Consider the following 72089-nt stretch of genomic DNA (forward strand, 5'->3'; position numbering starts at 1 on the left):
GAAATCATCTTCCAAACCTTCACGTACCCTTCGGTGGTCACCGTGCCATCAAGGAACAAGGCACCAATTATTCCGTGACTGGACATTGCACACCACGCAGTCACCTGTTGAGGGTGAAGAGACTTCTCGATCACGAAATGTGGATTCTCAGTCCTCAAGGTGCGGCAATTTTGCTTATTGACGGACCCGCCCAAATGAAAGTGCGCTTCGTCGCTAAAGCAAACCATACACGGCATACTAATTTTCATCATGACCCGTGCCCAACCGCGCAGTTTAACGGTCTAACACAAACCGTTCACATTTGTGAGTGTTTTTCAGTGATTTCCTCTTTCCTTCTAAAGAATTTCTTACTGTGGCATCGCTTATCCCAGTCTCCAAACCATAAGAGAGCTTCATACGCTTCTAATCGTTCCTCGTTTCTTCAGTGTCCCAATCTCTGGCACACTGATTCTTCCGCAAGATTCTTTTCAACATCGGTCTGCTCTAAATCGTGGTACGAACCGGCACGCCTTACAATCCAATATTTGATTTCGGAATCTGTCTGAACATGAAGAAATCCATCTGGAATCTTCCCGTATCTCTAGCTCTTTCCCAAATTTGCCTCTTCCTCTTGTGATTCTTCAACTGTGTTCGCTATTACTGGCTGAAATTTATTGCAAAACTCATCTACTCTTTCTTCTCTTCCTCTACAACTTAGTTACCATCCACCGTTGTTATTAGATTATTATCTCTATTTACATACGGAATTACCCGCTCAGTATCCTCATATTCATCCCTCTTGATCTTCTGCTTATGACATTGGCATGAACACCTGCGCTATTCTTGTCGGCGTTGGTTTGATGTCGATTCCGAGAAGGACAACCCCATTGCTGAAATATTCACAGTAACTCGTTTTCTGTCTTATCTTTCTATTCACAACGAATCATACTCTCGTTATACGATTTTCTGCTACTATTTGATCCTACCCTGTATTCTTCTAAGCGGATATCCTTAGCTTCTTTCCATTTCACTTCTCTGTGATCATTATATCCAGACTGAACCTTTGCATTTCCCTTTTCCCATTTCTAGCTTCCCTTCTACGCCCAAACTTCAGACATTCTGCGCTTCCGCTCGCATAAAGTTACCATTTCGTTGATTTTTCCAATGTTTATCTCGTGATCACCTCCCGCTTGTCTTCTCCTCTCCCAGAGATCCGAATGGGGGACTCATTTGGAATCTTTTTTTCCAATGAAGAGACCATCACGACACATTTTCAGCGGCAGGGCAGATGCATTATTCGTCTTTAATGCAACGGTTTCCATTTTCTGCATTTTCATGCCGCTAGGAACTACTGATTCTTCTGCCTGTTTGGAGGAAGTTTACCTGCCTTATAGAAAAGATAGTGCCCTGAACCTCTGCCTGCTCTCCGCCTCTTTGTGCGAGGCTGTCGGCAGAACGAGGGTGAGTACTGATGCCTGAAGTCTTAGGCTGCTATTGCTATGATATTTATTTAGAATTAAGCAGTGACTGTGTTCGAACCCGGGACGCAGTCACAGACACTACGCCTTAATTACAGATCCCCACAAAAACATAGAAGGATAAAACGTTGCTAAATTCTACAACAGCCTACTGTGATGGCCTATAACTGCTTGCTTCTATTCGGCGACGCTATTTAAATACTGGAATCACTTACGCAGTTTTCCAGTTGCTTTGGAAGCGTCCTTTCCTCAGCTACTGCTAGGAGAGGAGCAAATTCTTTCGCTTAGTCACATATTAGCTATTCCTGTTCCTGCATTCATTTAGTGTTTCTTTAAGGTATCTTCGAAATTAATCGTGTTTAATAATTTTAATTAATATTGCTAAATTTCATTATTACTGTCGTTTCAACCTAATACTTAATGGCAAATTAATACTTGTTGTTTGGGTTTTGCTCCCTAATCTGCCTATGTTTCTTTTCAAGTACACTGTAGGGAATTTTTGTTTATCTACAATGTCACACAGTACTCGAGCGTAGTTCGAAAAAACCATCAGAAAACTATGAAACTGTGATCGCTGCTCTCATTCGGTGACGAACGACAGGAAGTAAGGCTCCTTAACACTGTGAAATTTTTAGAATGTACTTGTAGGAAAATGGGTAAAATGCCATTCATCGAACTATGCACATTCTCCATTGATAGTTGACATACTGAAACACAGTGCATGATTTGTGGTGGAGCTCCAAGGATCGGAGATTTCCATTCAGCTGGAATGTTCAGTATGTGCGGAGCTTAAATTTGCCTAAGGTGGTGGAACTGATTTCTGAATACTGTGAATCCTCTTCAATTTTCTGAGTCATACTGACTTTCAACTGTTATTACTCTTCATAAATACATTTATCTACAATAAATTTCTTGTCCAGCTCATGGAATATGGTGGGGCACGTTCTGCAACTGTAGTATTGATTAGAAATCAAATTAACGCATCATTTGTACTTTAATTTTCTTTCAAATGCGTTTGTTTCACTGCAAATGTAATTACATATCAGGGCACTATCTGATCAGAAGTATGCGTACATCCCTATGTGATGCAGTATTAGCCACTTGATGTCACGAGAGGCCGATCCTTCAGTACAAAAGGATGCGGGAGCATTGCGTGATCAGTAGAGGAACAGTAACAGCAGAGTGAGTAGGTCAGGTAAGCTCAGTGACTTCGAACGTGGACTAAACATCAGATGTCGACTGAGTAACAAAACCACCAGGAACATTCCAGCTCTTCCTAAAGCTGCCCAAGTGGCCAGTTTGAGATGTGATTGTGAAGTGAAAACGTGAAAGAAAATACAAAATAATTCGAGACCAGGCACACCTCTTGTATCAATGGACAGGGACCGTTGAACACTTCTGAGCTTAGTCGTAAAAAATTGCATGAGATAAACCTTAGGAATCGCTTCTGTGTTCCAAAATGCTATCAACGGTCCAGCTAGCACTGTCACTGTGCGTAAGGTGTTAAAAAATTGGAAATAACGGTCAAGAAGCTCCTCATACGCCACATATGCTTGTAGTTAATGCTAAGCGATGTTTGCAGTAGTGTAAAGTGCAACACCACTGAACAGTGGATGACTGCAAACGAATGACTTCGAGTGTTGAATTACGCTGTATCCTGTGCCATTGAGATGGAAGGGTTTCAGTTTAGCCAATGCCTGGAGAACGTTGTCTGCTATGATGTGTAGTGCCAACACTAAAGTACGGAGGTGTTTTTTGTGGTTGGGCTGTGGTCTCCTTATTGCACTTAAGGAAACATTAAATGCTTAAGGATATGAACATACAATCATGTTCAGAAAAAACAGAACACCTTGAAAATCTAGACATGCGACGTTCATATTCAAAGGACTTTTTCCTTAGCATGTTCTGCAGAAATGGCGTCGGCCCGTGGGTTCAAGGTCAACATCGATATCGCGCCACAACACCACCTATCGGCATGATGGTGCCATTATTAACCGAAGGTAAGGGATGAATGTGACTCGAGCAGACGTGCAGGATACTTCACAGACTCGATGCGCGAACCGTATCGTCAAATGAGTGAATTTGGAAGAGGGCGCATTATTGGCATGAGAGCCTGTGATGCCTCCATCTGGAAAATTAGTGTTTGTGTGAGACGAAGTTTTTCGGGAATGCAATGGATTTGTGCAGAATGGTTCACGGAAGGCCGTAGAACACGACGATATGGATAGGGTCACACCACACCACTCAGACATCCCCTCCCCCCCTCCCCCCGCCGAGGGAATCGACATTTGCAGGACAGATCAGAATCCACTTCGGCTCTGGCGCAACAGCGGAACAGTGCAACGCATCGTACACTATCAAGAGTTACAGTCCGTCGTCGGCATGGGTTACGTGCGCGTCCTCTACTTCTTAACCTACCTTTGACGAATGTGCAGAAATAAGCTAAACGGCAATGGTGTATGAAACGACGTCACTGGGGACAGATAGTGTTTTCGGACTAAACTAGGTTCTACTTGTAAATTGATGACCGACGTTTCGGTTCGCAACAGACAGGGAGAGCAGAATCATAGTGACTGCATTCATACAAGACATACAGCGTCCAGGACACTGACCAGTGTGGTATCGCATAACTTTTTTTTTTAATGAAAGAAAATATTCTGATAATTAAATGAAATGTTTTGTTGAAAATTCTCTTTTATGTTTGTTAAAAGCCACGGCTAAATTTTCTCAGGGCGCTTTCGCCAGAAATATGACACTTATTCCAATGTGAAGACATCCGTCTTACTCACGATGGACTAAAAAAATCTTCATTTAATATTACGCGATAAGCCAATAAGACACAGTGCTTAATTATTTTTTCTTTGAGGCTTAAAGCTCCATGTGTAATGGCAGCGTACACATTTACAGAAATTACTCTTAATAAAACTGTACCTCTGGTCAAAAACGAATTGGAAAATATTACAAGACGCCGTTTTGTATTATTTGAGATTATTTTTTAAATACCTACTATTAAAATAGCATATATCATTTTCATTATTAATGGCGTCGCTACAGAAATGATCCGACACAAAATGGCCAGGGCAACATTTAATTATTACGAAACTAAATCTCGGATAGGAAAGGTACTTGCTACTGACAAAAACACAATTTTGAATGATTATTTTTATATATATTCAAAATATTTCTAGGATTACTGCAGATAATTGTATTAGTTACAGACCGACAACAATAAGCGTCCGTCAGCTACAACATCAGAATCAAGAAGACAATGAAACAAAAAAGTTCCTCCCATTTGTACCAAATGACAAAAGATACTACACATTTGTATTCTGAGAGCGCATATAGCGCTTCCATTGTTGTGTATCGATAATTTCATATGTGTGGGATATGCTGAAACGACAGGTGCAGCGCTGTGACCCAGTGTCGGTCACCTCAGATGAACTTTGGAACCTGGTAATACAACAGGCATGGCTGTACCACAGGACGCCATTCGCGCCTTATACGCGTTGATGCCGTCACGACGGACCGACCCTATGACTAATAGACAACGTGACACATGCTGTACCGAGGTGACCCATACTAATATACATGTCCCGTGAATATGAGCGTTCTACCTCTAGTCGCTCAAGGTGTTCTGTTTTTTTTTTTCTTTTTTTTTTTTAACAGGAGTATATTTTTCAGCATTATGTACTGCATACAGTAGTGGAATAGCTCAGGGACAACGATAATTTATATCAGCTTCACATTGAACTCTGTCATAAAACAGAATCCATGATTGTGTGTGTGTGTGTGTGTGTGTGTGTGTGTGTGTGTGTGTGTGTGTGTGTGTACGTGTGGATAGTACTATTCCTGAAATGGGCTGACCTGCCCAGAGACCCGACATGAACCCTGTGGAATACCTATGGGATGAGTTATAACGTCGACTTTGCTACAGACTACATAGTTTCAGCTCCTGAGGAAGAATGAGGGGCCATTTCTCCTCACAAATTGAGACACTTCATTGGAAGTGTCGCAAGCAAAGTTCAAGTCGTCCTAAATGCAATGGGTGGACAAACCCAATACTAATGTCCTCTAATAACTGTCCGGATACTGTTGATCAGATAGTATACCTGGTCTCATCATCTGATATAATGTTACGCACAATTTGTATTCATGGTGAGAGACAGTTCCGGCATTATGATTCACTCAGCTCCAACCGACTCAGTATACCAACACGGGGTAAACAGCTCTTCGTATCCACTGATTGTATCTTTTTGAGTGCATGTAGCGCTCTTTGAAGGAGACATCGATGTATAAGGAGTAGGTCACAGCTATAAATAGAAGTAAGTCACATTTGGACTAGTACTAATGAATAGGATTTTAATTTCGGGTATTTATACATCTAACAGGTGGTGGAATGTATTGTGTTTGCATTTTGGACATAATTGTCTGTTTCACTGTGTTCTTGCTAAAGGTAATATCCATATCACGGGTAACAAACTCATAATATCAGAGTACAGGACTAGTGATAAGTTTCTGGAGCCTCTCACAAACTTTAAGTATCAGATGGTCAGTAAAACGAAGTGATATGAAGTGGGGTGGGCACTTGAAATAAGGGAGAGGAAAACTTGTACTTGGAACGATACACGGAAAGTATGACGCAAATATGAAAGAACCTCGTATGGGACGACCTGTTCTATGGTTCTGATATTATGTTTTGAATTCTTTGAAGTTAGGCATGGCGACAGATATCAGATGAATTCTTTGCAATTAGGCATGGTGACATATGTCAGACGAATTCCAAGATCCAATAGTTGAATAGTGACACGTCGATAAGGCACGTATGAATTTATGTCATAGATGTTAACGGGATTTAACTGCAAAGCCCTTCACAAGAAACCATGTTGATTATTCGAGGAGTACAAAAATTCTACTGCCTCGAGGGAGTGTGCCGTGTAAAGTCAGTGAGAAGACGACATGACAGATTTGGGTGTGTGCCTGGTTCCACAGCTGAATGAAAATAGATACTATTGGTACGATGTATTTTCCGCGATGTGCTATACATTGCGCAGTGTAAATGTAGAAGTTTGAAATTCCGGGGCGAGAGGGCACCGGTTGTCAACAGATTTTGTATTAGCTATTCATTCATATTATAACAAAAATTGAAATAATTTGAGAAATAATAGACTGATAAACATTTTTTAAATTATAGTAATGAAATTTTATAAATGGTATTCATACAGATTAAAAAAATATATGATAGAGAAATGACATTCTCTTTTTGGTGTTGGCTGCTTAATTCAAGACTATAATTACAGTAGTTATTTTTGATACAGCTGCTCACTTATATATAGCAGCTCTTTTAGCTGTTTTTTTCTTTGTCTTTGTTTCGGACCATCGACCTTCTTTTCCGTGTCATTCGCCCACTGAAACGCCAGATTATATTTAAAGTTTTATATTTTAACTAAAGTTCAGTCTTGATCACAACACTTACGTCTCAATAACTGATTAGTTGACTTCGTAGCAGCTGAGGGGAGCTCCGGCTACCATCCTCCAAGGAAGCCATGGGTCTGAAGATAGTTATATAAATATAACCGAAACCGGTCTCCTGTTATTGAGACATAAGTGTTGTGATCAAGACTAAACTTTCGTTAAAATATAATACTTCATTGATCACTATTTCAAAAACTTAAAGTTCCTATGAAAACTTGTTCTTCATAGTTTTTCTCGGCTTTATTAATTGCTGTCGCAGCCGACATCTAATATCTCGACCGATGAATCTCACACTCCTGTTACGGCTCGGTGGTTGCAGTATTATGTCGCACACGAAATAGATTTACTTCATTCTGCTGGATAAAGTATCAGAAAAATTGCTTAATGAAATTCAGCTCATATTTTACTTGAGTCTTAAACTCTCTTTATCTCCTTCAGAAGCTCTACGACATAATTTCCAGCTGAAGAGAAACATTTGAAATATATAGAAAACGAACAAACATCAACGTGTGTGAAACTTCCTGGCAGATTAAAACTGTGTGCCCGACCGAGACTCGAACTCGGGACCTTTGCCTTTCGCGGGCAAGTGATCTACCAACTGAGCTACCGAAGCGCGACTCACACCCGATACTTACAGATTTACTTCTGCCAGTACATGGCTAAGCCATGTCTCCGCAATATCCTTTCTTTCAGGAGTACTAGTTCTGCAAGGTCCGCAGGAGAGCTTCTGTAAAGTTTGGAAGGTAGGAGACGAGGTACTGGCAGAAGTAAAGCTGTGAGTACCGGGTGTGAGTCGTGCTTCGGTAGCTCAGTTGGTAGAGCACTTGCCCGCGAAAGGCAAATGTCCCGAGTTCGAGTCTCGGTCGGGCACACAGTTTTAATCTGCCAGGAAGTTTCGTATCAGCGCACACTCCGCTGCAGAGTGAAAATCTCATTCTGGAAACATCCTCCAGGCTGTGGCTAAGCCATGTCTCCGCAATATCCTTTCTTTCAGGAATGCTAGTTCTGCAAGGTTCAAGGTTCGCAGGAGAGCTTCTGTAAAGTTTGGAAGGTAGGAGACGAGGTACTGGCAGAAGTAAAGCTGTGAGTACCGAATGTGAGTCGTGCTTCGGTAGCTCAGTGGGTGAGCACTTTCCCGCGAAAGGCAAAGGTCCCGAGTTCGAGTCTCGGTCGGGCACACAGTTTCAATCTGTTAGAAAGTTTCATATCAGCGCACACTCCGCTGCAGAGTGAAAATCTCATTCTGGAATCAACGTGTGTGTCGGAAACAGCATCCGGAAAACTCCACTGAAATTAATATAGCTGACATACTGTCGTTTGAAAAGTTATTGCTCTCGGTTAATTTCCATTACGACCAATTGAATTATAGAGGAGACAACTTTGTGAGTGTTGGTTCAAGTGGCTCTGAGCACTATGCGACTTAACTTCTGAGGTCATCAGTCGCCTAGAACTTAGAAATAATTAAACCTAACTAACCTAAGGACATCACACACCTCCATGCCCGAGGCAGGATTCGAACCTGTGACCGTAGCGGTTGCCCGGTTTCAGACTGTAGCGCCTAGAACCGCACGGCCAATCCGGGCGGCCTTTGTGAAGGAGGCAGCTTCATGGAAATGAGAGATGCAGCAGAGGCTACATTACATTAGAGTTCATAATACGGAAACTTCACACAAACGTCTATAAATTCACCAAATTCATTCCTGCAGTGGATAATGGGTTAGACGTGAGGGTTACGTGAAACAATTGCCATAGACTTCTCCTTCGGTTATAGAAATGTAAAACTTTTGTTGTCTGAAATGTTGCTACCACGACGTGCTATTCAAACTTTGTGCACATCGAGGATTGCTGACTGTCATAACTTTTACGCAGTTCAAATTCTTGTGCGAGCTTATATATCTATTTGTAACTTGTTCCTTGAGTTTGGCATAATCTTAACGGGTGCTTTAAATCAGAGATGACATATTTGTTCTGAGCCTGAAGAGAAACTAAGATGAGTTGTGATTATTACTCAGGTCGAACTTTCCTACTTCACCGACTGCACGTCGAGCGCAGAAGTATCGCCCTCCCCTAACGCGGGACAAGACAAGAAGCAAATGGCCGGCGGAAAATATGCACGCCGCTATGCTGTGCGAAACTTTGCCAGCCGCTCGCTGACAGGTGCAATATTTCAGCTAGTACCGCCCGCTGCCGTTTACCGCAGCAAAAACCCGCCGCGATCACCGCGTAAATGTACGGCCGTATCCCGCATCCTATGCGGAACAAATTATGCCTGCTTCAGTGAATGCAGAAAAATTCTCCATCGTTAGTCATACGACGTTTTGATGGAACGTGATATAACTTGCTGTCTGCTGTGAGCTCTCTTTCCACTATTTCATTTAAGAAGATGGAAGGACCTGGAGGTCAATAGAGACGAAATATGTTTGAACTGGGGAATTAAATGGCCCTGTCATTTTCATGGGTACCATCCTGGGGCTCCCCTTCATAGACGGAAAACATAATTCTGAGTGTAATAATACTACACCAACAGACGTTATTAGGTTATTGTTTTATTATGCATTCGGTTTAGACGTTCCAGTCACGTCATTTTCAGGGCTGCCGCATGAATGACACCAAGTACCAATCGTGCATGTATAAGACAAGACACCACTACTCGTATCTGGTTCCGTAGATATGCAAACTTCAAGATTATGTGTGCTCTTCACATCGTCACGTGGGCGAAGAGCATACATCCTCATGAAGTATGGAGCCCTGTGACACGGCTTTAAACGAAAACCCTGACGCAAAGATACATTCAGATGTTGGTAGCGAAAATCCTTCCACCATTAAGATTGTAAGCAGTTGCCCGTTAGACGAACGCCATTGCAGATGCATCCGTTAGCGGTCTCGGCTACGGAATGGATAGAACTTTCCTCTAATATTCTCTGTAATTGTAGTTGTTAAGGGTCAGATTATATAAGCCCCCGCGCGAAAGTAAGAAAGTAAGGGGTAAACTGTTTCATTATAGTAGAAGATCACTACAAGGTAGTTTCCATCTTTCAGCGTTTTTAAAAGGCGTTTGACACTGTTTGTTCACAACAATGCTTCTATATGAGGCTCATTCTCTGAAATATATCATCAGATCAAAGATATTATGTTTACAGCAAAAGAGTAGAATATATCACGCTCGATGGGAACGAATTATGGTGCCTGAAATACTGATCGCATACACACGAGCTACTACGTAAGGCCAGCTAGTACTTGTGGCACAGGAAACGGAGGGAGCGAACTGTGGCTGGTGGTTGTGTCGGTGTAAACTCTTAACCAAATGTGATTCAATGCATTAATAAATATAAGCAACACAGAGCGCATAAGGAACAGAAAACAACCAAAGAACTCATCACTTAGATTAACGAAGTAACAGTTAAGACCTAAGACAAGATAATATAGCGGTAAATAACTTGCCCTATTGGAATCAAACAAGTTTGCAATAAAGGAAGCATATGTTAATATAGCAAACTATCAACACACTAATACCTTATACAACAGAACAGAGTTCCAATAAGTCCCCTCCAAATACATTTAGCCTTGCAATAAACAGGGCATGCTTTATTAGATAATAAAAACAACACTCAGTATAAGGCGAATACGAGAATTCAAAATAAAATACGTTACCCTAGAACCAAATTCTAAAACGCACCGACACGATATTTTGACAAAAGGCAGGCAATGCAAGAAAAAAATTAGAATAGTAAAACAATGAAATCCAACAGCAATGACAAAAAAACTCATTAGACACACCATCATTTACAGCTGAACAGAATAGAACAAACAGCGACATTGTTGTGTTTCACAAACATAAACGAATAGGTGACTTAAGTAGGACAGTCGTGAGTGAGTTGTATGGCTTAGTTTTACGTCCTAAAAACTGCCACTGGTCACACCAAACACGCTCCTCTCCAAGTGTCACATCCTAAAACACGCCACAGCAAACAATTCTTCACTCCCAGCTGCGATGTCGTCCCAGGATCCCGAAAGCCAAAAACCATCAGCTGCTTCAGCTGGAAACATGTGATCATGTTGACAGCAAGGCACCAGCAGCCACGGCTATCCATCCACCAGCTCGCTGCTCTGCTCATGCTTCTTATTTCGTCTCTCCAGCCGGCTGTTTTCATTATGTTGCTGGGGTTACGCTGTCAGTGGCAACTCTGCGGCAGAGCCGTGATGATGCGCAATGAAGCTCAGCTGGGATGCTGTGCATGTCCCTGTCACTTGTCTGCGGCACTCCATTGCTCTCTGGAGCTAGCTCCAAGACCTTGTAGCCACTACAGTTCCAGCCAGCAATTTGCCCTCCAGATCCCTTATGGAAAAGTCTCACCACGGTGTGGCGCTTTGTCCAGAAACTAGCAGATACCTGCATTCAGCAGTGGCAGGCGCACAGGAGTATTGCTGACACCACTTGGTAGATCAAGTGGGAGTCGACTGTACTGTGAACGGCTAATTGACCACTCCCTCCAAAACTAGAAAAGGCACCCTTTCCTGCCATCACCGCACAAACAAAACAAACATCTATTAATGTCAGCTTGCTCGCGTTGAGATCATGGTTTGGTACCCTTTTGTTGTCACCGTGTTAAAAATTGGTTCAAATGGCTCTGAGCACTATGGGAGTTAACTTCTGAGGTCGTCAGTCCTCTAGAACTTACAACTACTTAAACCTAATTAACCTAAGGACCTCACACACATCCATGCCCGAGGCCAGATTCGAACCTGCGACCGTAGCAGCAGAGCGGTTCCGGACTGTAGCGCCTAGAACCGTTCGGCCACTTCGGCCGGCACCATGTTCCTGAGCACCGCAATTTAGTCTTCAAAGAGAAATAATGAATTGTAATATGGTCTCCATCCAACCTATCATGCGGAATGTTAGCAGTAAGATAAGAAACCATCTCCTGAGTCAATTCCACCACTTCCTCACATAAAACGCATGTCGAGCTACCCACATAAAGGAGGGTACATAACAGTACATGACTGATCTAGCTGCACGCAAACGGGGACAAGGTTTTCTGTTGCACAAAGATGGCCTTGGTGCTACCTAGGGGCAGCGACCGAGCTAACAACCCACGCTGCACCCTTGCAAAATCAACATCAAGTCAAAGCAGTGTCTCCTTTTTCTCTGTGGACAGACTTTCCTAAACAGCCGTGGTGCACCACAAGAGAAACAACAACTTGACCTCACCTCCTAAGCCTGCCATTTGTTTCCTCGATGCTCACCAGCCTCCTCACTTCCTGCGTTTCAGCCCTAATCAACATACCTATACTCAGTACCCTCGGTTTTGTAGACTAATTCTTCTAGATGTTGGGGCGGTTCAGCAAACATTACATGCAACTGCTCTACTGGTTTAACTCTTTCTAATACGATAATCACGTCTTCTCCCTTTTAGTACAAGACGCAACAATAAGGCAGCTTTAAATATTCTCTGAACGGCTACAAATGGCTCTGAGCACTATGGGACTTAACATCTTAGGTCATTAGTCCCCTAGAACTTAGAACTACTTCAACCTAACTAACCTAAGGACATCACACACATCCATGCCCGAGGCAGGATTCGAACCTGCGACCATAGCAGTCGCGCGGTTCCGGACTGAAGCGCCTAGAACTGCTCGGCCACCGCGGCCGGCTTCTCTGAACGGTATGTACAAAGAGTAGTCATGTCCATAATGCGTACACGTTAGGTGCTTCATAGCCGTAGCTGGAACCAACTGCTTACATAGCTGTTCATGAAATCTCGGAACTAACTTTTTATGAAATTAATACCCTGGCCACCCTGTCAATCAAACCTTCCTCAGTGTGTGGGCATAATTTGCAGAACCCCTAAGTCTCCGAATCCAAACACCACCTTTGTTCGCTTCATGATATCAAGCAGCACAGTAATTGAACAGTTTTCGGAATCACATTCACGGTAAACTCTCTTTCTTTTTACTTCACGTACTCCGCAGTTCGCTGAGTTATTGAGAAAAGAAGAAACTTAATGCAGAAAAACTATAAATCAGTGTTCCTTCGTCTATTAATCAAATTTTTACGCGTTTCCACTTTAGTCGTCATCAGGTTTCTTGTTCAGACAAAAACCAGAGGATTACGTATTTACAAGAGCAGAGGGCAAGTGTTTTCTATCTAAGAATAATATAAACTGCCTACCAAAAGAAGCGAAGCAGTCAAAAGACATGGACGAAGGACAATGTATCTTCGTTTACATATACAGGATCGGCGTGTATTTAAATGATTATTCAGTTCTCTTTGATATGTGGAAAGGCCACCAGAGTACAACAGTGTTGTTAGCGTGCCTGGTGGGACATATCAGGGGCGTGAATAGTATTAGGTGCTAAGCGATCACTGTGAAGGACATAGAGATGCCGCGTACTCGATTAAGACCGCGTTATCAGCACCTGGTAGTTTCATATGAACTCACTGTGGGTCATCTTTTAGCTGGCTGGTCGAGCCATGCAATATCCTATCATTGTGGAACATTTGGACCTGACAGTGGCTCGACGAAGGACTACGTGGGATCGTGAGGAGAGCCATTCTCGTTATCCAGGTTCAGTAGATCTCTTCTGGACACCACTAGGGGGACTAGAGTGCAACACATCGTTACCAATTCCCATATTTATCTGTCATCCAAGACAATGTAATGCACACACTGCAACGTTCTGAGTCACCCTGCAACATCGGTCGGACACTTTTTTCACATATTGATTGTGAGCTACTTAATTTCTTACTACCAGCAATTCAGGACTCTTAGTCGCTTCGCTTAACGCTGTGAATTCAGATTCCAAAGAGTTTATCCCCATTTCAAAATATCACGCTCACCATTGTCCATCTCCGTCCACGTGGAGATGGTTCTTTTCTCTAATTTTTTATGCGGGATTTATACTTTGAGTAACAAAAAATATACATAGACTGCAAAATAGGGAAATAGAATAAATTTTTTTTTTAAAAAAGAGGAAAAACAGAGATAGCATAGAGTATAGAAAAGAGGTTTGTCCTACCGGCGTTGCGTTCGGAGGAATTGCATACTAGCAGCAGCTGGGTAAGGGAATACCGTCCGTTGTGTAGGCTACCGTTGACATCAGTCCCAGCACATACACTCCTGGAAATGGAAAAAAGAACACATTGACACCGGTGTGTCAGACCCACCATACTTGCTCCGGACACTGCGAGAGGGCTGTACAAGCAATGATCACACGCACGGCACAGCGGACACACCAGGAACCGCGGTGTTGGCCGTCGAATGGCGCTAGCTGCGCAGCATTTGTGCACCGCCGCCGTCAGTGTCAGCCAGTTTGCCGTGGCATACGGAGCTCCATCGCAGTCTCTAACACTGGTAGCATGCCGCGACAGCGTGGACGTGAACCGTATGTGCAGTTGACGGACTTTGAGCGAGGGCGTATAGTGGGCATGCGGGAGGCCGGGTGGACGTACCGCCGAATTGCTCAACACGTGGGGCGTGAGGTCTCCACAGTACATCGATGTTGTCGCCAGTGGTCGGCGGAAGGTGCACGTGAACGTCGACCTGGGGCCGGACCACAGTGACGCACGGATGCACGCCAAGACCGTAGGATCCTACGCAGTGCCGTAGGGGACCGCACCGCCACTTCCCAGCAAATTAGGGACACTGTTGCTCCTGGGGTATCGGCGAGGATCATTCGCAACCGTCTCCATGAAGCTGGGCTACGGTCCCGCACGCCGTTAGGCCGTCTTCCGCTCACGCCCCAACATCGTGCAGCCCGCCTCCAGTGGTGTCGCGACAGGCGTGAATGGAGGGACGAATGGAGACGTGTCGTCTTCAGCGATGAGAGTCGCTTCTGCCTTGGTGCCAATGATGGTCGTATGCGTGTTTGGCGCCGTGCAGGTGAGCACCACAATCAGGACTGCATACGACCGAGGCACACAGGGCCAACACCCGGCATCATGGTGTGGGGAGCGATCTCCTACACTGGCCGTACACCACTGGTGATCGTCGAGGGGACACTGAATAGTGCACGGTACATCCAAACCGTCATCGAACCCATCGTTCTACCATTCCTAGACCGGCAAGGGAACTTGCTGTTCCAACAGGACAATGCACGTCCGCGTGTATCCCGTGCCACCCAACGTGCTCTAGAAGGTCTAAGTCAACTACCCTGGCCAGCAAGATCTCCGGATCTGTCCCCCATTGAGCATGTTTGGGACTGGATGAAGCGTCGTCTCACGCGGTCTGCACGTCCAGCACGAACGCTGATCCAACTGAGGCGCCAGGTGGAAATGGCATGGCAAGCCATTCCACAGGACTACATCCAGCATCTCTACGATCGTCTCCATGGGAGAATAGCAGCCTGCATTGCTGCGAAAGGTGGATATACACTGTACTAGTGCCGACATTGTGCATGCTCTGTTGCCTGTGTCTATGTGCCTGTGGTTCTGTCAGTGTGATCATGTGATGTATCTGACAACAGGAATGTGTCAATAAAGTTTCCCCTTCCTGGGACAATGAATTCACGGTGTTCTTATTTCAATTTCCAGGAGTGTATGACTGCGTTTGGAGGGGCGCCGTGACCGGAACCATGGAATGGTAATAAATGACGTCGCTCTGCGTTCAGTGATGAACTGCGGTTCTGCGCCCGCCCGGGTTCCCGGGTTCAATTCCCGGCGGGGTCAGGGATTTTCTCTGCCTCGTGATGGCTGGGTGTTGTGTGCTGTCCTTAGGTTAGTTAGGTTCAAGTAGGTCTAAGTTCTAGGAGACTGATGACCATAGATGTTAAGTGCCATAGTGCTCAGAGCCATTTGAACCATTTTTTTGCGGTTCTGCATTACCCCATATAACCATCGAAGACGAGTACAGAGGCGACCTGGAGAGAGTTCCCCTTCTCCCAACATTTTGCACAGTGGTGTTCCTCCGACCGTTATGGTGGGACAGCACCAGGTCAGGGCTGATAGGGAAATGTGATGCCACACTTTACAGCATAATTCTATGTCACTTTAGAAATTATATTTTCGACCCACACTGAATTTTGCGAGGATATTTTACGTGTATAAGATGGGTAAATTTGAATCCCTGTAAATCGGGAACGGATAAAGGTATCTAGAAAATTGTCGAGGCTGTTCGCGATCGGCATCTTAGGAATATAACGTAAAAATTTCGGCCATTTGGCTGTGCATAGCCTTTTTGGAATCCGCGGATGGGCTTTCGTACGAAAAACGGTAAAATTTTTTTTTGAGGGGTTTTTCTAAGGAACCGTAGATAAACCGGTGAAGGTTCCCTTAGTCCCTTAAGGCTCACCGTAGCCAACGTCAAATACAAGAATAACCAACCGATTTGCCCCATTTGCCTAAGCAGGACGAAGTGTTTAATATTCCTATACTGACCCTATATTTAGGATAGCGACACTAAGGCGATCCTTCTGTCTGCTACGCAAATGGTTACTAGCACAAGGACTATCCAAAACACGTCCCTTCCTTTCTGTAAGGAACAGGACCCGAGATATGGGACCCGGAAGAACCCCTTTTTTATGTGCAGACTTTTGGAATATAGCAGATTGAGTATGCTGTCGCATGCGTACCGGTAACGCTTACCGCACGAGCATGCGGCGATTCTGTTTCCTTCATAGTGATGATTCAACATCTCACGCTTTTCACGCCCCGTATACATGGGCAATTTTTTTTTGAGGGGTTTTTCTAAGGAACCGTAGATAAACCGGTGAAGGTTCCCTTAGTCCCTTAAGGCTCACCGTAGCCAACGTCAAATACAAGAATAACCAACCGATTTGCCCCATTTGCCTAAGCAGGACGAAGTGTTTAATATTCCTATACTGACCCTATATTTAGGATAGCGACACTAAGGCGATCCTTCTGTCTGCTACGCAAATGGTTACTAGCACAAGGACTATCCAAAACACGTCTCGGTCTACCTCTTACACAGAATTGCAACTCTAATCATTTTCATGCATGCCGACGGTGTGTTCGTGTACAAAGCTAGAATGATAACCGATCGTGTCTTACGTGGGTTTTACTCTCTTTGCCAGGCAGTAATACATGTTAACGGTATACGCTGCAGTAAACGATTCAAATACAAAGAGCGTTTAAAAAGTTTAGCACAGACGTCTCTAATTTCTTTATTTGTTGCAGGAGGAGACTGAAATTTTTTGTGAACGTACTTCGAACATTTAGCTATAAGTTGGTATATAAAAGTATTTTCTTTCATTTACAGGTGAGCCATAATGGACCTTGAAGCAGGTGTCAGGTTGCGACAACGGTCGGTGATGGAGTTCCTCTTCAAGACCGGCGATGACTTTGTCACACCGATTCGTAGGAAGTTGCTCGCTGTTTAGGGGGATGACGCAGTGGATCGCAGCAGTATCCAGCGGTGGCTGAAGAGGTTTAAAGAAGGCGATTTCTCTCTACTGAACAATCCACGATGCGGTAGACCATAGACGGCCATGAGTGATGTGAATAAGGAGACCATTGATCAAATCATCCAAAATGACAGACTTGTGGCGACATGACAGCTTGCTAAAATTACGTTTGTCTTTGGGTAGTGTGGTATTTCTGGTAGTCACTAGGGTATAGAAAAGTCTGTGTATGTTAGGTACCTAGATTACCACGAGAGAAATGAAAACGATGAGGAAGAATGTGTGCGAGTGTCTTACGAAGGCCTTTACTGATGAGTGGAAACAGTGTTTTGACGGCGTCATTACCCAGGATGAAACATGGTTGTTTTTGTCTGAACCTGAGAGCAAAACCCAGTCCATGGAGTGGCGTCATCCGGTTCCATTCGGAAGAAGAAACCAAGACTTTGACGAGCAGCAGGCCGAGAGGTGATGGCCTCCTTCTTCTGGGATCAGTGTGGCGTCAGTTTCATTGACTTTTTGGAACCTGTCTCCACAATTAACCGGGACCGTTACTGTTTGTCATTGGACAAGCTGCGACGTGCCATGAAGACCCATAGATCACAGCATCAGAGTCAGCTCATCAGACTATACCTTGACAATGCCAAACCCCCATACAGCCCTTATGACGTAGGAGAAAATCAGGAAAATGTGTTCGAAAATTATTCCTCATCCTCTCTACAGTCCGAACTTGGCTCCGTCTGATTCTTATCTCTTTGGTCATCTGAAGGCCCATCTGCGCGGTAAAACATTTGATACTGAGAAAGACCTCATTTCCAGTGTCAAGAGAAGGTGTAAAAGTCAATCCCCAGAATTTTACCGAAGTGCATTTACATCATGGAAAGAAAGTTTGGGCCAGATGCGTCACAGCTGATGGACGCTACATTTAGTATGATCAATGTACAGCTAAATGTTCCAAGTATGTTCACAAAAAATTTATTCTCCTCCTGAAAAATTAAAAAAATTAGAGACGACTCTGTAAAACTTTTTGAACGCCCTTTGTACTTATGCGATTTATAGTTGCTGAAGTGCTAAACGCTACCCGAAAGTAAATCATACTGCAGATGACTGCAGATTTTGACATGTCTACTCTAGTTAATGCACAGTATGTTCAAAAATTGGGGATGTCCAATAGGTAGTACAATACGGCGCTCATGGAGTTGGCGGGGAGTCACAAGTTCAATTTAATCTCTTCCTTTCTATTTCAATTATCTGTATCAAATGACTTCGTTAATCTGCATTTCCCCTACAAATTATTTAGTTGTGCAGCAATTTAAAAGATATTTTTCAGAATTTTATCCATTTCTTTCCGAGCCATGTACGTTATTAATTATTTGACTGTAATATTTCACGTCTCACATATGACAAGACTTCTAACAAATGTTGCTTACTGAGAGGTAATTTTGTATGGTCTGACATGGAAGTCATCAATCTGTTTATTACTGCAAGACAGGTTTAGAAAGATTTTGCAGGGAGTACTCTTGTCGCCCGTAAAGTTTAAGAATATTACTAAATGTAAATCTATAGTAGCACCTAACAGTAGTTGTGGAAGTGTATTCGGTCGTAGAAGTGAATAAATAAGCTTGCTACGTAGTCATAATTATGTGACTCACAGCTGAGTTTTTCGAGCTTTGCAAGTTCGAAAATTAAATCCAACCGAGATGATGACAGTGATTTAACTGCTTGGCGTACCTGGGGTTTGAGTGCTTCTACGTGTCCCTCGTTTCTTGCATACTGAAATCGAGGCTGTTGCTCTTCGTTAATAAATGTGGTGGTAAGATTTGTGTGTGTGTGCCGTAACATTAAGTCCTGGTACACTTTCAATTATTTATTGCACAAGAACTAAAGATTGTACAGATGTCATACATATTGCAGTTTGAAGAGAAACTCTTAAAGCTTTTTTCTTTTTTTTTTTTACAAACATTCGATATGCGAACCATGAGTGACCCGGCACCCGTCAATACGGTAATCGAATTCTTACCATACCCGTCCCACCACGGCATCTTCGACTGTGGCAGTCACTTCTCGTATTCTCTCACAGAGCTCTGTCACATTACGTGGTGGAAGCAGTACACACACCAGATCTTTAATGCGTCCCCACAAAAAAAAGTCACACAAAGTGAGATCTGGTGACTGGGGAGGCCATTTCATGAACTCCAACACACAGAAAGCTCACTCCGCGCCTGAACTCACCGTGTTTGCGACTAGCGCTGTCTAACGGCAAATTACCAAACAACGCTGTGGCGATATACGTGAAAAGAAATTCCAGGGTTTCTCTTCAAAATGACGTATGTATGGTATCTGTACAATGTTTGGTTCTTGCGCAATAAATAATTGAAAGTTTTTCCTGACTTTATGTACACCCTGTATGTTGAATATCTTAATAGTGACCCAACATCGATGACTGAAAATTGTAAACCGTCTCACTGGTACATGTTAAACGTACTCATAATGTGAAATAGAATAACAGATAACGTAACGATAACAACACTCAATTTGCTGCTTGATACACTTATAGATTATGACCATCTGCTTCATAGCTTGTTTGTACGTCTTTGGAACGGAAATACATCACTGATTCTGTGTGTCACGGATCCGACAGTTTGGTGATAGGTTTGTGGAGGTATGTGGCATTACATGTCTACGCACAGTTAATTTAATTCGCGTAAATAACGGGCCGCTGATTTGTGTAGCCTATGCGGTAATGGCGCCCGATAGCGATTCAGATGGGTTCCATAAAATTTACATCAAGCCAATTAGGTCGCCAAGACGTCGACATGCATTCACTATAATGCGCTCCAAATCATTGTAGCACGGGTCTGGCTCCGAGACACGGATAATCACGCTGCTGACATCACCGTCGGGGGAGACTTAAGCGTGAAGGGATGCAGGTGGTTCGCCTTTAGCAGCGTGTCATCGATTATTACCGTAGGTCCCATGCAAGAGCAGGAGAATGTCTCCCATGTTGTAATGCTGCCCCATCAGATTGCGTCCGTGGCGCGCTCCACGTTTTGAGCCGCCGTTCACCTCGATGAAAGTGTTTGTGGAGACGACAATCGGCCTGGTGTAGAAAAATGTCGTTCAGCTGAAAAGCCGACACGTTTCCATTGATCGACGGTCATTTCAATGGTCCCGTGCTCACTGCAGTCGAAACTGACGATGAGGTTGGGACAACATGTGAACAAGTAGGTGTGGTCTGCTGCGGAGCTCCGCGTTCAACAAAGTACGATGAACGGCGAGGTTCAATACACTTGTTCGTGCACCAGCGTTGTGCTCTTTCGGCAGATATGCTACAGATCACCTGTACCCTACAAGCATTTGAACCCCACATTCTGTGAAGAGTCGTGGACGTCCAACCATTTAGCGTCTAGTGGTAGTTTCACTAATCCTACTTATCACTGTATGATGTATAGTTTCGTCGTCCAAGAGAAGTTATTCACGTGAAGCATATGGACGATCATGTCAAGATACTCAAGAGTTTCAAATGGTAACAACTAAATACAGGAAGGTATGTCTAATCATATACAGTAGTTACATTATTTGCAGTAGCTTTCATTCAGTTTTCACTGGACTTTCGTGTCGCATAAAGGGAAAATTACATTTAAGATAATTCTCATTTATTGTTCCGTCTCAGTTACTCGGAACAATAGATGTCAATTATCTTAAATATCTACACAATTACTGAATTTGTCAAGACGATTATGTCGACTACAGGTAAAACTGCATGCAAGGAAACTTCATAAACTCACTGACAATTAGTTACACACAACATAAAAATGCTGTGTATGTACATTATCCAGAACTGAAACAAAAGTGTGCATTGTTAGAGAGAAGAGAAATGAAAGCTTCTTTTGTAGTTCTGCGTGTATATGCTGAACGACTGACCACATGAAAATGACGTTCATATTCCACGCAAGACAACACGTAAGGAATTCCAGCAACCGTTCGTATATAGTGTTCTCCTGAGTTCCATTTCATTAGCGCTTTGGTAACTACTGAATTCGTACACGTGACAATACGTTCCATTTAGATGAAACTTGTTATGTCTAGTCTTGTAATTGAGATAGCGGAAAGAGCAGCATTGTCTGAGCGGCAACAATGTTACGAGGAACATTAAATATTTTTATTGTTAAAGTTCTTTCGGCCTTACAGGTCAGATAGAAGCGTAAGGTGAAATGATCCAGAAGTTGTATTAAGCACTAGTACTCTTACACATCAGGCCAGATAAAGTTTCTTTCTCAAGACAGTAACAGTTAACATTACGGAAACTTTTACAGAGTCTTATCTCAGATGTGGCCTCTTGGTTTAAGTAACTGTCATCAGTAAATGAAAAGAGCTGCACTGAAGTTTGCTTTACTTCTTTTTCCAGAAAAGGAGACTACTGAACACTGTGCAAGAGACAGATGCTTTAATAGTGGTGTTCCTTTTTATTTTCGGCGTTTATTAATCAAATTATCTTTCTGGTGCGCTTGTGAACTTCAGCTATTGATTTATGTACTTGTGATCATAGACTTAGCGCATCAGGGGTAGACTGCATATCCACCATCAATGGTACGTACAGTCTTTCACCAATATTTCACGCTATATTTAGGAGCTTTGAGCTATAGTGTAACAATTATTTTAGACACTTAAATTCACACTAGTTAACTTAATTGGGATTTCCTGGCAGTCAGGTCGATGTTTTCTAGGTTTCTGCCATGACAGATGGGGGATAACCTCTTCTAGATGTTTATTTTCAGAGTACCGACATTAAAACGGAAATTGGAAATTAGTTTTGGCTGCTTAGAAAATGTCGTTAGTGGCCATTTAATTATGGCAGGCACTGCGATATACACAATGGCTTACTATTTTTGCACTGACCAACACTATTTCTTTTTTGATTACAGCCGACTTGTCGTTAAATCTTTTTCGCAGTGCTGTGTTACACATCGACCCCACTTAATTCAGGCCCATGTCTAGCTGAAGAACTGAACTCTTAAAAATGAACGTTGCACTATGCATTTCTTTAACAGATGAAATTTTTTACACAGGCGGATTAAACGGTAAGGAAAATTTGTTACAAAATTTGACATATGTAAGTTCCTTTTTTACCCAGTTGATACAGTTATATGTAGGCACATTTAGTTGCCCGATACTCATCAAGAAAGTATTCAATTTCTAACCATTTTAGGTGTACTAGACCACTATCAGTGGTGGCAATGGCATCGGTAATCCTTTGCTTGAAATTAATGATACTCGTTGGACACAGGGTATCTTCAACATAGCCCCACAGAAAGGAGAGCGTAGTGGTGTTTTGTGGAGCAGGTGGCCAGGAAGTTGGATGACCTCCTCTAATCCATCAGACATCAACGCGAACACCTGGTCCCTACACATTTTGCATGATTGCATCAGGTAACAAAACATCATTGTAACTTAGTCCACAAGAACAGTTAAATTCGGAATGTCTTGTTAACCCACTGAATTTAGCAATCCACCGTTTTAAAGTCTACACTGGCCGCTTCTCGAGGAAAAATAATTTGAATCTCACTCCAGGAACTTGACCCCGAGTGTCAAAATGTTCACCTAGCAGCCATACAATCTCATCGTAAGTAAAATCTTCTAAACGAGGTCACGGACTGCGCGGCCCCTCCCACCGCAGCTTCGAGTTCTCTCTCGGGCATGTGTGTGTGTGTGTGTGTGTGTGTGTGTGTGTGTGTTGTTCTTAGCGTAAGTTAGTTTAAATAGTGTGTAAGCTTAGGGACCGATGACCTAAACAGTTAGGTTCCTTAGGAATTCACACACAACTGAGCATTTCTAAACGAGAATCTGGGAACAGTTTGAAACAGAAGTGGTACAGATCTTCTCCGACCATTGTGAGAAAAAAAAAAAGAAAAATCATCCCCGCCACACCTGTAATGTTGTACGCGGTGAAGTGAGCTTCCGTCTACGAATGGTATTCTGACCAGTTACATTCGGTGCAGCAACCGGATGTGCAGCTGCTTGTTCTGAAAGTAACGCAGTCATCTGTTGTACGCTGAGTAGCATTCGTTCACTCTACTGCGCCTCAAACTGAACAGCTTCATTTGGAGACATTTTCTGTCTCAGCTCAGTCATTATTGGTTCAAATGGCTCTAAGCACTATGGGTTCTTAACATCTGAGGTCATCAGTTCCCTAGACTTAGAACTACTGAAACCTAACAAACCTAAGGACATTACACACATCCATGCACGAGGCTGGATTCGAACCTGCAATCGCATCAACAGCGCGGTTCCGGACTGAAGCGCCTAGAACCGCTCGGCCAAACGCCCGGCTCACACATTACTCCACACTTTGTAGAATACACACTCATAAATAAAATACTCCAGGAATATTTTAGCCGCTGACTAGAGGAGCTTTATAAAGAAGTACAAGACAAACGGCAGCGGACTAAGCATTGGAACAAAGTGCGCACATCATCCCTGGCTTTGTAAACAGGCGAGGGTAGTCAATACAAAAGATGACACTTGTCGACATTTGTTATACTTGCGGCACTAACACTCGTCGGCTCAGTGGTGGGTTCTTAGATTTACTTTTGGAGGAGACCGACTTGATACTACAAAACGCTCAAGTGCTTCTCCTTTTTCTTTTTTGTGTCATCAATCTTCCGACTGGTTTGATACGGCCCGCCAGGAATTCGTCTCTTGTGCCAATCTCTTCATCTCAGACCAGCCCTTGCAACCCACGTTCTCAATTATTTGCTGGATGTATTCCAATCTCTGACTTCCTCTAAAGTTTTTTCCCACTACAGCACCCTCTAGCGCCATTGAAATTCTCTCATGGTGATAACAGATGTCCTATCATCCTGTCCGTTCTCCTAGTCATTTTTTTCCACATGTTCCTTTCCTCTCTGATTCTGCGCAGAAACTCTTCATTCCTAACCTTATCAGTCACCCTTATTTTCAGCTTTGTCTGTAGAACCACATCTCAAATGCTTCGATTCTATTCTCTTCCGGTTTTCCAACAATCCCTGTTTCACTAGCATACAATGCTTGGTCCAAACATACATTCGCAGAAATTTATTCCTCAAAGTAAGGCCTATGTTTGATACTGGTAGACTTCATTTGGCCAGAAATGCTCTTCTTGCCAGTGCTAGTCTTGTTTGAAGTTCTTCTTGCTCCGTCTGTCATTGGTTATTTTGCTGCCTAGGTCGTGAATTCCTTAACACTGTCTACTTCGTGACCATCAATCCTGAAGATAAGTTACTCGCTGTTCTCGTTTCCGCTACTTCTCATTACTTTCGTCTTTCATCGATTTACTCTAAGTCCATATTTTGTACTCATTATTCAGCAGATCATATAATTCTGCTTCACTTTCACTCAGGGAAGTAATTTCATCAGCGAATCGTATCATTGATATCCTTTCACCTTGAATTTTACTTGAACCATTCTTTTATTTCTATCATTGCTTCTTCGATGAACAGATTGAACAGTAGAGTCGAAAGACTACAATCCTCTCTTACACCCATTTTAATCCGAGTACTTGGTTTTTGTTCGTCCACTCTTATTATTCGGTCTTGGCTCTTGTACATATTATATATGACCCGTCTCTCCCTGTAGCTTTCCCCCATTTTTCTCAGAATTTCGAACATCTTGCACCATTTTTCATTATCTAAGGCTTTTTCCAGGTCGACAAATCCTATGAACGTGTCTTAATTTTTCTTTAGTCTTGCTCCCGTTATCAACCGCAACGTCGGAATCGCCTCTTTCGTGCCTTTATCTTTCCTAAAGCCATATTGATCGTAAACAAACACATTCTCAATTTTTTTCCATTCTTCTGTATATTATTCTAGTCAGTAACTTGGATGCATGAGCTACTGAGCTGATTGTGCGATAATTCTCGCACTTGTCATCTCTTGCAGTCTTCGGAACTGCGTGGATGATATTTTTTCGAAAGTCTGATGGTATGCCTCCAGACTCACACATTATACACACCAAAATCCTTAGCGTAACTTAGTTTAATCAATGTGTAAGCCTAAGGACCGATGACCTCAGAAGTTTGGTCTCACAGAGCCTTACCGCCGGCCGGAGTGGCCGAGCGGTTAAAGGCGCTACAGTCTGGAACCGCACGACCGCTACGGTCGCAGGTTCGAATCCTGCCTCGGGCATGGATGTGTGTGATGTCCTTAGGTTGGTTAGGTTTAAGTAGTTCTAAGTTCTAGGGGACTTATGACCACAGCACTTGAGTCCCATAGTGCTCAGAGCCATTTTTGAACAGAACCTTACCACAAATTTCCAATTTCCTTCTAAATCGACTATTGATTCTTCTATCACAGTAGACAAATCTCCCCATCATAGAGGCCTTCAATGCACTCTTTCCACCTAACCGCTCTCTCTTTTGCATCGAACAGTTATTATATCTCTTTATTATAACTTGAACAAGATGAACTTAACTTTGAAAAAAATTCATGTCCACAGGTAGGTCATGTGTATTCGTTACTGTCACTGAACACTAACGTATCACTTGATACAGTACAAGATAATAGTCTCTTCTTTCAAAGTACAATTGACTATAAACTTTGCTGCATGGTTTTGTGTAAAATGTAACTGCTGACTGCAGTGAGACGATGCTGTCGTCTCCGTCGATGATTGCAGACTGGCGCAAAACGGCACTCCGCCCTGAAATAAACAAACATGCTGCAGCAGCGGCGTATGGAACTCGTGAGCACGTGTCTACACTAACGTTTCCCGTTCGTCGTCGTATCTGGCAGCGAATACACATACTTGACTTACTTGTGGTTCCGCCGCGAAGTACCAACCTACCCCTGGGACCGCGTCCTTCGGGCATCACCACACCTCACAATGTAACAAGAATTTATTCTTCATTCACCATCCGTTCCAACACACACACACACACACACACACACACACACACACACACAAAGAGTTAAGACGTGGCTGTTCACACGAAGGCTGTCTCTCACCTCTCATTGGTTGCACGCAGCACAGAGCTTGGCGTTACCTCTAGCCACAGCTAAGGGAGTGCAGTTTGACAGTCCATACGTTTATATGCAACACATCTTCCGAAAGACGAAAACTGAATTTCAGAAAATGTTTTTCGCTGTCGTCTTCACAAGTTGAGATCTCAAGCGGATTTGTTAACCGTGTCAAACATGGCGCCTGGAAAACAGCTGTTACAGTTTGTGATGTAGTCAGTACAGTCGCTATTTCTCTTCAATTAGACCAGGTGTAAACAGCTTCAGTCTAATATTTCTACCTATCCGTCATTGTACAAAAAGCCATTCTGTCCATATACATTGAAACTTTTTAAAAACGAGGCGAAACCTGGCAGCCCATGCACGTTTCAAAACAAGGGAGCGAAAATCGACTGCGGAATTGGAAAGTCGGCAACCAGAAGCTGATCTCCAGGGTCGATTTTTAAGTTTATATGATTATCCAGACGTTGTATTGGGAAATCGGTCCGTGTATACGAGATGAGTGAGATAGCTGGCGTTCGCCGCTGACAGTAGTGGTTAGTGACAAGTCAGTGGTAGCGAAAGTTTGTAGCATGTCGAAAAGTGTGTTCGCTGCTCAGGACAGCTACTAATGATAGAGTTTTATTAAACTTTAATCGCATATTTATCTACAGGTTAGGTGGTGTCGGTCATAGAGACGTCGTGAACGAGGCGTCATTTATAGCTGAACTACGTGGCCTGAGCAGAAGTGCACGATAATTGTAAATGTATAAGCAGCTCTGACAAGTATTGCGTCGAGCTTTGCAGTTGTTGAATAAAATCCTTATATCATTAAAACAATTACTGGAGACTAGTATTGAACATAACTAGACCTGGCAGGTTACCCGAGAGCGCTAATGCACTGCTTCCTGGACAGGTAGGCGCGCCAGCCCCGGATCTAATCCACCCGGTGGATTAACGATGAGGACCAGTCTGCCGGCCAGCCGGGACGTGGTTTTCAGGCGGTTTTCCACATCCAGCTAGGTGAATATTGGGCTGGTCCCCACGTTCCGCCTCAGTTACACGACTCACAGATACCTGAAAACGTTTAAACTGTTCCACGGCTTACACTAGGGGCAGACAGCTGGGGTACACCATTTACATTCCAGGGGATTTTCGGGGTGGCGGCAGGAAGGGTATCCGGCCACCCTCCGTAATAACACGGCCGACCCCGCTTTGACGAGGGACAAATGCCCATAGAAAGACAGACAGTATTGAACATAACTATAACTCATTTACAGAGGCAAATCCTCAACGGAACCATGATTTTGAGAAATCTTTTGCTAGAGACACATATGTTTATAAGATGCAAAGTGAGCTGTCAGAATTTTGGCGCATGTGCCTGACGTGTACAAGTGCAGCTGTGACTCTCACGTTGTTGCGACTGCCGTAACCTATCGACGTATTGCATGGTAATCTGTTGAAATGAATCAGAGCTCTTTAATGTACCCTACGTCACACTGGAACGGAAAATTAAAAGTTTAAAAATGTTCTCTTATGTGCCCTGCTTATAAGGAGTCAATTAATGTATCTACCACACACCTTTCTGTCGTACCCTATACGATAACCGATTAAAGACTAATGATGACCGATATTCAGCACATACACATATTCTAAATTACATTACACACCACTTGAGCAGGATTCATTACATTGGGTCAGTTGTGTAGTACCTTTGAAATCTCGTGATATGGGACTTTAACACCCAAAATTACATCCAATGCTTGTGTACACCACACGAAAGCTCAACACTTCTGCCCAACTTGAGTGCTCACTACTCACTACACTGAATAATGAGATTCCACGAAGGGGAGGGGAGCTGCCAAAATATCAACAACAAGAAGAATATTAAGGATATTGAATCACTGCATCTAGTGTTAATAATGTTTAGAAATATAAAGTAGGTATTACTTGAGTGCAATAATCTGAAGTAAATAATATTGTCTGATTCTGAAATACTAAGAATGTGACTTACGTAATTCCTACGTACTGTTTAGACACTGGGGTTAACATTGGTAACTTGTAGATGAAGCAGAAGCTTGACCTATACCATGCTAGCCAACTCAATATGTTTCAACTGAACCCTACAATCACCACTTCATACGGTGTTGGTGATTCCACAAGGCTACAGAGTTGGTAGTTCTAGATAGAATGATGGCGAAGCTTGTAGTTAAGTTGCTCAATGTTATTTATTTCTTTTTAAATGATTGTGAAATATTGGGAAGCCTGGACTGGGAGTGGCAAGACGCTGGACGTACAAGACTCAAATATTCCATACCTTTATTTTTTATTTTAGGTTTTTTCGGATGTAGAAAGTAATAAAGAAATAACACCAGAGGAATTTAAAACTAAAAACAACTATTTTTGATAAAAGGATTTTCTTTAAGTAACACCTCGAAAATAAATGGTAGAAAATACAGAAACATTTAAAACATTTAAGGAAATCTACATTTAAAAGACAGTCCACCAAAGGGAAAATCAGAAGCACTTCTTTACAGTTTTGAAATCAATTACAGGGGACCTGTAATACAGGCGTATAATAACGACCACTAAAATTAAGGCCCTTCGAATTCTAAAAATATTTAACTTAAGAAATCCTTTAAAATCATTAAAGCAACAGAAGTTATCCAGGAAAATGATTTTAAATCTCCGATCACCACAAAGAAACAACCAAATGCTTTGATTAACAGATTCATAGCGCACTTACAAGGGTGCTGAAATTTAGTAAACCAGGGCAAAGTTACCGGTTTCAGCTCAAGCGATGCATGAAACAGTTGTTTGGTTGAGCTCAGACTCTTAAACATGAACAAGATACACATTAAAATATTGTAACGGATACAAATTACAGCTCACAAGCGGCTGCCTGCATTCAGAACAATGGAAACTGTGGCCATTTAGTCATCAACGCGAACAGACTGTCGAACGTAAAAATATTTTAGAACTGGTTGAACATCTGATCGCTCAAAACTATCAGCACAGGACTGTTTTAAATACCGAAGGTATTATAAGGCTTGAGCACTTCAGTGTTTAAAAATAAGGCACAGCTGTAGATTTTAAAGCAACAAAGTCTATACTTAATCAAGAAATGATAGAACTAGAACTGAGCAAAATGTGACCTCTTGTACAACCGTTTCAAAAGAAAATTCAGCCATGTTTCGCCTACTTCGGATGCTGATCTACTTTTAAGCCTCAGGCCAAATAATAGACTCTACTGAAAGTTGCAAACAGCATTTATTTCTATGCCAGACCACAGAGGCACCAGAAATGCCGGCAGGACCACATCCATCCACCAAGGCAGCAAAAATGGAAACTGGCCGACTCAGAAGCCGCAGCAGGGGGAAACAATGAAGCTCCAAATGGCGTCGCCACTTACCACGGTAAACAGCCGTCAACCACAACACAATGACCTCCTCCGTTCTACGTGATCGAGTCCTCTTAACGTGTAGAATAAGAAGCACGTAATGACTCCACAGATAGCCTTGTCTGTAAAAAAATCACTTCAAGGGACTGCAAGACTGATCGCTAGCGAGACGCCAGGAAGGCGGTTGCTAGGGAACGAAACCGTAGAGCTGTACGCCAACAGCAGCCGTCTACGTGAGTGAAGGCACGGTTCAGATTTATTATTTTCGCCTGCCAATTTATCCAGGCCCTCTCACCAGCTCTTCTGCATGTGTTAGATCATTTTCGTTATGGCATACATGGCATAAGAAGTCTTGCATGTAATTTGAGATTCAACAATTAACAAAACCTATAACATAAAGAGCAGTAGCTACAGCAATAAAACAATTCATGAAAAGTAGAACAAAGGCAAATCATTGGTATCAGATGGGGAGGCAGTGTTATGGCAGTAATGGAACTGAGACAAGGGGTGGAAGAGGGAGAAAAAGACAAAGACGAATGTGGTACAAAGTGCTTCATGAACACAGAGGGGAAAAGGAAGTGGCGTGTCTGAAAAACGAAAATAGAAAGAAGTGTAATTCCGGCAAGATGGGAGATTTTCCCGTGCATATGTCTATTTTTAAAGGAAAAGTTATGAAGTGGAAAAAAGAAGAAATTCGCCTCTTCCTTAAATGCAGCATTGCATTAAATTGTGCACTGAATACAGGGTACCTTGTTGCAGAGGCGAACAACAGCACTATAGACGGAGTTTGCTGATACTCCCGTTTTGTGGGTAGGACATTGTAACCGCTCTTTAGAGAGTGGTTATACAGAAACGAGTATTAGATTAAATTCTGTAGTACGAAATGACCTAAGACCCAAAAAAGGTAGTAGTATTTCGAAGTAATAGTTAGTTAAAATTTTACAAAGAGTAGATATTCGAAATAGAGTAACGCAAAGTAGTACAAAGGGAATCCACGGAAGGCATAACAGAGTTGTGTTTTGTTTTGAATGTAATGTATAAACGAATGCGCAGCATTGTTAGGTCTCTGAGTTTTTGTTTTCAGCGGTGGCGAGTGTGTTCGTTGTTCTCCCGTGGTAGTCGGAATTTTCGGATTAGAAGCCTAATTAAACTGCATTTTAGAATCGGATTAGACATTGGAGTGGTGGAGAATAGATTATTATGGGATAAATTCAGAGACGGAGTCAACTAAAGGTGGTTGGGTGTACGAACATTGATATTCAAGTGAATTGTGATTCTACTTGTTAAACGAAACGCTACAATCGTTTACTTACGATTAGGAAGAGATTTATTGACAATACGGAAAATTTAATGTTTAATTAGGACTTAATTCGCTGTATGCGAATTATTGAAGAGTATTGGACCTTATCACGCTAGTACCTTTGCCGCTAGTTGTCAAGACGATTCCGCTAATAAACGAGAAGTGAAAAATAGTTCCAGTTAAAATACTAAACTTGTGCTGAACAGACATTGAAAGGATTCGATCCCATAATTAATATCGTGTCGTGAGCAATGAGAAGCTTAGACATTGTAAGGCCCAGAGACAAATTTATAATTTATCGGACATTAATGGCAAAGGACAGTTTCATGGGAAATCATATCTTTGGTGATAGGTAGACGAAGGAATGTGGTATTGGCTGACTTTTTTTACCGAAAGAATACACACTAGGGTCAACTCTCCTTTCATTGATCCCCCAGTGCTATCTCTCATTAATTTAAGAACTTAACTGTGTCAATAAAACAGAAATATACGAGACATTCCCAATGTTTACTGAATTCCGTAATCAGCTAGTACATGGACAATATCTGTGAACATTCAAGGGTTATGGGAGGAAGCTGATAAACCTTTTACAAACATATTTAATAGGATTCAACGAATGCATACAGACTGCTAAAGTAACTGAATTAAATTACTCGGGAAAACAAATTAGTAAAAATAGACTGGAACTCAATTGACATCTTACCCCAGAGTAACAATAATAAAAAAAACTGTCTTTGGACCCGTCGTGGTTGAAAGTGTGTGAAATATCTCTGGAAAAACGCGATTAATTTTCAACTGCTAGTTCACACGGCTAGATTTACGACGTGATTCAGAGATGTTTTATGCCCGACCCATACGGCAGGCAACAGGGAATGGTTCTTTACTAGCTGGGGCAATATACCTTCCCTGCTGAAGCGATATCTGTGCAGTCGCAACGACGGTGGGTGTGCGGGCATAACATTAAATAAGTGAGACCTTCTGACTACAATGACACATGACACGTACCTGATCTCTGAGGCAAGGCGGTAACAGCACCGCTCTCTGAGCTCCGAGCGAAATCGCCTACGCGTGAGCACTCGCCATTCTGACAAGTCAGGAGGGCGTCGCCGCTGGTCTCGCGCTTGACAGTGTACAGACAGCAGAGGCTGCTCGGGCAGCAGACGATGGTAGCTGTCACGTGTCTGTCGAGAGTGATTTAGCAACAGACATGCCTGTGATAGTTGCAGGGAGGACAGTTAGCTCCACCAGAAACACGCAGATTGGCCCCTTTGTGCGCCGCGTCCACTTAGTGCGCCGGCTGACTTACGGTTTGAAACCTCACTCATAACAACATGTCGTACTGCAGCTAGGTAAGATATATGCGTATCAAATTTAATGGTTCAAATGGCTCTAAGCAATATGGGACTTAACATCTGAGGTCATCAGTCCCCTAGACTTAGAACTACTTAAACCAAACTAACCTAAGGAAATCATACACACCCATGCAAGAGGTAGGATTCGGACCTGCGACCGTAGCAGCAGCGCGGTTCCGGACTGAAGCGCCAGAGCCGCTCGGTCACAGGGGCCGACTCAAATTTAATCTCTCTTCACGACGAAACAAATGACTTCACCCTGAACCTTGTAGCGTAATTATTAGTTTAGTAAATGTATGGTGCTAAAGACGTACCTCTTAGCTTAAAATTTGAAAACTTGTAGCTGTGGTTCTATATTAAATCCAGAAAGCCGAGGGATGGCTCAAAAGAAGGTAATTCAGTGTAGAGTATTTATTTCATATAGATGTTATCATGAACTTCTATGATCTGTGGGTAATGTCACTAAAAATATCGTAAATGCGAGTTGCAAATAAGAAATACGATACAGCATGAGAAAATACATCTTAAGAGGAGTCGGTTGAGGTGCCACGGTATCTGGTGCAAAACTCAGTCTGACTCGAAAGATAAAGCGGAATCGCAATGAATCAAAAATTAGCATCCGTTCCCAGTAACACCCACCACATAAAAGCTGGTGATTTACCGTAATAAAGAATAAGTGATGCCTACATAGTTTAGCTTCAGAAACGTTATCGGCACCCAAGAGGCTCAATTCTGGAGCCAAATCTTGTTCATCTGGTGTAGACTTACGAACTGCTACGTTTATATCTCTTTTACTGACTACAAAAAGGCTTTTTACAGAGTACAACATTAAAAGATGGCCGAAGTACTAAAAAAATAACGGGATAAAAATCAAAGATCTCCGGATTGTAACTGATCTATATTGGACTCAATATATTGCTCTAAGAGTAGTAAAAGACAGATCTGACACATTAAACATTTGCAGAGGAGTGAGACACTATTGTATTTTGACGCTACTGACACTTAGTCTTTATTCAGAATACATCTTGAAAGAAGCCATTCAAAATGTAGAAAAACAAACTGTCTTGAATTGAGAGAAGCCGAACAATGTACGTTACACTGATGAAACTCTAATATTTGATGAGAGCTTGAATATATTTCAACATCTTGTGCCCGCATCTCGTGGTCGTGCGGTAGCGTTCTCGCTTCCCACGCCCGGGTTCCCGGGTTCGATTCCCGGCGGGGTCAGGGATTTTCTCTGCCTCGTGATGGCTGGGTGTTGTGTGCTGTCCTTAGGTTAGTTAGGTTTAAGTAGTTTTAAGTTCTAGGGGACTGATGACCATAGCTGTTAAGCCCCATAGTACTCAGAGCCATTTGAACCATTTTTGAACCAACATCTTGTATCCTGAACCAACGATAGTAATGAGCGTTATGGACTAGAAATCAACATAAGTAAAACAAATTCAGTGGTAATCGGTAAGAAAAGAACACCACAGTCATCTAAACATAGTTGGTGAGTAAACAAATAATATCTGGGAAGAAACGTTAACAGCTAATGATATGGATCAGAAGGAATTAAAGTGTGTATTGACCAAGCCAGACCGAAGTTTTGTAAAGCACTATCACCTATCAATCGAAAGAAAATTAAGATCCTACATTGTTCGTATCTTCATACTTTTCAGCGTAGATGAGACCTGGATTTTGACCGAGACGACGGGCGACCGACTTGCATTTGACTTGCGGCTGCACAGGAGAATGCTAAGAGTGAAGACAAACTTTCTAATAACGATATGGCCTGCAAAATGAAAAAGGGAAAAGACGTTCTATACGCAGTAAAATTCAGAAAATGCAATATTTCGGCCGTGAAATGAGAAATGGAAACGCATGTAAACTGATGCAGAACATTCTTCATGGAAAGATACGTGGAAGATGAGGGAGGAAAAAGAGGAACGTCTTGACTCGGAAACAAGACATTGACTTCAGACACGAGGAATGAATTTTTTCGGATAAGTAAAAGTGATATACATATGATGGCCACCAACATCCTAAACGGATAGGCAATACACAAAGAAGAAGTAGAAGAAGAAGAAGAAGAAGAAAAAGAATTCCGCAAGGATGTACTAACTTCATAATAATTTTAAACATGTTGTCTTTGTGTGAACTTTGTGGTGCTAAGAACGATTTTAATAATTTAAGGTTTGCGAGAGAAGTATGTAATAGCGAAAACATCGGAACACCCAAAAATAACTAATGTAGAGTAATGAAATTTCTGGAATATATTTGTCTATGTAACATATCTGTGTGATCAACATTTCAAGATCATATGTTAATGTGAGCACGAGACAAGCCGTTGCAAAAGTAAAATGCTGGTACAAAAACAATCAGTGTAACTGCCAGAATGTTGAATGCAAGCTTGAGAACGTGCATGCATTGTGTTGGACAGATACGGGAGGTCAGTTTGGGGGCAGAGTAAATTGTCTTTTGCACTTGGTCTGTCAATACAAGGGTGGTTAATGCTTTTACTGGATGACGTAGGAGTTGTCGTCGGATAACGTCTCACATGTACTCGATTGGAGACAGATCTGGTGATCGAGTAGGCCAAGCCACGATGTCGAAATTCTGTAGGGTAAGTCGGGTTACAACAGCGGTATGCAGACGAGCGCTATGCTGTTAGGAAAATGGCTCTGAGCTCTATGGGACTTAACATCTGAGGTCATCAGTCCCCTAGAACTTAGAACCACTTAAACCTAACTAAACTAAGGACATCACACACAGCCATGCCCGATACAGGATTCGAAGCTGCGACCGTAGCGGTCGCGCGGTTCCAGACTGAAGCGCCTAGAACCGCTCGGCCACACCGGCCGGCTGCTGTTAGGAAACACACTCTGGAAGGCCCTTCATGAATGGCAACACAAGAGGTCGAATCACCAGATTCCCGTACGGATTTGCAGTTAGTGCACATGGAATAACCAGAAAAGTGTTCTCGCTGTAATACGAAACCGCACGCCAGACCATAACTCCATGTGTAGATCGAAAGTGTCTAGCACGCAGACCCTCCTTGTAATCAGCACTCGGCCATCACTGGCATCGTAGCAAAACCAGCTTTCATCCGGAACACGGTATTCTTGCGACCGTACGTCCTCGTGAACACCGTTGCAAGCAATCATATGGGGTGGCTACATTCCTGCCAAGACGCTCTGCAGTATCGCAGATCGATCATTCAGCTTGTCGTAGCTCTCCTACACGCCCTCGTTCAGACTCAGTGAGGTGATGGTAATGGGCCGGCCGCGGAGGCCGAGCGGTTTTTGGTGCTCTAGTCCGGAACCGCGTGACAGCTACGGTCGCAGGTTCGGATCCTGCCTCGGGCATGGATGTATCTGATGTCCTTAGGTTAGTTAGGTATAATTAGTTCTAGGGGACAACCTCAGATGTAAGTCCCTTAGTGCTCAGAGCCATTTGTTTGATGGTAATGGTGTCTTTGTCGTCTTAAAGGGGTTCTTGGGAAACAGCAACTTAGGACGTTCTGTCTCAGAGGTAACTAATGCTGACAACCGTTGCCGCGCGTATTTATAGGAAACCTGATTTGCATCCTCATAGTGGTGCTACTAGCGCCACCCATATGCGACTGGCGCGAGATTTGAATGGAAATCTTTTTTGAAATGTAGAAACACGCTTACTAACCTTCGTTTATGAAGCACAACTTCTCCTTTGTTTTTCAATTTTTTATTCCGTCAGTGTAATTACAGAAAACTGGTAAACACATAGCGAGATGCAAGCTGCGAAGACACGATATACGAAACTTTAAAATGGGTTCGATGATGCGGTTGTTTGGTTGATTTGGGGGAGGAGACCGAACAGCGAGTCACCGGTCCCATCGGATTAAGGAAGGATGGGGAAGGAAATCGGCAGTGCCCTTTCAAATGAACCGTCGCAGCACTTGTCTGAAGCGTTTTAGGGAAATAATGGAAAAGCTAAATCAGGATGACCGTAAGCGGGTTTGAACCGTCGTCCTCCCGAATGCAAGTCCAGTCTGCTAACCAATGCACCACCTCGCTCGGTCGCTGATACGAAAAACGGTCGTTGCACGGGTGTGTGTGTGTATAAATAGTGGCGCGAAAGAACGCTTCGGCATTCACTCTTGTGGTTCCCGTGTCGCGGTTAGTTTGTTGGTAGCCAGTGGCGTATGGCATGTGTGGGACGTGTTCGGTCATGAGCCGAGACATTCTGCTAGGATGTGGGAATACAAATAATCCGGGTGAAAAAAATGGCTCTGAGCACTATGGGACTTAACTACTGAGGTCATCAGTCTCCTAGAACTTAGAACTACTTAAACCTAACTAACCTAAGGACATCAGGCACATCCATGCCCGAGGCAGGATTCGAACCTGCGATCGTAGCGATCACGCGGTTCCAAACTGAAGCGCCTACAACCGCTCGGCCACAGCGGCCGGCAATTCGGGTAATCCCTGACTTACTTCCAGACGTTAGGAAACCACCGATTGTTACTGGAGAAAATGGCTCTGAGCACTATGGGACTTAACTGCTGTGGTCATCAGTCCCCTAGAACTTAGAACTACTTAAACCTAACTAACCTAAGGACAACACACACATCCACGCCCGAGGCAGGATTCGAACCTGCGACCGTAGTGGTCGCGCGGCTCCAGACTGCAGCGCCTAGAATCGCTCGGCCACTCCGGCCGGCTGTTACTGGAGAGAATCGTGCGAAGTCCTGGAGGCTTGTAATCGTAGGATCCAGACGACATGCGGGATTCCGAAATAAGCTAAACTGAATTAACTTTGTCAAATAATTTACTACATAATCCCATTTCAAATATCCCACACAGTGCTTTTTAGCCAGGGTAAACAGACGGGGAGCAGCGAACTGGGGCAGTATTGCACTCGTATATTCTTGTGTGTCTTTCCACTATATTTCGGCGAACAGACTCGTAGCCATCTGCAGGTGTTTCCTGATGACTGCTCCACTAGTAGTGACGGCGTCCTATGTATGGCTTTATCCCCCTCCAGCACTCCGCTTCTATCGCTGTCTGTGAATTTTCCGCTGTGGGTAGTGGCGGTTGTGTTGGTGGTGACGTCCAGGTGCTAACCGGGCTCTCCGTCGTTTGCAGTATCACCGTCGGGAGCGGACCTCACTCTACACTCACACTTTGCTCTTTTCTCGGCTCAGTACAGGGTTCCACGCCTGACTTGATTGTAGGCTGCTACCTTTATTTATTGGACCGTCTAGGACCATAATTTCAATGCCCTTGTAAATAAGTAAAATTGCGTAATAATCTGGGTTTAGTTCTATAATATGGCTTCTTTTTGTACTACATTCGGCCACGGCTGATCTTGTGGTCTGGCATAGTTCAGTGTAGCGTCTATGTACACTGGACCTCTCTTCCGTCGTGTGTACAGTTTCCTCATTTGTGCCTTGCCACGAAGGTCGGGGGAATTTGATAGAACTCCAGTTTGCGAAAGCACCACCATCCACCCCGGCGACTGCATGGATATCGACAGAAGCAAAATAATAAGAGGGAAACGGCCAAACTACATAGGACGCAGACGCAAACAGTGAAGTATTCATCTGAAACCACCCTAAAGTAGCAACAAGTCTGTTTACTGGAATATGGTGGAGAACGTCAGACAAACCTGGGTGCACATCCAAGAACTCTTCAGCTTAGGAATCAGCTTAGGAAAACATTACAATGCGGACATACTGGTACCCGATTCGGAGTCTGTTTCTAAGGTTGAATGAGAAGAGTATTTCTTTCTCAACGCTAATGTAGACAAATTTTACAGTTCGATTAGTTACAAAAGTGACAATGCTCATAGGAACACGGTTCACAGCGAAGAATCTAACAAAATCTAAAACAGGTCTGGCCAAGATTTGTGCTCCTTGAGCGCCCACAGGCTCCACGGGAGCAGGTAAGTCTGCTGAGCGCTGAGGCTTCCTCCACCACCATGCTATCCCCAGAAGGGATGTGAATGAGGCAGCTATACGCTGAAGGCTGCACAAAAGAGAAACTTAGGAACACCATGTTTGCAACACAGTGCGACTACTTCTAAGGGGCGAATATTGCAGTTTATTTTCATGTGCAGTGTTTTATCACTGATATTTATTATCAACTTTTTTTCCACCAAAACAAAAATTTTATTAATTCGTTAAATAAATCTAATGATAGTCTTAATTCGGTGACCAGATCTACAAAAACCTTTATATTCATGAAGTTAACATTAAGCTGTGTTATTTAAAAATTTGCACACAAATCAGTTTAGAATGTCTACAACAACATATACAGTCAACTATTTGTTTAAGGTTCTTACCAAACATCTCGAAAAGTACTTGACCGAATTACTTAAGACTTTAATACGATATCATGTAAATGGAATCAGGAGGGGGAGAATGGAAGGAAAGGAAAGGGAAGGACTTGATGATATCAGCTGCATCGCGACTTTATGCAGACTCGGCAGCGATAAGTGAAAAATGTGTGCCAGACCGGGACCCAAAGCTGGGATCTCCCCCTTACTAGGCACTTGCGGCGACCACTGCGCCATCCCGATACAGCGTTTATCTAAAGTGCACGGAGTACTCGGCACGCTCCCCGGCTGACCCACATTCCCACCTATCGCCACCTGTCCACAGTTCCAATCCTTGTCCTCCATACACACTAATTCCAAAGTCCCGCCGGAAGTCGGTCGATACTGTGCAGCCCCACTGAAGCTTGTGGATTCATTGCTCATCGAGGCGAATCACTTATTTGAAAGGCTGTGAATTATTTATATAAAATACAAAACATTCCAAGTGCAGTAGGCGATGTTGACAGCAAACAAATTCCTCTAAAACGACCAGAAAATTCTGGTACACTATTTTAAAATTATAAAAATTTTCATTCAGTTGTACTAGATGAAGCCGCAAATCCTCAGGGGAAATTCATTGTAATTGATGGTGGGGACATGGGAAGGTGGTAGATTTTATTCTTCTGCTGTGTTTCACTTGATGCTAGAAGAGGAGCTTACTACATCAGCAGATTCGCCACTACTAAATACATCAGTTGGAAGGACTTTTGTATTCTTCAGGATTATCCGTTGTTGAGGCATTTTATCAAATATTACAGTCAATGTGTTTTAGATCTATGCAATGAATATTTCAACAAACCGTTTTCCAGACCACGACGATTAATGGAATGTGCTTTTGGAATAATGAGCGCAAAATGGAGCATATTTTGGAAGCCAATGGCAACTTCATCAGAATTTGCTGACAATATTGTGAAATGTACATGTTATCAACAGTAATGTCCTTGATCTACAACGATCTCTGAATGTTGATAAACAACATGAAGTAGACACTGATCCAAGACATTTATCAAATAGGACAAAACTTTAACAGACATTCAGATGAAGCTGTCCATATGAGACCGTTATCAAGACTTTTTCTCAAATAATAAACACGACTTCAGCTATGCTGCTTCAATTTTATTATTGCCTCTCACTATGAGACACTGCAGGAAATGAGAGATTAATGAAGTGCATTCTGCACTTACACACTGAAGCGCCAAAGAAACTGGTATGGGCATGCGTACTCAATTACAGAGATACCTAAACAGTCAGAATAAGGTGCTGCGGTCGGAAACACCTACATAAGACAATAAATGGCGCAGTTGTTAGATCGGTTACTATTTCTAAAGAAGCAGGTTATCAAGATCTAAGTGAGATTGAAAGAGGTGTTATAGTCGGCGCACGAGCGAAGGGGCACAGCATCTTCGAGATGGCGATGAAGTTGGGATTTTCTCGTACGACCATTTCACGAGTAACAGTGAATATCAGGAGTCCGGCAAAACATCGAATCTCAGACATCGCAGCGGGCGGAAAAAGATCCTACAAGAACGGCGCCAACGACGACTGAAGATAATCGTTCGAGGCGACAGAAGGTCAACCCTTCCGCAAATTGCTGCCTATTTCAGTGCTAGGCCACCAACAAGTGTCAGCGTGCGGACCATTCAACGAAACATCATCGGTATGGGGTTTTGGAGCCCAAGGTCCACTCGTGGACCTTTGATGACTGCACGACACGAAGCCTTACTTCTTCCTGGGCCCGTCAACGGTGATATCGGACTGTTGATGACTGGAAACATGTTGCCTGATCGGACGAGTTGCGTTTCAAATTGCATCGAGTGGATGGACGTGTACTGGTATGGATACAACTTCGTGAATCTATGTACCCTGCATGTCAGTAGGGGACTGTTGAAACTGGTGAAGGCTCTGTAACCTTGTGCAGTTAAGAGTGATACGGGACCTCTGATACGTCTAGATATGACTCTTACAGGTGACACATACGCAAGCATCCTGTCTGGTCAGCTGCATCCTTTCGCGTCCATTGTGCATGCCGACGGACTTGGTCAATTCCAGCAGGATAATGCGACTTCCCACACATCCAGAATTGCTACAGGGTGCCTCCAGGAACACTCTTCTGAGTTTAAACATTTCCGCAGGCCAGCAAAATCCCCGAGCTCTATTTAGCATATCTGCGATACTTTGCAACGTGCTGTTCAGAAGAGATCTCCACCTCTTCCTACTCTTGGGGAGTTATGGACAGCCCTGCAGGATTCATGGTGTCAATTCCCTCCAGCACTAGTGCAGACGTTAGCCGAGTCCATGCGTGCTCGCGGGGCCCTATACGATATTAGGAAGCTGTACAAGATTCTTTGGGTCCTCAGTGTCGATTGTAGTTTTGCAACAACCTCACCACATAACTTGTCCAAAATGAATTAGTTGTGATGACAATGGTTCCGCTGGTCCCGTAAAGAAATGCGAGCAGAATAGCAGCTATGAAAGATTCCGATGATACAATTCTCTCAACAGCAGAACAAAAGAAACACAAGCGCGAGCATCACTACTGACTCTGCTACCCGCACCAACAGCAGAACGCTGCCGGCATTTCCCGAAAGCTACAGGAGTCACTAGAATGCTTTGGTCGCCGCTCTGTGAAATAAACTTGTTTCATTCGCTCAACGCCGCTCTGCTTTGCACAGCTCCGCTTGCAGCTCCACTGTAATCACGCACACTGGACAGCAATAGTTAGTTTCGCCAGTGCTGCTCTGCTCGCCACGTTGCACTGCTCTGGTCGAGCCACGCTGCTGCACTATAACCCCAGCCATACTTGCGAGCAGAGCATCTGTGGCTTGGTGCAGAGTGAGGGCAATACGCGAACACCGTATTGTCGCGAGAACATGAGAGAAGCGCCATTTATTTTTCATCTTTCTGACTTATTTGATGCGGCCCACAATAATTTTCTCTCCTATGGCAAACGTTTCATCTCAGGCTAGCAATTGCACCCTACATCCTAAGTTATTTGCTCGGTGTATTCCAGTCCCTGTCGTCCTGCACAGTACTTACCCTCTACAGCATCCTCTAGTTCCATACCATTCCCAGAGGCATTAACAGTTGTCCTATTATCATGTCCCTTCTTCTTGTCAGTGTTTCCCATGTGCTCCTTTCCTCACTCTACAGAGAACCTCCTCATTCCTTATCTTGTCAGTCCACTTAATTTTAAACATTCTCCTGTAGCACCACATTTCCAAGGCTTCTTTTCTCCTCTATTCTGGTTTTCCCACATCCACGTCTCACTATCATAAAATGCTGTTTCATACTACCAGACTTCTCTTGAACGTGAATACCTTTTACGCCAGTGCTAGTTTGCATTTATGTCCTCCTTACTCTGCTCGTCAGAGATTATTTTACTATGTAGCAAATATAATTCCTTAAGTTTGTCTACGTCGTGACTCACAGTTGTAATGTTTTCTCGCAGTTCTCATTCCTGCTACTTCTCATTACTTTCGTCTTCCTTCGATTTACTCTCAATCCATATTCTGTGATGACTAGACTGTTCATTTCATTCACCATTTTTACTGAGGATAGTAATGTCATCAGCAAATCTTATCATTGATATCCTTTGACCCTGAATTTTAATCCCACTCCTGAATCTTTCGTATACTTCTCTAATTCCTTCTTCAATGTGTAAATTGAACAGTTGCGGTGAAACACAACATCCCTATCTTCCTTCCTTTTTAATCCGAACACCTCTTTCTTGGTCTTACAGGCTAATTGCAACCTCTTGGTTCTTGTACGTACTGTTTATTTCAGGCACTTCCCTACAACTTACGCCAGTTTTCGTCAGCGTTTCGAATACCTTCTACCATTAGACATTTTGGAACTTTTTCTCGATCGACAAATCCTATGAACGTGCCTCGATTTTTCTTCAGTCTTGCTTCCATTATCAACCGCAACGCCAGAACTGCCTCTCTGCTGCCTACCTTTCCTGAAGCCAAACTGTTCGTCATCTCACGGATCTTCATTTAATTTAAATGGCTAGTTCGTTTCTCGATAGAGACAATACAATGAATTATACTAATGAAAATTAAATATCATACAAACTCTCGGCGCTTGAGCATGGCTTTTTTTGTTAAAGGTCCATTCTTGTATTTTTAATCGTGTTTCTTCTCTTTGTGTTTAAAACCGAACTTCGTAATAACACAGCACCCGAAGACAACCGTGGATACAGCTGGCCGACTTTTTGCATAGAAGTACGGAACTTTGTGCCCTGCTAAGTCACCCAACGTTCTTACAATGACTGAAGATACAAAATAGAACGTACATAGGCTAGTAATAATAGTATATTCTGAAATAAAACGCAATTAATTTACGACACATACATTGAGTCTTCAGTTATGCAATTACGAGTGCCGTTTGGTAGCAACTCGTAAATGTATTAATAAAGTTATGTAGTATTCATGGAGGTGTGCCAAAATATGTCCGATCTGGACAAGACCTAGAAAATGAAAGGTGCCTCTCATTCTTCCAATCGCCTGACGATCAAATATCTTCAAATGTTTGCAGCGGCTTCATACAATGTTTATACAGCCGTGGATTATATCTACGGCTCAAATTATTTCTTTATTTCATTACTTATAATTACGTTTTCTGCTAATAAAAGCTCAGCATGCAAATGTGCCTTTAAATTCGGTTTGACTTTCCATTCTTCTGTACCCAGAACAACCACCTCCGGCCGTAATAACGACCTTCATACGCCAGGGCATTGAGTCAAACAGAGCTTGGATAGCGTGTACAGGTACAGCTGCCTATGCAGCTTCAACACTACACCACAGTTCATCAAGAGTAGTGACTGGAGTATTGTGACGAGCCTGTAGCTCAGCCACCATTGACTAGACGTTTTCAGTTGGTGAGACATCTGGAGAATGTGCTGGCCAGGGCAGCAGTCGAACGTTTTCTGTATCCACAAAGGTCCTTACAGGACCTGCAAATGCGGTCGTGCATTATCCTGCTGAAACGTAGGGTTTCGCAGGTGTAGAGCCACGGGTCGTAACACATCTGAAATGTAACTTGCTGTCAATGCGACCAAGAGGTGACCGAGATGTGTAACCGATGGCACCCCGTACCATCACGCCGGGTGATACGCCAGTATGGCGATGACGAATACACACTTCCAATGTGCGTTCACCGCGATGTCGCCAAACACGGATGAGACCGTCATGATGCTGTAAACAGAACCTGGATTCATCCGACAAACGACTTTTGCCATTAGTACACGATCCCAGGCGCTCCTGTCTGTGATGCAGCGTCAAGGGTAACCGCAGCCATGCTCTCCGAGCTGACAGTCCATGCTGCTGCAAACGTCGTCGAACTATGCGTGCAGATGGTTGTTGTCCTGCGAACGTCCCCATCTGTTGACTCAGGGATCGAGACGCGGCTGCACGATCCGTTAGAGCCATGTGGATAAGATGCCTGTCATCTCGACTGCTAATGATACAAGGCCGTTGGCATCCAGCACGGCGTTCCGTGTTACCCTTCTGAACCCACCGATTCCATATTCTGCTAACAGTCATTGGATCTTGACCAACGCGAGCAGCAATGTCGCGATACGATAAACCGCAACCACGATAGGCTACAATCCGACCTTTATCAAAGTCGGAACCGTGTTTGTACGCATTTCTCCTCCTTACACGAGGCATCACAACAACGTTTCACCAAGCAACGCCGGTCAACTGCTGTTTGTGTATGAGAAATCGGTTGGAAACTTTCCTCATGTCAGCGCCTTGTAGGTGTCGCCACCGGCGCCAACCTTGTGTGAATACTCTGAAAAGCTAATAATTTGCATATCACAGCATCTTCTTCCTATCGGTTAAATTTCGCGTCTGTAGCACGTCATCTTCGTGGTGTAGCAATTTTAATGGCCAGTAGTGTATTATTCTTGTCGACACTTTGGATGCATGAGCTGTAAAGCTGATTGTGCGAAGATTCTCGCACTTGTCGGCTCTTGCTATCTTGGGAATTGTGTGGACGATTTTTTTCCCAAAGTCAGATGGAATATTGCCGGACTCATAAATTCTGCACACCAATGTCAGTAGTCGTTTTATTGCCACTTCCCCCAACGATTTTAAAAATTCCGATGGCATGTTGTCTATCCCTGCTGCCTATTTTGTCTTAAGTCTTCCACAGTTCTTGTAAATTTGGTTTTTAGTACTGGATCACCTACTTGCCCCTTGTCGACACCTGCTTCTTCTTCTAGCACGTTATGAGACAAGTTACCCCTTTTTAGAGGCCTTCAACGAACTCTTTCCACCTGTCTGCTCTCTCTGCACTTAGCAGTGGGATTCCCATTCAACTCTTAATGTTACCGCCCTTGATTTTAATTTCACTGGTTGTTTGGACTTTGCTGTATACTGAATCCGTCCTTGCGACCAATATTCTTTTTTTCGATTTCTTCACATTTTTCATGCAGCCACTTCTCCTTACCTTCGCTTTATTTCCTATTTACTTCGTTCCTAAATGACGTGTATTCTGTATTTCAGAATTTCCCTGAACATTTTTGCACTTCCTTCTCTCACCGATCAGTTGAAGTATTTCATCTGTTATTCATGGTTGCTTCGCAGTTCCTAAATGACGTGTATTCTGTATTTCTGAATTCCCTTGAAAATTCTTGCACTTCCTTCTCTCACTGATCAGCTGAAGTATTTCCTCTGTTATTCATGGTTGCTTCACAGTTCCTTCCTTGCACTTACGGTTTTCCTTCCAACTTCTGTGATTGCCCTTTTCAGAGATGCCCATTCCTATTCAACTAAACTGCCTACTGAGCTGTTCATTATCATAGTATCTATAGCCTCAGAGAAGTTCAAGCGTATATCTTCATTCCTTGCTACTTATATATCCAACTTCTTTGTGCTTTGCCACATCCAGACAAATTTCTTAAACTTCAGTCTACTCTTCATCTTTTCTAAATTGTGATCCTCGCTACGTCTTACAGTCCAAAATCTGGTTTTGTAATTACTGCATGACCATGACGTAATGTTACTGAAATCTTCCCGTATCTCCCGGCTGTTCCCAAGTACACCACCTCTTACTGTGTTTCTTGAACGGAGTATCTCTAACTGATATTTATGGGAGAATTCAGTCAGACTCTCTTCTCTCCGTGTCTACTACCAAATCCATATTCTCCTGTAACTCTTTCTTTTACTCCCTCCCCTGCAACAGCATTCCGGTTCATCATGACTATTAGATTTATCTGTTTCTTTACGTACTGAATTACCCGTTGAATACCCCAAGTAGTTCCTGTACCTCTTCATATTCTGCTTGTGACACTGGCATGTATCCATGAACCGTTTCTGTCGGTTTGCTTTCGATTCTGTGGAGAACAGCCCTGTCACTTAACGGTTTACAGTAACTCTCTGCCCTACTTTCCTATTCATAACGAAGGCTACTCCCATTGTACCATTCTATGTAGTTATTAATATTCCCTATGCTTGTCTCACTAGAAATCCCTCTCTTCCTTCCATTTCACTTAACTGACGGTCACTATATCTATTTTGAGCCTCAGCGTTCCCTTTTTCAGATTTTCTAGTTTCCCACAACATTCAAACTTCTCACACTCCCCGCCATTATTTGTAGAAAGTTATGCTTTCGTCGACTATTTAATCTTTTTCTCATGCTCATCCTCCCCCTCGTTACCCCCTTCCCGTAGGTTAGAATGGGGACTAGTCCGGAAGTTTTTGCTAAAGAAGAGATCATCATGACACTTTTCAGTTATATATTACATGGATACACACTACGTGTCTTTAATGTAGTGGTTTCCATTGTCTTCTGCATCCTCATGCCGTTGATAATTGCTGATTCTTCCACCTTTAGGGGCAGTTCCCACTCCAGCGGCAAGAAAGCTTCTTGAATCTCTATCCGCTCCTCCGTCCTCTTTGACATGGCTGTTGGCTGAATGATGTGACATGCTCGAAGTCTTCGGACGCCATTTAAGCAGTGGCGGTATTCGATACCGGGACAGAAGACATTTTGATTTATTATCAAAGACCATGGTTTCAGTCGTTTTCTTTGTGTTTAGCAAAGGTTGAAGAAATTTTTCCTGAACTGCAACTAGAAATTATTGACTAGTAGTGTAACAGAGAATACAAAGATCAATTTTTGTACACGAGAAATATCTTGGAATTTTACAGAGACGTCCCGCAGGATACATTTCCTAGTCTCTGCAAACAGGCAGCTGCAATGGTAATCTTCGGCTCTACATACGCTTGTGAACATTTGTTGACAGCAATGAAAAGTAATAAGACGCGCCCGAGAAACTCTCTGTCTGATCGCAATTTGAACTCCACGCTGAGTCTACAGTGCACAAGAAAAATGACTCCGAACATAGAAACAATTGTTAAGTGCTCGATCAGTCCACGGGTACGCCCGCCCTCAGGAGCTCAGTTCGTCAGCGCACCTGACGATGGCGACATGTCTGATCGCCGAAATATTGTGCCCGTTGGACGCTATGAACTGGCAGTATACCCGTGGACTGTTCGAGCAACAAATACGCCGGGAGAAACTGAAGAATCACAATGGTTCAGTGAAAAAATGTGCGAGAGAACCGAGAATCTCACATTTTAGTGACTTCATATTTGCATAACAGCTCACAAAGTAAACTAAGAAAAATGCAGATATATACGATTAATAAGATGATGTGACGTATGTGCATTTTTGTTTATTTGTTTAGTTTTTAGCAATAATATTTAATACAGAATTTCCATGCGGCGGTTAAGTTGGCTGACGAATATGTCACGGCAACGGTTGAGTGTCGTCCCCCCCGCCCCCCACCGCCACTTCGACTCTCTATTCGGCTCCCCCCTCTCTGTCCTGTGCCGGTAGCGGGCTACCGAACCGGCCCCGTGCTCCTGTCCAGTTTACTCCGCGAACACGTATGGTGTGAAGCCTTGATTTAAACCATTAGACATGTTGGCTGGCTCTGAGCACTATGGGACTTAACATCTATGGTCATCAGTCCCCTAGAACTTAGAACTACTTAAACCTAACTAACCTAAGGACAGCACACAACACCCAATCATCACGAGGCAGAGAAAATCCCTGACCCCGCCGGGAATCGAACCCGGGAACCCGAGCGTGGGAAGCGAGAATGCTACCGCACGACCACGAGCTGCGGACTAGACATGTTGTTGCTCCCATGTATATTTTTCCCTTTTTGTATATAATTTCAAACAAAAACTGTATAGAGAACTAAGTGCAGTTTTGTTTTCTTTATCGCAGTCAGTGTGAACAGAAACCCCCAACGTTGTTTGTTGTGTTACACTACCGAATCCAGCACCGCTTCGCAATTGCTAAATACTCGTATATGTGCGAATTGGCTTTAAGTTTTTCTGTCGTTGTGCCCCCCCCCCCCCCCCCCTCTCTGTCCATCACTTCTTCCGCTTTTTCCTGTCCATCTACTCCTAGCCCTATCTCCTTCCACCTCCTTCTCCCTCCAATCTCGGTTCATCTCCTCGAACCCCTACCCCCCCCCCCCCCCCTACTACGTTGACCACCTTCATTTCCCCTCTCGCTGACGTTGAGCCTGTTTTACTGTTATAGCCAACGAATCCTTCGTTGGGAAATGAAGTCGCTTAAAATAAATAGGCTAATCAACCTATGACAAGAAATTAACAAGCAATATGCATCATCGGAAACTTTGTAAACCTACTTTGTAAAAAGGGAAATACGCTGTGGTGATAGAAGTAATTATAGAAGTAATTATATTCGCAAAATTATTTTTTTATTAGAAAGCCGAGTGAAATGTAAGAATGGGCGATTTATTAGGCTCCATAAATTTTTGTATGTGTCAAGGAAAGTGCCTACAATAATAACACCAAAAGAAATATGTGCTTCTCATGCATGAAACATTAACCTATGTTCTCCTGCTTTCAGAGAGTAAGCTGCAAGCTTTCAGCGGAATAAGCTGCAAATATATACATTTTCTAAAGTATTTCTTCATGAATAAATTGCAGCTTATGTCGTGGAATCAATGTGATTCGTCTGTTTTTACATGTACTTCACGATAATTTACGTCTCTTGGTAATTTACAAACGCATTGAACATAAACATATAAAGACTATTTCGTTATTTATGTAGAAAATAACTAAGAACAAACATTGTCCTTGCGATGCATGTGATGGCTTTCTCACCGTTTGGAGCGCTAGTGTCGCTCCAGATGCCAGACGGTAACAACATTCGCACTAGTGAGTGTTGCGTCTATTTGTATTGTAGTCTTACTATGTAGATAGCCTACGACAATATATGTAAATCACGTGGTAAGGAAATGATATTTGTACATTGTTGGCTCAATAATGGAACTGAGATATTACAATAGTAACGAGATATGGTAACAAGAAATCAAACAGTTAATTAACGATCGAAGCCAAACTCATAGTGAATGTTCTTGTAAAAGTGGTATGGTAAATTCACTACACTCCTGAGAATACAAAAAAAAAAAAAAAAAAAAAAACTGGAAGAGTATCGTCCAAGCATTTGAGAACATAAATTTATTTGCTCAAGGAAATATGTACTTACAAACACATCGAACAGTATCTAGAAATGAGTAAATATCGGCTTTTTACTTCAGCCTTGTATCTCGATAAGTGCCAAGTAAAACCGACAATAATTTTTCTCTTCAGATAATTCTGACTTTTTTACTCTTAAAAAACTTTCATTAAGACAAGTTTATCTCTTTTCCTTCTTCTTCATGCGTAGTGTAGGCGTTTTCTATTGTAAAATGTGAATACTATTACCTTTGTGATACTTTGTCTTCTTTGTAGCAGAAAATGGTTAAAAAAAATACCAGGAGCTCATGTCAACTATTCAATGTTTCACGCAAAAAATGCAAACAACACAATATTAAGAACACACATAAGCACAAAATTCATTTCTATAACATTGGCGTGTTCGACAAGAATTTAACATCAAAAGTTAGCAGATACTGCCATACTGCCCTCTCTCTGCACATGCGCAGTCTACAGAAGATTCAAGATTTTAGACTCCACACTTGGCGCAATCAATTGATTAATGACTCATTGACCCACTCACGACGTGGTAGGCTGCTACTTTACAGCAAGCACGTGGCGCGCACCCACAAAAAGTAGTAGGTTACGAGCACAAAGTCGTTCGGATAAAATGGGCTTTGGAAATTGCTGTAAAATGCAAGCCCGACAAAAACTTAAATCACCCGCAGGAGACGCAACGCTAATACCGTCTAATGGTTCAGATGTCTCTAAGCACTATGGGACTTAACATCTGATATCATCAGTCCCCTAGACTCAGAACTACTTAAACCTAACTAACCGAAGGACATCACATATTCCATGCCAGAGGATTCGAACCTGCGACCGTAGCAGCAGCGCGGTTCCGGACTGAAGCCATTGGACCGCTCGGTCACAGCTACCGCCTAATACCGTCTATCACCGACTGCAGCACTGATAAGCTACATCTACGTTATACTCTGATGAAAGAAGGAAGGTTACGGTTTAAGGTCCTGCACAACCATACACTGTATCTGTACACTGTATGTGTGCTACGGTTGTGGAAATAGGTCGGCCGCAGAGAAAACTTTAATCTGGCTGGCCGGACAGGGATTTCAACTATCGTCCTTCCGAATGCGAGACCGATGTGCTGCTCACTTCATCAACTCGCACTGTGTTTGTTCAACGTTATGGCGTCTGGTGTAGGGTACTTCGTTTATTATTGTAACTACTCCATTTTCCTGTTTGATTTCTGAATGTGGCTCGAGAAAACCGATCGTTGGTAGTCTCCGTTTGAGCTCGAATCTCTCTAATTATACTTTCGTGGGATATACGTAGCAGGAAGCTATATACTGAAGTGACGAATATAGCGGAGTAACGCGTACGTAGAAATATAGTGCGTACTTCAATGTGAGATGCTTTCAATAATTTTCACAACAAAACTCTGTCTCATAACCTGGCAGAAAACGCAAAGAGATGCTGGTCATACATAAAGCTCACCAGCGGCAAGACGCAATCATTAACTTCACTGCGCAATAACAACGCGAAGTCACTGATGACAGTGCCACTAAAGCAGAGTTATTAAACACGGTTTTCCGAAACTCCTTCACAAAAGAAGACGAAGTAAATGTTCCTGAATTCCAATCAAGAAAAACTGCCACGAAGAGAAACATAGGAGTTGATATCCTCTGTGTAGCAAAGCAACTTTAATCAATAAAGGCAGGGCCTCCGTTCTAGATTGTTTACCAGTCAGGTTTCTTTCACAGTATGCTGATACAATAGCTCCATATTTAGAAATTTTATACAACAACTCTCTCACAGAAAGTTAGGTACCTAAAGACTGGAAAATTGCTCAAGACACACCTATACCCCAAAGGGAAATAGGAGCAATCCGCTGAATTACAGGCTCATATCTCTAACGTTGATATGCAGTAGGGTTTGGAATAAATACCGTGTTCGAACATTATGAATTACCTCGGGAAAAAAACGATTTATTGACAGTTGCCGGCCGCTGTGGCCAACCGGTTCTAGGCGCTTCAGTCCGGAACCGCGCTGCTGCTACGGTCGCACTTTCGAATCCTGCCTCGGGCATGGATGTGTGTGATGACCTTAGGTTACTTACGTTTAAGTAGTTCTAAGTCTAGGAGAATGATGACCTCAGACGTTAAGTCCCATAGTGCTTAGAGCCATTTGAAACATTTGATACTTAGTTAGCACGGATTCAGAAAACGTCGTTCTTGTGAAACACAACTAGCCCTTTATACTCATGAAGTAACGAGTGCTATCGACAGGGGGCGTCAAATTGGTTCCATATTTTTAGATTTCCAGAGGGCTTCGACACCGTTTCTCGCAAGGGTCTTCTAACCAAACTGCGTGCCTATGGAATATCACCTCAGTTGTGAGACAGGATTCCTGATTTCCTGTCACAAATGTCACAGTTCGTAGTAATAGACGGTAAGTCATCGAGTAAAGCAGAAGTAATATCCGGCGTTCCCCAAGGAAGCGTTATAGGCCCTCTATTGTTCCTGAACTATATTAACGACATAAGAGACATCTGAATGGCCCTATTAGATTGTTTGCAGATGATGCTGTCATTTACCGGCTTGTAAAGTCATCAGATGACAAAAACGAATTGCAAAAGTATTTAGGGATAAGATATCTGAATGGTGCGAAAAGTGAGAATTGACCCTGAATAAAGAAAAGTGTGAAGTTATTCACATGATTACTAAAAAAAATTCGCTAATTCGATTAGGCGATATGTCACACAAATCTGAAGGCTGTAAATTCAACTAAATACCTGGTAATTACAACTATAAATAACCTGAATTGGAGCTATCACGTAAATAATGTCATGGGTAGAGCAAATTAAAGACGGCGATTCATTGGCAGAACACTTAGAAGGTGCAACAGGTCTACTAAAGAGACTGCTTACACCACGCTTGTCAGTCCTATTCTGAAATATTGCTGTGGGGTGTGGCATCCGCATCAGGTGGGACTGTCGGATCACATGGAAAAAGTTCAAAGAAGGGCGGCCCGTTTTGTACTATCGTGAAATAGGGGAGATAGTGACACAGAAACGATATGGATTGGAGTGGTAATCATTAAAACAAAGGCGTTTTTCGTTGCGACGGGATCTTCTCATGAAATTTGATACCAGTTTTCTCCTCCGATTGCAAAAACATTCTGTTGGCACCCACCTACATAGGGAGAAGTGATCATCACGATAAAATAAGAGATATCAGGGGTCGCACAGAAATATTTAAGTGCTCGTTTTTCCCGCGCACCGTTCGAGAGTAGAACTTTAGAGAGACAGCTTGAAGGTGGTTCATTGAACCCTTTTCCAGGCTCTTTATTGTGAATAGTAGTGTAATCATGTAGATGTAGATGTTGAAGGGCAATGCACTGGTGAAGATGTCGTTTGTTTACCGGTGATTCATGTGAAAAGGCTTCCGACTTGATTATGGCCACACGACAGGAGTTAGCAGACTCTGAAGGTGGAGTGGTAGTTGGAGTTGGACGCATGGGACAATAGAGTTTGTAAATCGTCTGGGACTTCAATATTCCGAGATCCACAGTGTCAAGAGTGTACCGAGAACACCAAATTTCAACCGTTATCTATCACTACGAAAAACGCAGTGACCAATGGCCTTCGCTTAACGACCGAGGGCTGTGGTGCTTCCGTAGAGTTGCCAGTGCTAACAGACAAAGCCACACTGTGTGAAATAGCCGCAGAAATCAATGTGGGACACACGACGAACGTATCGTAGGACGGTGGGGAGAAATTTGGCGCTAATGGGTTATGGCAGCAAACGACAGACGCGAGTGCCATTACTAACGCCATAGCATCTCCTGTAGTGTCTCTCCTGGGCTTATGACCATCGATTGTACCCTAGAATACCGTAAAACCGTGGACTGGTCAAATGAGTGCCGATTTCAGTTGGTTAGAGCTGCTGGTAGGGTTAGAGTGCGGCACAGGACCCCCCGAAACCTTGGGCCCAAGTCCATGGTATAGTGGCTCCATAATGGCGTGGGAAGAGTTTATATGGACTTAGCTGGCTCTTCTGGTCCAGATGAACCGATTATTGTCTGTAAATTGTTACCTTTATGGACTTCATCTTCATTAACAAAAATGCAATTTTTTTGGATGACAATGCGGCATGTCACCGTACCACAGTTGTTAAAGACTGGTTTGAAGAACATTCTGGACAATTTCAGCGAATAATGTGACCACCCAGATCGCCCTACATATGAACATTCATGGGACTTGATCGGTCTGCTAGTTCGTGCACAATATCCTGCACTGGTAACAGTTCCGCAACTACGAATGGCTGTAATGGCAGCATGGGTCACTATTTCTGCAAGGGACTTCCATCAACTTTTGAGTCACCGCGGAGGTGTTGCATTACGTTGGGCAAAAGGAAGTCCGACGCGATGTTAGGAGGTATCTCATGTCTTTTGGCACCTCACTGTAGTGTCATTGAAGATCGTACCCTCAAAGATCCTGCAGCTGAAGAGATCTCCCACACCCCATACACCTATGATCCCAACGAATTTACCTATTTATTTTAAGCAGTTTGTGTTTCCAAAGAAGTTTTCATTGGCTATAACAATAAATAAGGCCCAAGGTCAGCGAGCGAGGAAGACGAAATGGACAGAGTGGGAGGAGGAGGGTGAGGTTTCGAAGAAATTGACATAGGAAGAGGGAAGGAGGGGATGGACAGAGACTGGAAGGAGAAGGAGCTGGAGAGGGGTAGGGCTAGGACTAGAGGAGCAGAGTGAGAGGGCGGGGGGGGGGGGGAGGAGGTGATATACAGACAGAGGCAGGGAGAAGGAGAACAGGAAGTACAGCCAATTAACACACACATGAAGCAATTGCGAAGCAGTGCTGGGTTCGGTAATGTAATATATCTGGAGCTATGGACTGTAACACAGTCAAACACATAGGAGAAAAAAAACGCACAGAACGAAAAAAAAACTTTTGCCACCAATGTTGAATGAAACATTCGAATTGGGGGCTTGTCCAGGCACTCAAGGATATTGCTCTTGGGATAATATTTTTTTAAGTCGTTTAAATTCCTGGACTGAACAAACAGGTTGTCGAGCTGGATTCCACAGTATACGTCTATCATTCCAAATTGGAAGTAATGTGGTTCATTGCGTAGCCTAAAGCAAAAACGGTCTTACAAACAAATCGAAACCAATCTTCAGCCACGCAGACTGTTAGAATCTCTTTGAGAAAACATGACTAAATGTTTCAGTTACTGAAACGTGGGCTTCATGTCTGGTCCACGAGCGACTGGGAACATACCATCTTAAGAACATAAAGTTGGTTTTTCCATAGGACTAATTTTTGCTTGACAACAATCTTGTCCGTCATATCTGTTATCAAATATTATTCCCGTTGTGTTAACGGACTTAATGAATTCAAATAATTGGTTATATCTAGCGTAAGACATTTGTTATTCCTCTGCTCATATTTTTTTCCCCGAGACACGTTCAGTTTAGCCAACATTCACTTTCGTTCGTCCGAAGGCAAGCCCCTCAATATTATTCTTTTGGCTGGTGTGTCTAGCGTTCAAGTGAGTATTTCTTCAACTCATAATAGTAGAACGACATATTAAGCACGTTGCATGGCCTTCAAACCATACGAAAAGGAAAGCAATTCCCGGGCCCCATTGAATTACCTACTTTCTCCACTTTTTTCTATTTTTGGTCCATTGCATAGACGCTATAGTATTCCTAATGAATAACATAAATCTAACACAAGTAGTATTGTTAGCAAACTACTTGACGCGTAACACAGCGACAATCTTGTTCTAGCAGAGTCCGGCTTCAGTCATTTTCTTATGTAAGTTGGAGAGGTTAATGGAAAGGGGATAGAAGGAACTGATGATATTAGCTGCAGTGTGATTTCTTGCGGAATCGGCTGCGACGAGTGAAAATATGTGCTTGTCTGGGACTCAAACTTGGAATATTCTGTTTACTAGGCAGTTGCGTTAACCACAGCGCCATCGAGTCGCAGCATTCAACGTACATGCGAGGACTATCTTGGCACTCTCTTAGACGACCAACTTTCCCACCTTGCACCCCTACCCATAGCCCCTGTAAATGTTCTCCATGCTCGTTAATTTTAGACTGAGAGGTCGAACGATATTATACATCCGCATTGAAGGTCGTAAATTCATTGCCCATCGAAATGAATCAATTATATGAAGCCGGGTGTCTGTTCTTTCCGACAGAACAGACACCACACATTGATGTATGTCTTTCTTTAGTTTTCCCTACTCACCTCTCAACGTCAGTTTCCGCTTTGCTCTTGGAGTACACTTGCGTCAGACCTGGTCTAGAGCAATACACAGCATCTTGGATAATAACCTGACGTAACAAAACTCACATAATAACGAGGTGTTCCTAGGAAAAAAGGCTGGTCCTGTTAGACCTTGAGTAGAAGAGAGAGCTTCAAGCCAACACGCATGGCGTCCGTCGCAGCGTTGTGCGAGCGGAGAACAAGGCGGGTGCTACACGGTCGCCGCGCGGCACAGGCGGTGGAGTGGGGCGGCGCCAGCCAGGCAGAGGCTGCCTAGCCTCATGCAGTATGTATGGCCCGGCGCTACGCGGCGCGGCGCGGCGTCGCCTGGCCTCGGGCTTCCACGCGGGGCCGACAGCAGACAAGCGGCGCGAGGCACGGCGGGCGCGCTGACACGGCCCCTGTTCTGCTGCAACCGAGCGCAGCGCAGCGCCTTAACAGTAGGCCTACCCGCTGTCCCGCCGCTAGGTTGGCAGCGCTGCAACACAGCCTAACATAACCGTCGCGACCCTCCATTCCCAATCGGCCAGCAAGCAACACATCTGGAAAAGATACAGGACGTGTGCGAACATTAACGTTTATTTTGATCTGTAACATAATAGGCACTATATGTAGTGGGATAAAACTCGACAATAGGCTGTGGGTGCAGAGGACCAACGCGAATCTCTTTGCTAACAGCACGATATCATCTGACCAAATCGGATGGAATCTAAACTAGAAATCCGTGGCCTGATGAAATGAGTCATGATTTCAGTATGTAAGCGTTATAAGAGAACATGGGCTTGATATCAGAAATGACGTCCGCCCCTAGTAGCTGAGTGGTCAGCCCGACAAATGTCACTCAGGGCCCAGGTTCGATTCCCGGCTGGGTCAGAGATTTTCTCCGCTCAGGGACTGTTGTTGTGTGGTCCTAATCATTACCATTTTATCCTTATCGAGGCCCAAGTCGCCGAAGTGGCGTCAAATCGAAAGATTAGCACCTGGCGAACGGTCTACCCGACGGGAGGCCATAGTCCCACGACATTTCACTTTCATCAGAAATGACAGAGTAGAAAGACTAATTGGCTTCTGCAATAAACTTCAGCTAGTAATAGCGACTATTATCTTCAAGAATTACAAGAGGAACCGGTATTCCTGGAAAAGGCTGGGAGAAACAGGAAAATTTCAGTTGAATTAGACCATGGTCAGGCAGACATTCCGAATTCAGATAATAGATTACGGATAGAGGCTCATATCACAGTTTAGCGGTGATGAAGAGTAGGCTGAAGAGCCGCGCGCGATTAGCCGAACGGTCTAAGGCTCTACAGTCATGGACTGTGCGGCTGGTCCCGGCGGAGGTTCCAGTCCTCCCTTGGGCATGGGTGTGTGTGTGTGTTTGTCCTTAGCATAATTTAGGTTAAGTAGTGTGTAAGCTTAGGGACTGATGACCTTAGCAGTTAAGTCCCATAGGATTTCACACACATTTGAAGTTCAAGACACTAGCTAGGAAGGATCAGGTAGAAAAATAAATGGTACACGGAAGTACCAAGGAAGAAAGCGGTACGCTTGAAGTTCTCTGAGGCTATAGATATTGATATAAGAAATAGTTCAGTAAACAGTTCACTTGAACCAGAATGGACTTCTCTAAAAATGGCAATCACGAAAGGTGGAAAGAAAACTGCGAAGAAAATATTGTTAACGAAAGAAATACTTCAGTTGATCAACGAAAGGAGGAAGTACAAAAATGTTCTGGGATATTCAGGAATACAGAAATACGAGTCACTTCGGAAAGTAATAAATAGGAAGTACAGCGAAGGAAACAGGAAATGGCAACAAGGAAAACGCAGAAATCGAAAAAGGAATGATGCTCGGAGGGACTGACTCAGCATGTAAGAAAAAGTGAAAATGGACTTCGGGGAAATTAAAAGCCAATGTGGTAATATTAAGAATGCAAGGGAATTTCCACTGTTAAATGCAGAGGAGAAAGCGGATAGGTGGAAGCAGTACATTGAAGACCTTCATGATGGGGAGGAATTGTTTGATAACGTGATAGAAGAAAAAACGGGAATCGACAGAGAAGAGATAGTCAAACTAGTATTAGAATCAAAATTGAAAAGAGCTTTGGAAGACTTAAGGTCAAATAAGGCAAAGGGGATAGACAATATTCCCTCAAAACTTCTAAAATAATAGTGGGAAGTGACAACAAAACGAGTATTCACGTTAGTGTGTAGAATGTATGCATCTGGCGAATACACCACCTCAATGTCGGGAAAACATCATCCACACAGTTCCAAAATTTGAAGAACCGACAAGTGTGAGAATTATCGCGCACTCAGCTTAACAGCTCCTGTATCCAAGTTGCTGACAAGAATAATATACAGAAGAAAGGGAAAGAAAGCAGGTGACGTTTTAGATGACGATCACATTGGCTCTAGAAAAGTGAATACACCAGAGAGGCAGTTCTGACATTGGGGATTATAACGGAAGCAAGACTACAGAAAAATGAAGACACGTTCCTAGCATCTATTGATCTGGATAAAGCGTTCGACAATGTGAGATGGTGCAGCATGTTCTAAATTCTGAGAAAAATGGCGGAATGCTATAGGGAACGACGAGTAATACACAAAATTTACAAGAACCAAGAGGGAATTATAAGTGTGTTAGACCAAGAACGAAGTGCTCGGATTAAAAAGTGTCTCAGACAGAGATGTAGTCTTTCGCCCCTACTGGTCAATTTATACATCGAAGAAACAATTACAGGAATAAAGGAGAGGTTTAAGAATGGGGTTAAAATTCAAGGTAGAAGTATTTCAATGTTACGATTCGCTGATGACATTGTTGTCCTCAGTAAATGTGAAGAAGAATTACAGGATTTTCTAAATGGAATGAACAGTCTAATGAGCACAGAATATGGTTTGGGAATAATAGTAAGAAATACGAGAGTAATAAAATGTAGCAGAATGAAAACTAAGCATCAGAATTGGTGATCACGAAGTAGATGAAGTTAAGGAATTCTGCTACCTACAGTAGGTCGCAAAATAACCCATGACGGACGGAGCAAGGAGGACATAAAATGCAGAGTATCACTGGCAAAAAGAGCATTCGCGTCTGAGAGAGGTCTGCTTGTTAGAAACATAGATCTTGATCTGTATAAAGGGGTTCCTGAAGCACAGCATTGTGTGGTAGTGAATTATGGAGTATCGGAAAAATGGAAAAGGAGAGAATAGAAACATTTGTGATATGGTGGTGCAGAAGAATGTTGATAATTAGGTGGACTGATAAGATAACTAACGAGGTGGTCCTCCGGAGGACAGGAATATATGGAGGATAGTAACTTGTGGAAACCACTGACAAGAAGATGCGACAGGATGAAAGAACATCTGTGAATACATCAGATAATTACTTCCACGGTACTAGAGGGAGCTGCATAGGATAGTACCTGTCTCGGAGATTCCGGCGCCTGGGCGTCGCTTTTATTGCTAATAATGAAAATGTAAGGCTACTGAATTGCTAGTCTGTTTTGTGCCAAGAAATACGTTTTTTATCATCGAAAAATACTTGTTTGAAGTATAAATCGTTGGGTGTTTTCATAAATGTAGAATCTATTGAAGCGGAGACTACTGATGGAAGGAGTTTTAATTTACCATGAGCGACGGTAAATGCAGCAGCAGGCCGATAGCTATACCTCTCGGCCACAAGACGATCTGTTTTCGGTCTAGAAAAGTATGCCACCACCCGGAGCAAGGCAGTTGACAGTGACTCGTGTCACCGCTGGCGAAAGATTATGGATCTGCCAACTCGCCGCTCAGACCGAGGTCTCACCCACGAGTAAACAGTCGGTCCAGTAGCGCCGCCAAACTTCCTGCATTGACTCTCGCGGACTCTACCAGGCTGCCACTGTGCACACCGGCCGCTCCGGTGTGCACAGATTCTCTATTTTTATTGCCTATTTTTGATCACATACGTAATAACTTCATCTGCAATAACAGTTTTTAATGTTTTAACAGTTTTTAATGTTCTGCTTCATTAAATTCCTTTGAATTGACTTCTTTCGCAGTGTTGAGCCCAGATAAATTGTTTGTTCTTCATTTCTGTAATACTAAAGTCGATATACCGAACTTCAACATATTTGATATTTACGTCGGTGTTCAGAGAATGGACGCCATATTATTTCTTTACTTCTTTTGCTGTAATCGTTGGTTACATCAAAGAACATTTCTAACCTTTCAGGCGTTCGTACAGTGTACGTGTTTCAGCTTGATCTCTTATCCAGTCACAAGGTATTTGTACCTTTGACAGTTATAATCTGCCAATTATTAAGTTGTAAGTTGTCACCAAATACGCACTATTGAAATTGTGCCAAGGAACAGCGTGTTTATATGACCTGTGTTAAGATAGACTTTTGATTGGTTGGTTGGTTGATTTGAGGTAGGGGACCAAACAGCGAGGTCATCAATCCCATCAAATTAGCAATGGATGAGGAAGGAAGTCGGCCATACCCTTTGTAAGAAACCATCCCGGCATTTTCCGGAAGCGATTTAGGAAAATCACGGAAAACCTAACTCAGGATGGCTGGACGCGGCATTACACCGTCGTCCTTCCTCGCTCAGTGACAGACTCTTACGACAATAATATATGTTCTTATATGTTCTATATATGTATGGCTAGTGTACGACGGAAATATATGGTTGGTCCATTGATGTACAATGTAAGTACAGTTGTTTAAAAATTTACTCCGTTTGATATTATTCTTGTGTGTATTCTGTAAGTTTTTTTATACCCTACAGTTCTCTCCTTGAAGATGATTTTAACAATTGATGCCGACAAGGAATAAATATGAAACTGTACACCTGATGACAAAAATGTTTTTCCAAACCAAGCGGCTGCCTTTCTTTGGTTTTGTGTATGTCAATTTTACACGATTTAATGCACCAGATTTTGTCTAAATCATATACACTCCTGGAAATTGAAATAAGAACACCGTGAATTCATTGTCCCAGGAAGGGGAAACTTTATTGACACATTCCTGGGGTCAGATACATCACATGATCACACTGACAGAACCACAGGCACATAGACACAGGCAACAGAGCATGCACAATGTCGGCACTAGTACAGTGTATATCCACCTTTCGCAGCAATGCAGGCTGCTATTCTCCCATGGAGACGATCGTAGAGATGCTGGATGTAGTCCTGTGGAACGGCTTGCCATGTCATTTCCACCTGGCGCCTCAGTTGGACCAGCGTTCGTGCTGGACGTACAGACCGCGTGAGACGACGCTTCATCCAGTCCCAAACATGCTCAATGGGGGACAGATCCGGAGATCTTGCTGGCCAGGGTAGTTGACTTACACCTTCTAGAGCACGTCGGGTGGCACGGGATACATTCGAACGTGCATTGTCCTGTTGGAACAGCAAGTTCCCTTGCCGGTCTAGGAATGGTAGAACGATGGGTTCGATGACGGTTTGGATGTACCGTGCACTATTCAGTGTCCCCTCGACGATCACCAGTGGTGTACGGCCAGTGTAGGAGATCGCTCCCCACACCATGATGCCGGGTGTTGGCCCTGTGTGCCTCGGTCGTATGCAGTCCTGATTGTGGCGCTCACCTGCACGGCGCCAAACACGCATACGACCATCATTGGCACCAAGGCAGAAGCGACTCTCATCGCTGAAGACGACACGTCTCCATTCGTCCCTCCATTCACGCCTGTCGCGACACCACTGGAGGCGGGCTGCACGATGTTGGGGCGTGAGCGGAAGACGGCCTAACGGTGTGCGGGACCGTAGCCCAGCTTCATGGAGACGGTTGCGAATGGTCCTCGCCGATACCCCAGGAGCAACAGTGTCCCTAATTTGCTGGGAAGTGGCGGTGCGGTCCCCTACGGCACTGCGTAGGATCCTACGGTCTTGGCGTGCATCCGTGCGTCGCTGCGGTCCGGTCCCAGGTCGACGGGCACGTGCACCTTCCGCCGACCACTGGCGACAACATCGATGTACTGTGGAGACCTCACGCCCCACGTGTTGAGCAATTCGGCGGTACGTCCACCCGGCCTCCCGCATGCCCACTATACGCCCTCGCTCAAAGTCCGTCAACTGCACGTACGGTTCACGTCCACGCTGTCGCGGCATGCTACCAGTGTTAAAGACTGCGATGGAGCTCCGTATGCCACGGCAAACTGGCTGACCCTGACGGCGGCGGTGCACAAATGCTGAGCAGCTAGCGCCATTCGACGGCCAACACCGCGGTTCCTGGTGTGTCCGCTGTGCCGTGCGTTTGATCATTGCTTGTACAGCCCTCTCGCAGTGTCCGGAGCAAGTATGGTGGGTCTGACACACCGGTGTCAATGTGTTCTTTTTTCCATTTCCAGGAGTGTATGAGTAAATCTAAGCGAGACCGTCTAGCAGTGAGATTTAGTATAAGTTAAAATCGTTGATATGCCCGGCCATTTTGTACTGTGAAGCTCTCTGTGTGTAAGCTTAAGGTTTTCCAAAATGATTACTAATTTCCGTAAATCCTGAACCACTTTCACCAAATTTGAAATTGTTACATTGCCGCTCGCCATTTTCTGTTACCTCTATATTGATCATAAATGCTATTAGGGTTTTTTTGAATGTAATTCTGTTCACTTAAGTTTGGTGAGTGCTACCACTTAACTGGTCTTATGGCTAAGGAAACATGTTGTTTTGAGTTTCTGTATGCTGATTCAGTTATTCCGAAGGTCATTTCTATTTCGATTTCTTCACATTTTTCCTATCGTAATTTCTCCTTGACTGCGTTCAACTTCCTGTTTATTTCATTCGTAATGGATTTGCGTTCTTGTATTCCTCTCTTTCCCGTAACATTTTTGTATTTTTCTCGTTGTTCGGTTAAGTACACCTTCTGTTATCCAAGGTCACTTCGGAGTTACCTTCCTTACACCTAGTTTTGACCGTCCAACGTCTGCGACTGCCATTTTTAAATATGTGCACTCCTCTTCCACTGACCTGCCTCCTGTGGTATTACTTAACGCAACATCCACGTGCTTTGCGACGTCCAAACGCGTCTCATTATTCCTCAGTTCTTCAGTATCCACCTTCCATCCACACCAGCTCTTCCGGGCGATTCTCTTAAAACTCCACTCTTCTCTCCATCATTACTAAATTGTGATCTGGGTACGCCTTACAATCGAACATCCGATTTCGGTATCTCTATCTCAGCATGATATAATCGACCTCGAATCTTACCATGTCTCCAGGCCAAGTAGACCTCCTCCTCTCGTGTTTCTTGAATAGAATATTCGCTGCTAGCACCTGAAACTTATATTCAGATTTTCTAGCTTTCCTACTACGCTCAAACTTCTGACATTCCTTCCTACCGACTCATAGAACGTTATCCTTTCGTCGGTTATACCATCTTTTTCGCAAGATCACCACCTCCTTGGCAGTGGTCTCCTAGAGTTCCGAATGGGTTAGTAATCGGGAAACTTTTGTCAATCATCATCATGACATTTATTCAGTTACGGAGCCCATGTCCTGTGGAAACACATCATGTCTCTTTAGTCCATTGATATCCATTGACTTTCGCGTCCTCGTGCCGTTGATCACTGACAATTCTTCCAAGGGCAGTTTCCAGCCACGAGCGCAAGATAGTGCCCTGAACCTCTGTCCGCTCGTCCAACCCCTTTTACAAGGCCGTTGGCAAAACGAGGGTGTGACATCTTATGCCGGAAGCCTTCGGCCGCCATTACTGATGACTTTACTTTAAAATTTAGGCAGTGGCTGGGTTCGAACCTGGGTTCGAGGGCGTTTTACTTACCAGTCAAAGACGCTACGGCCCTCTTTCGATTTCATTCTCTCAGTCTGTTTCTTCGATACATTTCGTCGTCAGTTCTGAGAGGCCGTCGCACCACACCTGTCAAATTTCGTTGGTGAAAATGGCTCTAAGCACTATGGGACTTAACATCTGAGGTTATCAGTCCCCTAGACTCAGAACTACTTAAACCTAGCGACATCATACACATCCATGCCCGAGGCAGGATTCGAACCTGCGACCGTAACAGCAACGCGGTTCCCGACTGAAGCGCCTAGAACCGCACGGTCACCGCGGCCGGGTTCGTCGGTCAAACATCCCTCATTCTTTTGGAGTTCCGTACCTGGAACGGTATAACCGGAATCCTTATAGGATCAATTTGTTGTCCATCCGCCTGTCTGTCTGTCTGTTCAACTGTTAAAAACCCTTTTTGCCGGGAACGGGTAGACGTATGTGCTTAAAAAAAAGGGCTCTGAGCACTATGGTATTAACATCTTAGGTCATCAGTCCCCTAGAACTTAGAACTACTTAAACATAACTAACCTAAGGACATCACACACATCCATGCCCGAGACAGGATTCGAACCTGCGACCGTAGCAGTCCCGCGGTTCCGGACTGCAGCGCCTAGAACCGCACGGCCACCGCGACCGGCTATCTGCTTGAAATTTAACGCATGTACTGAGGTCTATGCCCCATTTGTGGTGTAAAACAGTGAAGCTTTTAAGTCAATGCAGCCAAAAGATGCTGCCATTTATGTCACATATTTTATACTCCAACATTCCCTCTTGAAAATGTATAGGATGCTTCCCGCTCCCCTTAGTTACGAAAACGGGCAGGAAGCAAGGTTTCACAGTACAACCAAAGGGGAAGTTACAAAAAGGGCAAATTGTAATTATATCACACGAAAAATATTTCTTTTTTCATTGATTCGACTTAAGGCTTGAAATTAAAACTATCAGTAGTTCTCCATTCAGGCTGACAGGGTCGTAATGGTAAAAGCTAAACATAAGCAAGGAATGACTGTATTGCTCATATGACGCGTTTCGGATATCACCCATCATCAGATACCCAGGAGTGAAAACTGCACGTAGGTATGGCGTTTCATGTTTTATGTGAGACAGACATTCTTAGACTTGTATAATAATGGTTGCCTGCTTCCTGCATGATTTTGCTCCACAATTATATTATTTTCTAGACGGTCTTGGAGTCCCTGGGACTCTTGCGAGTATCAATGCCGATAGTTGGCAAAAACGGTGGAGGTACTCGATTCCGAGTATGGATGAACCGTCTATGTCTATACAGTTAGGTTTGCACGGTACTCTCAGTGTCAGTGTTCTACTCGCACCGGGTTCGTTCGTTGGTGTTTTTTTTTATTTTTAATAGAATGTTCGACTTTGTTGACGTAAGCACAAAATTTCCTCTGCTTGCATCGTTTCATCAGTGTCAAAGTGAAGTCCTCGAGGATGTTCTGTAAGTTTTCGAAAGAGATGAAAATCGGATGGCGCCAATTCGGGACCACATGCAGGATGATCGATGACAGTGAACCAATGGCGTCGGATTATAGCAGATGTTGCAGCGCTCGTCTGTGTTCTTGGGTTATCATGCAGACGAAGAGGGTGCTTCACGTCTGGACGAATTCGAAACTGGATTACAGCACGCAGTTATGTTAGTCACTGCCATGTTGCGTATTCGGAGCCTTCTAGCGGTAGAGAACTGCAAATATAGAGACATGAAGAATAAAGATGCAGAACGTTAAAACGTTTATGCAAAAAGTTTTAAGAGTTTTCCCTAAAAAACTCGGAGTTATTACTGTTCAGCACGACCTCCTATTTCAAAATAGCCATATTCTTCCATGTTGCGAGCAGTGCTCTCTTTGAGCCCCCTGACATGGAGACTATGCTTGCAATTGTCTAACAGCGTTCCCTGGCTGCTGAGGCCTGTGAATGCCACTCATCGATTACCTGTTTCTGGGCGCTCTTTTGCCGGCTCACTGTGACGTCCCAGCTGCCTCTCCTAGTCTTGGCTTCAGCAGCCGAACCAACACTTACGACTCAATGACTCGATGACTTTTACTTGGCTTATAGCTGCCAACGTACAATGATAAGCCAAAACATTATGACCACTGCCCACCGTGACATTGGATTCCGTCTAACAGCGTTGCGGGCACGTGACGCAGCAACAAAAAGTATTTGAACAGAGCAGACAAGGACGGGGGATAACACTAGCGAAGATACGGGATGCAAATCTGGAATCAATTGAGATGAGCGACTCTGACAGGGGCAGATTATTATCATGCAGAGCCTATGAATGAGTATCTCGAAAACGATGAAGCTGGTCGAATGTGCACGTGCTACTGTAATGACGTAGGACAGAGAAATTGCCACTAGACGCTAAATAGGATAAACGGTGACCTGTGGCATCTCTGCCGAAAGATCACACTCTGTCGCACCCACAAGTGTTCCTCAGCACACGGTTCATCGCAGATTACTGAACATAGAGTTTCTCAGCTGCTGCGAACCCCCATGCGGGTTCACATGTTGACACAACGACTTCGTCAATTAAGATTGTAGTTCCCGGGTTCGATTCCCGGCGGGGTTAGGGATTTTCTCTGCCTCGTGATGGCTGGGTGTTGTGTGCTGTCCTTAGCTTAGTTAGGTTTAAGTAGTTCTAAGTTCTAGGGGACTGATGACCATAGATGTTGAGTCCCATAGTGCTCAGAGCCATTTGAACCAATTACGATTGTAGTGGGCACGGGACTATTGGGTTTTGACCGTTGACCAATGAAAACGTGTCGGTTCTTCGGGTGAATCACATTTTTGCTACATTATGTCGATGGTCGACTCTCCAACTCCTCATCGAGGAGGACGGCGGCTTGAAATGTGAAACGCGCGACCGACGCAGGCTGGTGGGAGCAGTATTATGCTGTGGGAGACATTCTCCTGCCCTTGCATGGTACCTGCGGTAGCAATTGAAGACATGCTGACATCTGCGACTACTTGCTTCCCTTCATGCCTGATGTCTTCCCCGGCGTCGTTGTCATCTTTTAACGATATAGGTGTCCGTGTCTCGGAGCCAGAACCGTTCAACAATGGTTTGCTGAGCATTATAGTGAACTGACTTTGATGTCTCGGCAACCAAATTTGCCTGATGTGAATCCTATGAAACCTATCTGCCGCCACCACCGCATACACAAATGAGCGGCTCGTTATTCAAGCGAATTATTTGACTTGTGCGTAGACATCTAAGGCCATATACCTGCAGAAGGCTACAGACAAACTGTCGGATCCATAATATGCAGAATCAGTGATTTATCTCTTTCCAAAGACGGATAAACCAGATATTAAGCAGGTAATCACAATGTTCTGGCTCATCACTGTACGCGTTGTGTTACAAAAGTTATACGACACTAACTGTCAACATAGTCACCAAGTCTCTGCAAACACCAATCATTCACTTCCTCGATGATAGAAATCCGCTCCTTGCTTCACGGAGCCATTCCAGAATCGCTTTGGGAACGTCCTCATTGTTAGAAAATCAGCGACTGTTGTGAATCAGTTCGACTGGCTGGACATAGTCGCCTGTCGATGCCGATGACCTTTCTTCCCGACCACCATCACACACATACACTGCTGGCCATTAAAATTGCTACACCAAGAAGAAATGCACATGATAAACGGGTATTCATTGGACACATATATTATACTAGAACTGACATGTGATTACAATTTCACGCAATTTGGGTGCATAGATAATGAGAAATCAGTACCCAGAACAACCACCTCTGGCCGTAATAACGGCCTTGATACGCCTGGGAATTGAGACAAACAGAGCTTGGATGGCGTGTACAGGTACAGCTGCCCATGCAGCTTCAAAACGATACCACAGTTCATCAAGAGCAGCGACTGGCGTCTTGTGACGAGCCAGTTGCTCGGCCACCATTGACCAGACGTTTTGAATTGGTGAGAGATCTAAAGAATGTTCTGGCCAGGGCAGCAGTCGAACATTTTCTGTATCGAGAAATGCCCGTACAGGACCTGCTACATGCAGTCGTGTATTATCCTGCTGAAATGTAGGGTTTCGCAGGGATCGAATGAAGGGTAGAGCCACGGGTCGTAACACATCTGAAATGTAACGTCCACTGTTCAAAGTGCCGTCATTGCGAACAACAGGTGACGAGATGTGTAACCAATGGCACCCCACACCATCACGGCGATGACGAATACACGCTTCCAATGTGCGTTCACCGCGATGTCGCCAAACACGGATGCGACCATCATGATGCCGTAAACAGAACGTGGATTCATCCCAAAAAATGACGTTTTGCCATTCGTGCACCCAGGTTCGTCGTTGAGTACACCATCGCAGGCGCTCCTGTCTGTGATGCAGCGTCAAGGGTAACTGGAGCGATGGTCTCCGAGCTGATAGTCCGTGCTGCTGCAAACGTCAACGTCGTCGAACTGTTCGTGCAGATGGTTGTTGTCTTGCAAACGTCCCCATCTGTTGACTCAGGGTTCGAGACGTGGCTGCAGGATCCTTTACAGCCATGCCGATAAGATGCGTGTCATCTCGACTGCTAGTGATACGAGGCTGTTGGGATCCTGCACGGCGTTCCGTATCACCCTCCTGAACCCACCGATTCCATATTCTGCTAATAATCATTGGATCTCGACCAACGTGTACATCAATGTCGCGGTACGATAATCCGCAATCGCGATAGGCTACAATACGACCATTATCAAAGTCGGAAACCTGATGGTCCGCATTTCTTCTCCTTACACGAGGCATCACGACAACGTTTCACCAGGCAACTCCGGTTGCAAACTTTCCTCACGTCAGCACGTTGTAGGTGTCGCCACTGGCGCGATCCTTGTGTGAATACTCTGAAACGCTAATCATTTGCATACCACAGCATCTTCTTCCTGTCGGTTAGATTTCGCGTCTGTAGCACATCATCTTCGTGTTGTAGCAATTTTAATAGCCAGTAGTGTATTAGGTGTAAAATGATGACCTGATGCAAAAGGGATCTGATGGCATGGATCAGATCAGGTTAAATATATAAATAAAATATTTGGTACTAAATAATAATTTAAAAACTGTTTTATGATGTTAGAATCCAAGATTTCTAGGTGTGAAATACTTTGTTTCAAATTAGTCGGTCTTGGTTTCCAATATTATAAATTATAACATTATATCGCCCCAGTAACATTAAATTATACTTCAAACAACGAAAAACAACGAAAAACATTAATGAGGTGAGTGCTTAGCAAGAACTACTTACACAGACCCGCTCATTCAATGTCACACAAAATTACGTATAGAATTAAATAGTGAAACACTTTTCTATGTGTTTTTAACGTTAATTTAATGGAAATTACTGTGATAGTAGCTTCTTGGAGTATTTGAAAAGAATTATGAAATTTATAATTTACGGTTACTGGTTTTATTGAAGTACAGTTAGCAGTTGTAATAGAGAGGCAGTTACTACCATACGCTTTAATAACAATCTTTTAACAGATCGCAAAAAGAAGTAGTCAGTTCTGCGATCTATTAGTTCAGAAAAAAAGAATAACCCGCTTTAATCATTCTTTCTTGAAGAATGTCAGTACAGTTATAAGTCGTGCGTTTGAGACATTCGCTCGGCAATTCAACACAAACTGAAACAAGGCTGGAAACTCATGTCAGCTAACGTTGCATTAATTTAGTCTGACGCAAAATCATTTATCAATACAAGTCACATTCAGTGGGTAGGGAGGTAGCTTTCATAATTTTTGTTGTACTTCGCATAAGTCATTGATACCAAATCTTTATTCGAATAAAGTGAATAAAGTATAAAATTTTCAAACAGAGAGCATAAGTATTAAGCCCCATGTAGCCTCCCCTCTACATCTCAGCTGACGGCCATAGTGGTCGCAGGCGGAATAAATGGAAAGAGCTGCCATCTGCTATCGATCGAGATAAATACTGAAAGGCCGTCGGGATAGATAAATATCGAGTTCAGCATCAGAGCTAGTGAAGGCATTGGATTACGCCCCTCTTGAAGGAAGCAACTGATTAATACGGGTACGGGAAATGATTCTAGAAATAAAATAACTAACAAATAAAAGATTTAGAACGTGTAACAAAGAGCTTTATTGTGAAATCACAACAGCGCAAGATACTCTTAAAGGACGACAGCCTCCAACGACATAAACACATTCAAAAATCGGCATATAGAATGAGTCCTGAACTAGAACTGCACATGTTTCGTTGAGGATACATAGGAGAGAGAATGCTCAACCATGAGAACTAGGTTTAGGCAGCACACTGGGTGGTAAACACGGTTGAAGCTTATCGAGTGGCTAGCGCTGCTGCTCTGTCGTTGTATCGCGAAATGCTTGAGATCGCTAAAAGACTGAAATGGCGACCAGATCCAAGTGACATGACTAAATTTTATCCAAACTAACAACCAGTTTACTGCAGCATGGCGGGTGAGTGCGTATAGCAAATACGCAGTTGTGGATGAGTCGGCAGCAGCTCGTCCTTTCAAGACGGTGTTGGAGACTGGCCTAAGGCGGCGGTGGTCAGTGGTTTTGTCATGTGTCCGGCGCTTGACACTAGTGTAACTGCGGCTGGAATAGTAGTTCTCTTACCAACTTGCAGTGTGGCCAAGCCGCTAGCTCTCTCCTGCTCGGCCGTACAACTGGTCTCTTCCATTTTGCCCCAGATGTTTTCTAACTCTGTCGTTTGATCGGCGGGCTTTTCTTTATTCGCGCGCGTCTCAATACCAAGGAGACGTTTCGTTTCAACTTGAACCTACTGACTGCCGCCACCATACTGAACAAATTAGTAATTCTTCTCCAGATCATGGCAGCCGAAATCTGTTTACAGATGTTGGTTCCTCTGTATGTAGCGAATTATTACTATAAGACTTCTTTCCATTCTGTAAATACATTGATGCTTTAATCCGCGGTCGAATTTTCAGGTACCTGGAAATAAAATTGATACGAAAATTTTGGATACTGCAGTGATTTGTTCCTCATTGAAACATGCCAAATATGTCACCTCATTTAATATTCGTTGATTACTTCTAGACTAATTTTTTTGATTCCGGCCCTGCTCGGCCGCCCACGCGCTCATCTCGGCATGTGGCGTTTTTGGAAGGGTTCGTAACACCATGTGTTATGTGTCTTCCAACGGCAGCTGGTGTAGATAAGTCAATATCTCATACTCGGCCATGATTTGACTTTGCACAACATTCTGATACCTTTACTGAGTACTACAGGCTCTTATTAGTGTATCTTTCGTATGAGTCAAGGAAGTACAAACATATTCAAAGACAAATCCTTAAGCTCCCACATTTATTCCGCTCTGCATTGCACATGCTAATCTTTCCTTGCAACATACGCGTGCTTTTGTACCGTTATGGCCAGCCCACACTTCCAGAACGTCGATTATTCTGCCGAATCATAAGTGAAAATTATTTCATAGTCCAACTGTCACGTATCCCTTCCCTCTGCTCTGCTCTTCAATGGTCTTATTATTACTACCAATTCTATCGACAAGAAAACAATTTTCATAGAGTAGCATTCACACGGAATTACAAAAGTTTGATGCAAAATATTGCATAGTAGCACGGAAATTTATTACATCTCTTTAACTTACATGAATGTGAAATAATCCTTGAAAAAGTGAGTGTATTTCGATAGGTAATATTCTGTTTACCACCAGATGGCAGGGAAGTACTTGTAAGCAGCTTGAGATGACCAAGTTGCTCTAGTCACTAACAGACAGCGTCAGAATGCACTTTTTCGCTTACGGACACTATGCCAATTCGTCTAGGCCTTATAGTTTCAAAATTCACAACAAAAAGTTAACTAAACATTTTATACGCACTTTGTACATTGCACTGCGTAGTTACAATGTCCAGAAATTAATGTCCAACGTCACAATCATTCGGCAATGGACCAAGTTGCCGTATCGGATACACTGATGAACGGTGACGGTTGGACACCGAGATCTAACGTACATCCGTATATTATTTTCTCATCTATTGGTAGTGGAATCAAATTGATACTTATTTGAAGATAAAATTTAATAGCGCAACAAGAATAAAGAAATAAGCAAAACACTAATTCCAAAATTATGGCAACCGTTTCTAGCTGTAAAAACTTGGTTCGCCGCTATAGGATTTATTGTAGATTTCCTTGGCCCTAATCGTCCAGCAAAAAATATACGTTAAAAAAAACCAAAATAATATACTTTACGAATTTACTTACATACTCTTTACTTTTGAAGTAACTCAAGAGTCATGAAAGTTCACATACCGACTTGGAAAAATTGGTATGTGGCAGATCCAAAAGGTGAACCAACACTGAAGGCATGTACGAGTTGTCAAACTGAAGTATTTTACTGTATATAAACCATCCACCAATGACTACCACTACTACGCTCTGATTGGCCGAACGCACCGTAGCTAATGCCGCACCTTGAACGCGTTAGTATTTCATAAGAATGGAACGTTATGGCTGATAAATAACGCTAGACAAGCCGACAAATGAAAGAGCGTTATAATAAACACTATTACATACATACGCCGACAGTTTCAGGTAAAGACAGAATACCATCAGAAGTCATATAAGCGGATGTAGTTCGAGAAACTTTGAGGCGTGTAATTTTAGAAATGTCTATATAATAACACCACACAGTAAACAGATACTGGTAAATGTAGACCAGTTGTGGTGTAAATTTAAATAAATCGTAGTGTCTGCAATTGAGAGATTAATACTACGTACATTAATAACAGATCCTCCACGGCAAACAAAACAAGTCTGGACACTGTTGCAGAAATAACGAACATTGCATGTCAGCTTTAAAAGATCGCGGAAATCTCCAAGATTGGAAAGGCTTT

The sequence above is a fragment of the Schistocerca serialis genome, chromosome 5, assembly GCF_023864345.2.
Source record: "Schistocerca serialis cubense isolate TAMUIC-IGC-003099 chromosome 5, iqSchSeri2.2, whole genome shotgun sequence".
In the NCBI taxonomy this organism is placed as follows: domain Eukaryota; kingdom Metazoa; phylum Arthropoda; class Insecta; order Orthoptera; family Acrididae; genus Schistocerca; species Schistocerca serialis.